Consider the following 65,161-nt stretch of genomic DNA (forward strand, 5'->3'; position numbering starts at 1 on the left):
AGACGGTTAATACGTAGACAGAAGCGTAACTAATTAGTAGTAGGTAAAACCTATCGCTAACTCCTATACTTAAGGTTAAGTACGAAGCTCCTAACTACTAACACCTCTGTACTTATATATATCTACTAGGTCGCGCCTCGCGCGCCCGGTGCGACCCTTTGCGTAGAGCGTCTAGATCGCACCTTATAAGTATACGCTTACGGGAGCGCCCGCTATAAGCGTTCCGGTAGTTACGTGCTACTAGTCCCCCGCGAGGGTCTTAATAGTCGGTATATAGTCCGCGCCCTACGAATAGTTAACGGCCTCTATACTAAACTACCTTACTATCTAAAATCGATTTTATATATTTAAATATCTACTATATATTATATCTATATATATATAGTACTATACCGCTATAATATACCCTCGCGTACTTCTCTCTCTTATATACTAACTTAATAACCTAAATCCGATTTAGGGCCCTAAATTATATTCGGTTTAAATACTTAGGGCCCTAAATTCTAAAACGGTTCCCTAAATATTAAACCCTAACCTAAACCGAACCTAAACTTTGCTAGGGCCCTAACCTAATAGAGGAGCCTATAAGTAAGATATATCCTATTTTAGCGTATAGAATTGCGCCTATAGGTAGTTCTAGAAGTACGGATCCTACTAAATAGGATCCTACTAAAATCTAGACTATATAGCTTTGCGCCTTACTAGATTTAGGGAGGATCCTACTAATATTTAGTTACCTCCTAGGCCTTATATTAGTTAGGTTAGTAAGAATTATTTCTATATATACTAACTACTAGTAAGTAGATTAGTAAAGTATAAGTCTATAAATAGCTATATATATTAAATATTTAGTAGGTAGGTTATATCTATATATCTACTCTCCTTCTACTTCTCCTCTACTAGAGCTAACCTATATACCGATAATATCTCTATAAGACTATATAACTACTTTACTTAGTATACGTCCTTTGTAGTAATCTCTTTAGTAAGATTATACTTTATATTAAGTAGCTAGATAGTATAGAGAAAGCTAAGTATACTAAGAGAGTTAAGACCTCGACTAAAGAGGCTTTCGTTTAGATCGACGTCGCTACGAAAGATGCCGTAGTTTAATACGATCCTAAGGAGGTCTTCTAAGGGTAATAGATCCTTAGAATAGTATCCGTCCAAATAAGTTAGGAAATATTACGAACACGGATCGAAAGTCGGCATAGCCTTACGACCTCATCCGGCCCCACATCGGGGAAGAAATGCTCAAACGATTGTGGTGGGCAAAACAGACATCTTTATAAGGCCATGTACATATGTCGACGACAAGCAGCAATTGATAAGTGATCACTTGTGTGCCGACAGCGGTCCAATTCATGCGTTTGACTCTTCCTTTGCGCAAGCACACACGATCGCTAGGACTCGAGGTTTTGCGCGGCTGCTATCGAAGTGTCTATAACCTCTTTCAGTACGGTAATTTGCCTTTCCAAGCTCGGGCACTCCTTCGCCCAGTAACCATACTCTGCCATCACACGCCCTAGCCTGCCTCTTGAACCATCACCCTGGAGATATGGAGACCCTCGCACTCGATCAAGGTTCTGCGCCTGCCAGAGCTTTTGCCCACCATCAGGCAGCCATGACGTATGGCCACTCTTGACAATCGCCATAAGCACTAAACTGACGCACATGCTGCTTCGGAGATCGTACCACAGACCATGATGGCGATGTCGAAGGGATCGAGTCTCAAGTATCTGGTAGCTGCACTCAATACCCGAGATGATGAACTGATAGAGCGCCATGGCGTCTTCAGCAGTCATGCTGTTCGTCAGATCAGAGACGAATCTCTGACAAGTCGGACGATGCATGGTTTTAGAGTTTCTGGGGACCAGAGGACTATGGACGAGCCAGTACAGGAAAGGCTGATAGAGCCAGCTCCTAGCCTCGAGCAGCCTGTTGGCTAGCGCCCACCCCAGCTCTTGAGAGACTGCGTTGCCCTTGCCCTGGGCGGATAATGAGTCTGGTTGTCTGATTGCAGAAGCCGTCTCCCAATGTTTCATAGCTTCGGGCAGATGAGCGGACCACGCAGCCAGTTGTGTGTCGTATTCCCGAGCAAGACCGAGATAATGCTGTATGTTCAGCCATTTACGTGGCTCACAGTGGAAGAAGCTGTTGATAATGCGGTTTCCGATGCGTCGGAGTGCTATTTCTGTGAGGTAGTAGTACCAGCTTTCTTCCTCAGTGTACAGTCGGCTCAATGCCACAGAACAGACTGAGTCGTGGCTGTTATCTGTGGAAGGCACGTCGCTCACACCACCACTACTCACTTCTCCGATATCAATCTTATCCCTGGCATTGTGACCAGCAGCTGGAGAAGGTGGCGTCGGGAACATTTGCAGGTGATGATCGTAGGCGAGCTCGGACTGCGGCAACGGAAGTTCGACACGAAATTCACTCTCACTTTTGAAGCAAGACCAGTACATGGCCTCCTCCTGCCGTCTAACACATTTGCTCTGTCTCGCGATCTGCTCAATACTTGGCTGTGCGCCGGCAAAGCTGAGGCTGTACTTGGTCTTCATGTAGAGTCGGAAGGTGTTCGAGGCCTGGATAAAGTACTGCCACGCTAGGAGAGGACGAAGTGTGTACATCATGAAGACTGACAACCATTAGCGGGATCTTGGCGTATCGAGGAAACAGAGTCACATACCTCCAGCGAAGAAAAAGCATTGGGCACACTGTATAGAATGCTTCAGTCCACCAAGTCTGCGGCAAGCCAGGACGAAGTACGTCTCTGCTTCTCGCAGCCGATTGACGTCAGTAGAGTCCTCATCCTCGTTTGTGGTGTTTGGATTAAAAGGCTTGGAAATAACTCCCAAAGCGGCTGCTAGGAGAACCAGACATGACGCCGGACGCCAGTCAAGGCCGTAGCTAGCCACTCGATTCGCGTCCCGGAGAAGGAGCTCGACGTCCAGCACCGGATTCTTAGTATGCACGTTCTGTAGAAACCGCTCGACTAATGCAGATAGACGTTCTTCATTAACCTGACGTAACCATCCAGTCACTTCAAAAACCTCGTCTGTGTGTGGGTCCCATTCCGAATTATCGGGCTCTGTGCGCACGAAGTGAGCTCCAACGAGTGTCGATTGGCTGTATGCATCTGCGAATACTGGCCAGGTCAAGACTGTGTCTGCTGTGGCCCGGTGCGGTGGGATGAGGTAAAAGTCCGCCGCTGGTCTATCGCCCTCGACTTGGCCATTCATGTTGATGGTTGGCAAACAATCACACGTTGTCTCGTGGCATGATCTTGAACGAGGACCACCACATGATATGTTCCGATTGTGGTCTGCGGCAGCATTCCCAAGCTTATCGACACTCTCCTGGAGCTGTACAAGTCTGGCACACAGCAAGCTCGTGGCTGAGTCTAGACTACGCAGATGCAGAGTCAGTATGGTATATGTGAATTGAAAACTGTAAAAGGTGAAGCACTTACTTATGCTTTGGGGATGGACGATCAAGGTAATCACAAGCGACTTTGGTCGTGGCACAAAGGCCGCAAGTAGGGCGTGCACCATCGCACCTTATCTTGCGTAGACGGCATGGTTGACAAGCGTTCTTGCGTCGAAGAGCAGGTGAACTTTCATCTGAGGTCTGACTCGATCTCGCTCGTTTGAGAGGCCGATCAGCGTCTGGCGAGTACTGGGCTGATGCAAGACTGTCAGCGACTATATCGTCGTGATCGTTGCCCTTCTTTCGAGACATGTCGTACCTCCAACAGATTGGCAAGGAGTTGCAAGCTAATCGCGGTTGTACTCGGGGAACTCGGTAAGATATTTGGTCGAAAATGCGGGGTCGCGAACAGGTCAAACCAATACAATGGTGCTTGTGTGACTCGATACAACGCCACAGGCCAGGACTGACAATGGAAACGTCGATCCCAGTCAGTTGGGCTCAGCCTGACCCGCGACTTGCCGTCCAAAGCCGTGATCTCATCAATGCTGCGGTCGCTCTGGAGTGGGGCCCCAGATTTCATGTGTGGCCCCAGATATACATGCACCAATTGTGCTTGTCACTTACTCGGGGAGTCTCGTCGAAGTCCCCGAGTACCCTGCCACGGCTACCATATCCCGATCAAGGATCGCAGGCAATTCACCGTATATATGAGACCCACGGCTCTTGAGCAACAACCTAACACCTCTCTTCACTATCAATCTGTTGCTGTCGTGACAAAATGCAACTACAAGTACCCAAGTACTTCGCCAAACACGGCATTGCTCACAGATTTGAAGGCCGGTCGCTACTCATCGCCGTTAATCTCGTCGCCGGTCTTTCTATCTTCTTCTTTGGTCAGTAGTGATGAGCAGTAGTGATGAGCAATTGCAGTTTGTCAAGCAAGACTGACAGGGCGGAACGTCCACAGGCTATGATCAAGGTGGGCTCAATGATAAATCTCTAGCATTTCAAGACTGAACGATCATCCAGGTGTCATGGCTGGCGTCAACAGTAACCGCAATTATGCCGGTCTCATGGGCTTCGGACATTACGACGAGGCTTCGCAGCTTGTACAAGTCACCAAGCCTCTTTTGCAGGGAGGTATCGTAGGTGCACTGCTCTCGAGTCTGCAAAGTTGTGTGCTGATCACCACCACAGGTCGCAGTGTATTACCTTCCTGGCACTTTGGTGGGCGCGCTGTGGGGAGGCTGGCTTGGGGACCGCTTTGGCAGGATCGGCACCATCGGTTTCGCCGCACTCTGGGCCATCATCGGCGCCTGCCTGCAATGCTCTTCGCAAAACGCCAGCTGGATGTTCTGTGGTATGTCGCCTCCAGGTTCTCGTAACAGAGCTGACGAGGTCCAGCTCGAGTCTTCAATGGTGTCGGCACTGGCATACTGAATGCGATAACTCCGGTCTGGGCCACAGAGACTGCCTCCCATACTTCGAGGGGAGCTTTCGGTGCGTTCATGTCCCAGCTTATCTGAACCATCTCTAATGCAGATTCTCGCAGTATCAATCGAGTTTACACTCAACATCTTTGGCGTCGTGGTCGCGTACTGGCTTGAGTAGTAAGCAATCCCAACCTGGTAAATGGTTTCGGCTATTCTAACTTCGATAGCGGGACTTCCTTCTATGGTGACGGGACATCGAGCTTCATTTGGAGGTAAGCCACAACTTTCGGCGCTGGTAATAGGTATGCTGACACAATCCAGGTTCCCGGTTGCATTCCAGATCGTGCCTCTCATCGGTCTGTGATGGCCGACAGCTTCTCTGCGGGATTATCTGCTGACACTAATGCAGGCTTGCTCCTCATCATCTGGTTCATGCCAGAATCACCGCGATGGCTGGTCAAAGTCGGTCGTGAGGAAGAAGCTCGGTTCATCCTAGGTCGTCTGCGGGGCGAGAAGGATGGTATCGCAGAAGCCGAGTTCGCCGACATCCAGAACATCGTGAAATTGGAACGTGAGAACTCGAAGCAGACAAGCTACTGGATGATGTTCTTCGGTATAGGGCAGGGCAAGTTGCACACCGCTCGTCGGGTCCAGCTCGTCATCTGGCTGCAGATCCTACAGGAGTGGATCGGTATTGCCGGCATCACGATCTATGGACCTGAGATCTTCACCATTGCTGGTATAGCGCCTGCTGACCGCCAGTGGGTCAGTGGACTGAATGACATAACTTACATGGTGAGTGCTGTTGCCATCAATCTTCAGCAAAAGAAGCTGACTATGCAAAGCTGGCAACGCTGATCTGCGTCTTTACCATTGATCGTTTCGGTAGACGAGTAACGCTTTACTGGGGTGCAATAGGGCAGGGCATTTGTTGCTTCTGCGCTGGCGGTTTAGCATACGCCACTCAACATGCAAGTGGCTCATACAAAGCCCATGTCGGAGGAGCTGCAGTCTTCTTCGTATATCTCTACACTGCCATCTTCGGAGCAACGTGGCTTACAGTTCCTTGGCTTTATCCTGCAGAGGTACGATATGAATAGAGCATTGGAATGGTGACAAACACTGACGTCACCAGATTTTTCCTCTCCAGATCCGTGCCAGAGGCAATGCATGGGGCGTTGTAGGGTGGTCCATCGGAAATGGTTGGTGTGTAAGTCATGATCGGGTCAAGATATGTGTCGCTACTGCGACGAACGCTGACTGTGCATTAGGTTCTCCTCCTTCCTACCATCTTCGCGCAACTTCATGAGAAGACACTGTATATCTTTGGAGGCGTCAACGTTCTTTCGATCCTGGTCGTCTGGGCACTGTATCCCGAAACCAATCAACGTACTTTGGAGGAGATGAATCTTGTCTTCGCTGCGGATAGTATCTGGAACTGGGATGCTGAGGAAAATTTTGCGCTGTTAAAAGAACAGAACCCTGGTCTAGTGCACGCTGCCAGACAAGCCAGCATCTCAAGCCCGGAGTCAGGCGTGAAAGATGTACAGGAGAAGCAGAGGGAGCGTAGCGGTAGCCTAGACCTGTAAGTCGCAGCGGAACGGTAACCGGTGCGAATAGGTAGCAAGGTGTGTTCCGAGCGAAGTGGACGATATAGGCTTAAGCAGACTACAACAAATCGAAGTAAGTAGCGTATAAGCGCTATATATTCCCTTATAAGCAGCTTGCGAAACATGTACCTGCGCCTGAAGAACAGCAAGCTGTGAGATGGGCTACTCCTAGTCGAGGCGGACGGATGCCCATGGACTTTCGAATCCTAGCTGAACTGGAATGTTGTCAGTCGACCACAGAGGATCAGACGGTAGTAACCGTGCGAGGTGTGGCATACACAACCAAACGGGAATAGACTCGCAAAAGTAACGACGAAGATCTCTATTACGAAGATATGTCCATCTTTGAAACTAGCCAGCCATCACTGCCCCAAGTATAGTTCCCAGTTATCGTTACGCTCACGCTGATTGACTGGGATATGTTGAGTCTAAGTACTCCCCTCTGGTTTGATTCGGTGACCTCAGTAACGGAGTGTCCAGAGAAGGACCTCGATCTCAACAAATCCACGTGCAACCTTTGGTCTAAGATACTCTGCTGCTCAAATAGTCAAAGCGTAAGCTCAGCAAGCTGGAATCGAGGTCAGTGTGTAGAAGTAATTCATGGACTGCGCATGGAGCGCTAACGATCGAGCTCGCAGCTGGGTTGCGACCGAGTATCCGTCAATCGCCTCACCACTCGTCTTAGGTCACGCTTACTATCAATGTATAGAACAGATGCAACATATGTGGGTGGATTGCGTATCACGCTGTCCAGAGACTAATCCAGCGGTAGACTCGTCTTTTGCGTTCGAGCAAACGTGTCGAACCCGACGAGCAGTCTTCTTGCCTTAATGGTGCGGAACAGTATCGTGATGCGATGCGCCTGATCGCGGGACAAGACGTCTTGCATTCATAGCAGGTGAGTTTGCAAATGAAGAAAGGAGAGGTGGTTGCTTCAAAGACTGGTCTCGCTCGCATTCTACTAGGGTGGCAAGCGCCTTGTCGATCCAAATAAGTACACACATCGAGCACTTTGATTGAAAAGAGGGGAAAAGAGGTCGCGGGGCTATCGGAAGCGCTAGAAGCTCGAGCAGATGTCAGCTCCGATTAGGGCCGCCCACGAGATGGTCAAGCTCCAACCGAGAAGGCTCGAGGCTCAATAGCTACCTGTTCTTGCTTTCCATCATCCTGCTTCCCTAACTCTTTTGACTTCAGTTTGTATATTACTGTAGTCTACGTGAACAGAAGCTCAGCAAATACCTTTAGAGACACAGCATTTGTGCGCGCAGCCTTGATGCCTCTCGCCACTATTCTCAAACGTGGTTTCTCGACGTCAGCATTCAGACTTCATGATCCATCGCGCCCATATCGCGATGCAAGAACCCAGAAGTTTGACCGGAACTTTCGCCGTCTTGCAGTCGCGCTGTCCATCTTCTTGGGTCTCGGATTGATATTTTCATACGCACCACCGTTCAGGACGACCACAACGGAGGGTCGAGCATTTGATCAGTATCTTCAGAGTAGGTAGTCTGATATTTCATTTCGGTTGAGCATGATGTTGGTAGCATTAGAACCTATGCTCACTTCTGTGCGAAGGGGACTGGATGAAGACGGAGGCGAGGGAAGGTGACTTAGGACGCGAGGAGACAGACGATCAACGCAATCAAGAAAAAGAATATCGGCGCAACCATCAAGCGCAACCGAAAGGCGATCATCCCTAAATCACCTCGACGGTGGATATGTGAATGCGACGACCGGTCTCGATTACTGCTGGATCGCGGTGCTTGGTGGTCAGGCACCATTTCCTTTCGTCCTTGGAGATGTTTTCCAGCAGAGCGTCGTGAGTGTGTTCGATTGGGGAAGCAAGACGATCAGCTTTGCCGAGCATCACTACTAGGTCAGCGGGATTAGGTCGGTAGGCAGATTCGGACTCTGTCTATTGACTTATAGTCATGATCCTCGCTAGCTAAGGCTGGTCTCAGTTCACATGGGACAGCCAAGTAGGCTTCGAGGAAATAAGCTAGCATTCTACAATCCTAAAGCGGCCTACAAGAGATTAGTATCTCGGGTGTAAAATCAGAAGTGCAGCTTCAAATACTGGCATTGAAAGCTTCAGAGATATCTCTAATCAGCGCCGCACAAATCACACTCGTACAAACACTTAAATCCCCCGTTTGACACCTTTATAGCTTCCATCTACGCTTCCCTGGTTCTCTAATGGAAGCTTCAACGCGCACCCACCCAGCTGCCAGTGTTGCAGCGACAAGTAGAACACCAACAAGCATTGCCATACGCTCGTAAGCCATTGGCAAGAAGCACTCCGGCCTGCAGTCCGCACCAAAGCGCCCGCAGAAGGTGTGCCCGCGAATGCCGAAGCTCCTCGCACCATATACAGAAAGCCGTTGACGGAAGCAAAGTGCTGCACGCCAAAAAGCTCGACTAGGCTAGTAGGGGATAAGGAGACATAAGCGCTTGCAAAGAGGCCATAAGTAATATTGAAGGCGATGAACAGCGCTTTCGAAGTGCGCATTGACCCAGCAATAGCAGACAGCAGCCAAAAGGAATGAAAGTGCTCGTCGCGGTCAATGGCGGCAGATGATACGTTTCATTGCCCGGCGCATTTGGAAGTCCAACACTGGAGGTTGCCAGCGACAAAGGTGCGAAGGAAACGACACTGCAAAGCGTCCAAAGGATGTGCAACCATACGGATTGCATAGAAGAAACGAAGAAATGTCCAACGAAAATCGCTCGAGGAGCATGAAAGATACACGTTCCTCCAGCATACCTTTCAGCCCTGCCCTCAACATCTCGAAGCCTCCGAGGTCATCGCAATGACATTATTCTACGATCAAGCGCTGCGGCGTAGCAGAAGGATTCAAGTAGCGCAAGTCTCCTAAGAGTCGCGGCAGCACGAGCATGTTGATAGGCTGATACTGTGCAGCTGTATAAAGAGTCCGGGCAGGTTGGTGTTGAACACCTCGTTCGAAGTGGAGACTTCGTGAAGCCGCGCCAAGATGGCTTTTGAGAGTTTGATGGTGCGACAGCGAGGCTGGCCAGTCACGCCGATCATCTAAGCGACTAAATTGGGCTCCACATCGTAGGTCTAGGGCGTGGCGTCAAGAGAAGAAGAGGAATGGTAGTAATTTGTGATGATGTGATCAAGTCGTGAATAATGGCGACGAGAAAGCGTAAAGCTGAGGCGATGACAGAGAACCGGAACCACTCCTCCTGATTAAGAATCGAGCCGGCTAAAGTTGTCTCGGAGCATTAGTTCTATCGAACGGGCCGGGAGCGCCTTCGATTCCGCCCTTCGATATCCAAAGGCATGGTCAAGAACTTCTTCCACACTGCATTCATGAGCTCATACGCGTTGGCGGTGGCCTAAGCAGTCGCAAAGTCAAAAGCGGCTTCATGCTCTGGTAAGCTATGTGGGCTTTGTCAGCCTCGATCATGACCAACGTATCTGCTGTTCTCCAGAATGCGATGGAATGGAGAGATACCATCAGCCTTGATATATAGCCTCAGCGACCTGTACCTCTTTGGGTCTCATCTACTCACACTCGCACAGCGATCGCGCAACCTTGGTCTCGATCAATCCATCCTGAGAACAACAACAGTATGCCTTCATACCTCATCACAGGCGCCTCTCGTGGTCTCGGCTATGAGTTCGCTCGCCAACTTGCCGCTATTCCAGACAATACGGTCATCGGCATGGCACGTAACAAGGACTCCACTCAGGCTCGCTTAGCCAGAGACGGTATCACCAACGTCGTCATCGTTCAGGCCGACATTACAGATCAAAAAGCTCTTACCGCTGCCTTCGAACAAGTCAAGACCATCACCAAAGGCTCCCTAGATGTACTCATCAATAATGCCGCACTGGTCAGCGATCGCAGCGCCTTCATCACATTGGTCGACGACGAGCCTGCCACGCTGGAAGAAGACCTCATGTCCTCTTTCCGCGCGAATGTCGTAGGTGTTGCGAACACCGTCAATACCTTTCTACCACTCCTCCGCGCAGGACACGAAAAGAAAGTCGTTACCATTTCGACCGGGATGGCGGATCTAGACTTTGTGAACCGCTTCAGCATCCCCATCGCCGCTCCCTACAGTATCTCCAAGGCCGCCACCAACGCCCTCGTAGCCAAATACAATGCTACCCTTGGCCAATCCGAAGGCCTCCTCTTCATGGCGCTCAGTCCGGGGCTTGTTGACACGAGCGAAAGTAAGCAGCCGACTGAACAGGAGATCGCTGGAGGTCAGGCAATGGGCTCCATGTTCCAGGAATACGCGCCGGATTTCAAGGGCCCAATTACGCCTGAGCAGTCAGTGCAGATGTGTTTGAAGGTCATTGGAGCTGCTACCGTGGACACGTACGGTGGTGCGTTTGTGAGTCATCTCGGGAACAAGCAGTGGTTGTGAGCAGCGTGTAGCGAAATGAAAGATGGCGCTGGTTCAATATATCTGTAGTAGTAGTAATGCTTGCTTTCGTTGACCCGGTCTTGACGTTGATCCGCTCCGAAGCACTACAGTATCTCCACCTTGCAAATCGACCATCGTTCTGTTTCTCATCCGTTCTTATGCCTCTATACAGGAGGCTCACTGCGCCCGTCGATCTCTGGGCTCGATGCGAAAGGCAGAAGATGGGTGATATCACTTGGGCATGTCTCTAGTCTCCAAGCACATGATCAGCTAGAAGGTTCGTCATCGGCAGAGTAATGCCAAAACTTGCTCGTTGGGTTAGCAGATCCATTCTTCAATTTTGATATGGGAGAGTGTCCACCAGGTCCTGGAATGGCCCTTCTGGAAGACCAATATCAATATGAAGCGCTTGTGAATTCACGCAAGGAGACCCGAGTGCTATGCTTCGATTATCGACCGAACGACTTACCCGAAGTCCTACAATGCTCGACACAGGTGATTGCTTTGAGCAATGCTTCTACGCCATCCTTCTCTGCAATCTCGTATACTTGGGGTGTTCACCGTACCCCCGAAACCTTTAGCCTTGGCGGCCATCGTGCTTTTGCTCCAGCAAGTGCGCTCAACGCTGTTCGTAGCGTCCTACAGCATCTCTTTTCAAACCCTAGCCTCTTCAATCCAGAAGCTACCAGCGGCGCCTGCTCAGAAGTGCGTATCTGGATTGATGCTATTAGCATCAACCAGCAAGATACGATCGAGCGTGGCGAGCAAGTGTCTCTAATGCGTGAGATCTACAGCCGGGCGACGCAGGTTCTTGTCTGGCTCGGTGAGGACGAGAACAAAGTGGCGACTCGAGCAATTGAGGCCGTGCAGCAGATCAAGCGGCATTGTAGACAAGCAACAGCTGATCTTGTCGAGCTCGACAGCCATCTGTTCAGGAAGTCCGAAGTGGGATACACAAGTCTACGATCAGGGCAAGGTTTGCCTGCTTGTGATTGGCACGCCGTACGGCAATCATTCTCGATTCGCTGGTTCCAGCGTTTATGGGTCGTGCAAGAAGTGATCCTAGGTAAGAAGCAACTGGATCACTTCCACAAACTGGCGCCACGACGATGGACGTTTTTTTCCAGAAGCTACGACCTTGTTGTCACTTTTGCGGGCAACCCTCTCTCACATGACATCAAGGCGACGAGACGATGTCGAAAGTACGTTTGCGAGTTGCATCATGATGGGTCGCGATTCAGGAGGGGCGGCACTTGACAGTAACATCAAGTTCGTGTCCGACATCTCAGCCGCTCTCCACCAATATAATGGTGCTTCCTCTGACCCGTCTTTCCCACTGCACGCCGATGTGAGCGACGTGGTCGACGCCGCATGCCGGTACAGCCGTAACCGAAGCCTCTTCACAACTATCGACGGTATTCTTGGCCTGGGTCCGTTGACCATGCGGGGGGGCGACAAGGTGTGCATACTACTTGGAAGTCGCGCACTTGCCATCTTGCGAGTAAAACAATCAGTTTGGACTTTTGTTGGTACAGCGTATCTATTTGGCGTGACGGAGGTAAGTGGATGAGCAGTAACGGATCGTGGAGAGCGCTTCTCGCCATGTGACTGACCGCATGAAAGGGACAATATATACAGCATTTGATGAACCAAGGTCATTTGGAGAAGCGCTTGCAGACCTTCAAGGTTGTCTAGGCGACGGCCACAGCGGCACTAACGATTGAGATGAAGGTCCATCCGCGATTCTCGGCGGGCTCAATGGATTGATAGCAGGTGGAAGAGTTGTCAAGGTCTTGTAATCGCCTTCTGAAGGAGCGTAAGATGGCATTTAATTCCCTTCCACGACTCTCTCGCATGTGGATCGTGGATCGTGCAGTGGATTCTGCAGGTGTCTTTACTTCGGGACTGCATCGCTTAGGTTAGGCTTGGAGGTTTTTCTGAAGCCTCCGTCAATTAGAAGCATAAGGAATGGTATTATGATCGATTCATCTCCAGCTACTCACGCCTCCTCCCTCTTACTAAAAGCATAGGCTAACCCGCCACTGACGACATTCACTCCACAAAGTGCCAACGTAGCCCCTCTGGTCAGCCCTCGTGCGCCAAATCTGCTTGAGAACTGCTGTCGTCTCCTCATCGCCAGCAGCATATAGGCCGCCGACCACGCTGAAGTGACACCCGCCGCATCCTTTTTGTAGCCGTTGACGTTGAGATATGAGCTGAAGAGGAGGACAGGAGCAAAGAGTACTGGTAGGGTCTGGAAAGGTCGCATGTGTTGGGCCGCGATGAGACATGCTGTTAGGGCTGGAGGGACGGGATTCACTGTCGTCCTGTCAGTGGACGTCTTATTATGTAGTGTGTATGCCGGAATATGGTCCACGACTCACGCCCATAAGCATAAGCATATTGCATGACACCTTGCTCTGCTTTCTCGGCAGCAGCGCCGATGTCTTTGGATGGCATTGGCATTTCCGCGGTAGGATCGTGGTCGTGATCGTGATGGTGGTGACGACGAGGACGAGAATGAGAGGGTAGTAGTGGGTGTTGAGCTTCACTTATCCAGTGCTATGGTGCCATGCTCCTGCCTTTTTCGGATCTGCTTAGGGTGTGTCTGGTAAGGGCAGAGATGTACTGTAGGTAAGTGCAATCCAACGCAAAAGTCACGCGACGTCCACGCGAACCATGACGATCGATCACGCTCGGAGGGTCGGGAGTTTGGATCGCAGGGTCTATTCAGAACTTCCCAATTGAGGTGAGTGCGATCTGGCAACTACTGGACATCGAAGGACTATTATTCTGCATTATTCCCATGCAAGCTGTCATCTTCTGCCTCTATCCGGGACACCCTGCGACCGCAACACGTACTCGAGCCTCGCCTCAGGACATCCACCAAACGATACAGTGTAATACTTGACACAACTCTAAATACACGACTCGACAGATCAAATCATCCTGACCCCATCACCTACCACCAGCGCCACGAGCGCATATCAACACCTGAGAATCACATCATGTCCGCCAAAGCGAACGGCAAAAGCGACCACAATGACGGCAGCAGCGCCCGAGCCTTCACTCCCGACCAAAAAGCCGCGGTGATTCGGGTGAGGAAATGCGGTCCAACAGCCTACTACGATATCCTTGGTCTTGAGAGCGTCCGAAAAGAATGCAGCGACAGCGAAATCAAGAAGGCATACAGGAAATTGTCATTACTCACACATCCGGATAAGAATGGTTACACGGGTGCGGATGAGGCGTTCAAGATGGTGAGCAGAGCATTTCAGGTGCTAAGCGATAGCGATAAGAAATCAAAGTTCGATCGGTTTGGGGGAGATCCGGAGAGTAGATTCGGAGGAGGTGGGCAGGCCAGCGGAGCCAGTCCATTTAGTGGGTTCGCATCTCAAAGGGCTGGTGGCGGAGGGAGAGGAGGTCCGATGTTCGAGGAGGAGATAAGTCCGGAGGAACTGTTCAGGCAGTTCTTTGGTGGTGGGATGGGAGGCGGGTTTGGTGGGGGAGGGCCGTTTGGTGAGTTCAGAAGACACACGAGTACAGCAGCGTGGAATCGGTATACTAATTATGATTTTCGTAGGCGGCGGCGGTGGTGGTATGTTCGGCGCCCCTGGCTTTGCTTTCAACGTCGGCGGAGGAGGGCCAGGCGTCCGGATACATCAGTTTGGTGGCAACCAGCCGCGACGACGACCGCATAATCATGAGAATGCTCAACCGCAATCGCTTGGCTCGGCATTGACATCATTATTGCCCATCATTCTGCTCTTCCTGATTCCACTGCTATCAAGCCTCTTCTCCGGAAGTACACCCTCGGGCCCAAGTATGCGTTTCGATGCCGCGGTACCACCACATACCCTCTCACATACCTCGAATCGGTTGAGTGTGCCTTACTGGGTAAATCCTTCAGAAGTATCAGACTTCACAGCCCGGAAATGGAAAGATCTCGACAAGGTCGCAGAGAACAAATACGTTAATCAGCTTTCAGCTGAGTGTGAATGGGAGCAAGCACAACGACAACGATTAGCACAAGAAGCCCAAGGTTTCTTCTTCACCGATCAGACGAAATTAGAGAGGGCGCGTAGGATGGAGATGCCGAGTTGTCGGAAGCTTGAAGGGTATGGATATCGGGTTGGGTATTGATGGGCTGATGAATTAGTGTTCTCTTGGGAAGTGCAGGAAGTCTGCTGTTGGAGCGCGGCGCTCTGGAGTTGCACCACAGCATATATTGACGAACGACAATAGATTCCGTGCCTTCAAGGGACCACGAGATCTTATGCAACGATCTATTGCCAGCATCATGGACTCACATCATGCAGAGCTTGCATCACTCGACATCCGTTCATACAACGACAACTCTTTCCTTAATTCTTCCACAACAGATCGCAGATCTCCTTCAGCTTCTTCCCGATCCCGCAAACGCTGCTCTTCCTTCCTCCCAGCCGCCATAACCGGGTTGCACAGCAAAGCCGGCATGATCATCTCAGGCAGTCCTAGCAATGAGGACACTATAGCCGCGGCCCGAATATCCTGTGGTATAACCACGCCTGCTTGTCGAAACATCTTGTGCAGCGCTGAGGTATCACCAACCGCATCAACCTTGGGCTTAGACTCCAGCGGCAAATCCTTCCACTTGGCACTCAGAATAGCAGACCATCGAACAGCAGATGACTTATCCTTCGAAGCCGCCGCCGGTCCTGGAAGATTTCCCTCGAATTCCATGAACGAGGTCGCGAAATCGTCTAGCGGGGCCTCCGATGTATGCGAAGTCAAAATCCAGCAGCGCTGTCAATTCGCAGGATATTGGATCAACCAGCATATTCGTTGCATCTGGTCCCGGATCAGTCAGCCGAACGTAGCCTTGAGAGTACACAAAGACAAGGTTATGGCACTCACTGAAGTCACAATGAACCAACGTCTTCCGGTCCGATTCGGGACTGATCGCTGCGGTCTTCATAGCAGCTTCTTGCGCAACTACCCGCACATCCTTACCAAGCCCACCTCCGGCCAACCTCGAATGGCAGAATGAGTCTCTGCTTCCTCCATGGCCATACGGATCCTCTCCAGAATTAATGTACCACAATTCCGCGCAGGTCCTGCAGCGCACGTAGCCATAGGTCCAGAAACGATATTTCCCTGGTCATCGAACCCCAGCCCGCCAACTTCGGCAATCGTCGACGGCACCTCAAATCCCTGTATCAGGGCAAAGACCTCCGCTATCTGCCGTATCACTCCCTCCCGTTCCGGCGCAGAGAGCTCGTCAGGTGTTTCGGCCACTTGGACGCCGGATTTATGATCCATCAAAGACCAGCCTGGTTGAGCATTCCGACCCTCGGAGCCGGGAGACCAGGCGTACACCTCCGGGACGATGGACCGATACGCTGTATCATTTAGCGCTTGTCGCGCGAGCGCCATAGCTGCGATACCGTTTTGAACTACGATAGGATGATTCAGTCCTTGAGCTTCTGAATTGGCTATACGGCGGTTGATGTTTGGAGGCAGTGCACTACAACCATGCTGCTGGATTGAAGGCGGCTTCTCGGTTAAGAGACCGTCAGTGGCATGCAGTGGTCCGACGATGATATCGTACAAGAAGTTGTTGTACGGAAACGGACAGTCAGGATCGTATTGGCTGAGGTCTATGTTGCTCACCTGGCTCAAGACTTAGCAAGCAGCAAAAGTACTATCTTGGTCGTGTTTGCATCGGATTCGAGGACTTACTTTCAGGCCATATGACTGTAGGACACTCGTCAGGAACGAGATGCCACCTTCTGGAAGAGTGGCACTGTTCATTGCAATGATATTCCCGGCCCTCACGAACGCGAGAATCTTGGGACCGCGAGGCCAGACATTCGACTTATCTATCAACTGTGCCTCTTTGACGTCATGCCTAAGCGAGCTGCAGGGAGGAGGCAGAAGTGCTGGGAGCATGGGTGTTGAAAAGTACATTGACGGAAGTCAGGATCCGACGTCTAGCAAGATGCTCACAGAACGAATGCTGAGCACAAGCCATTCGTCCGGAAATCGATCTTGAGAGACTTGGTCTTTCTCCGAACATGCTAGCTGCCTGATTCGTATCATAACGCATTCGCGATTTTGCATGACGATGGCTTCAACTGCGCCAAGCATAGCATGCATCGCCAAGACCGTGCTTGGCTTACAGCATTGAACGCCTGTTACTTCTGCGGTGTGGTGGTCGGACCATGACGATGTTCAAACAACGATCTATCCGTTGCATAACCGGTAACAACGAACACCTGGCTGGAACGATGGCAGGCACTTTTCATCAGCATATCGGCACGCACAGTACCGATAGGCTAGCCATGCCAGGACCAGTGTCTTCTGTATGATCTATTGGGCTCCCTACATCCACCGTCAAGACGAGATAGCATTTCCAGATGACACGGGTGAGAAATTCTTACATACCATGCCCTGATGGACTACTTTAAAAACCGATGCCGGATCGCTGGACCCGAGGTGCATTTCCTAGTGTAAGCATGACTATCCTGTTAAGAATGCGGGCTGGATCATTGCACTCATAGCCTTGTTACTCAGTCTGCCGCTTCTGGTCTACGGCATGTCTTTGTTCTCCATCCGGCCTTGATATGTTAACGAGCGCAAGTCCAACAATATCTGCATCGTCGGCATCATACAAAGAGGTAAGGACAAAGCCAGTCACCATGCTATCATCAATAAGGCTCGCTCAGGCGGCCGAGTCTGTGACCTTGCAAACATCTACAGCAGTTCTCATACCCAGCCAAGGCCTCCATCCAAACAGACTACCGAAAGGACATTGCGTTCGAGTGCGGTGTGTGTGCTGACGACAAGCCCGCCAGGAGTACACGGGTCGAGTTGGATGGGGATTTCGTATGCAAAGAGTGCTATTTGGAGACCATCAAGCCCAAGTTCCATGCCGCAATCAATAATGAATCACTCTGGCCAGTGACCTGGGCCGCTGCCGAGCTGTCGCCAGACCAGCTTTCCGGTTTCACTAAGGCCTTCAGAAAGCAATGGAAGGCTTGAGTGGAGCTGCATAAGCTACCCAAAAATGAGCGCGTCTATTGCCGACACCTTACAATCTTCGATTCCAGATACGAGACGTGGCGAGCTGTAGGCCAAATAGCGTACGATAAGGCTTGTCGAGAAGGCACCACGGCGGGCGACTGCGGTCGGCTGATCGGTGCTGCGGACACTAAAGCGGGATTCTCGCAGGAGAAATGCAAACATTGCCAGGGTATCGTATGCATGCGCTGTGGTCTCGCCCTATCCACAGTTCCGAACCGGCGAACATCCCTGCCGCCCGGAGAATCTTAAGAAGGAGACCGACGTCGACCGAACACTGATTAAGGGAGTACATTATCAAGAGCGCCCAAACGACAAATGCAACAAACGCTGGGGTCTGGAGAGTGGCTGCAATGCCATGGTCTGCACCTGCCGTACGCACTTCTGCTTCATCTGCGGTAAGAGAGCCCACCACGACAGTGACCACTGGCGCGCAGGTTTTCGCCCACGCTGGAATCAACCGGGCACTAGGAGGGCTCACCACGACGCCGCCGAGGACCCACTGGTAATCGACCCGGACGTCCTTGCAGCAGCAGCAGTAGCGAGGGCAGAAGCTGAGATCGCCGAATCTGAGGTCCTGCGACAAGCCAAGTTGGACCAAGCCATCTGCATCGAGCTCCAAGGAGAGATCTGGGCACGCTCGGCCCGCGCCCAAGAAGCTCATATGGAAGGTGTTATCTGGAATCAGCGCTGGTACGAAGCGGCGTTAGGGGCAGTGACAGCTGCCTTGAAGGGCCTCGAGCTCCATGCCCATCTTGACTCCCTGACCTCGCCGCTCAAGCTAGCTGAGCTCCACAGGAGAGATGTCCTAGACATGCTTTACAAAGATCGATCTTTCCGCATGGAGTACGAGTCCGTCATGCTGGATTTTCTGGATGATCATCCTGCTGAGGCCGATCTTCTTGCTCCCATGAGAGGGCTGTTCGAGAGAGTGTCAAAGCTTGCATCGGATGTTCACGAGATGTGTGACAAGTGGTTAAAGGAGCACCCAGACGATAGAATTCCCTTCAGAGGTGATCGTCGGCATGCCGGTCAACCGAGGGAAGAGTAGCTCTGAGGCATATACGCACTCGGTACTGTGGGGAGATACTTATTAGAGAGTATAGAGTTCATTCACATTATAATATACACATGCCAAATATCATGATCTGAGGGATCTTTTCTTACGCAGTTGTGAAAGCAAGTAGAGAGTCGGTGCGTCCGGTCTGAGGAGAAGTTTCGAAGGGGAACGGTGTGGAATGTGTGATCCTGGATATATCGTACAATACTATTACAGTCAAGCATCGTGCCTCTGACAAACCACCGATATATGGCATATCTACCAGAGATGGCCTATCGCTAGCCTCTTGAGTTCCATCAGGCATCTAGCCAGCAAACATGCGACCAGAGTCGAAAAGAAGAGCCAGCTCCTCATCATCAGTATAATCGCTCTCCAAACACCCTTCTGCACAACTTGAAAGCGGCTTGTAACCTACCCTCCTTTCATGATCAGCCATTGCGACAAATTCGCTCAACAGACCAAAGAGTTCCTGGTGAGAGGCTTTGCGGTCAAACAGATCCGGCTGCCGTAATCGATGGACCCAGGTTAAGATCAAACGATCTCGATGCTGGTTGTAACAACCCCTTAAAGGAGCTGATGTGGGCCCAAGGACTTCGAGAAGTTTGTAGAGGACTGTTCCAGTGTTCATCAGGTCTCGGTAATGGCAGTGGGAAGGGTTGGCAGTACCCACCGTCATCCCTTTTCGACAAGCGAACTTCATTCGGCCGAAATCAGCTAGAATGATATTGGGAAAGTTGCCAAATTTCTTGACCTTTCCATGTGCCGCTGGCTGAAGGAAAAGATTCCCGCAGTGAATATCGTCGTGCGCCAGTCCGTTCCATTCCGGATCAAACCCGAACGCATTCGAAGTATCCTTGACACCGTAGTGTAGATACAACAGTATCGAGCCAAGCCCATGGGCGACATGCCAGATGAAAGGGACGGACAACTCATCGTACCAATTATCGGCGAAAATGGACAGATCGCGGCCAGTGATATACGGCATCGAGAGCCACTGAGCCGGAGCCTGGTCCTCATAGTCGATGGCATGAATGAGGCCAGGAGGGGAATCACTAAGCAAAGTCAGCATAGCAATCTCATTGCTCAGATCACGGTCAGTATGCTCATACAATGCATTAGAGATCTTGACGACGACCAGGTGCTTCCGTAGCTGGCCATATAGCCATTGCTTTGCAGCGAGTGTCTGATCGGCGAATAGTTCAGAGCTCTGGGCCCGCAACTCATCAGCCGCATCTCTCTGGATAGCTAGGTATGCTTCTCCAAATGTTCCTGTGCCCAGAAGCTTCACTGGTATGAAGGTCTTGGTGAGGAGCTGGTAGGAGAGGGTTTGGGCAGCCATCGTTGCAACGAGAGATGGTGCTGCGGCCGGCGCAGTGATGACTCGGTGAGCCCGCGAGGGCTTTGTCGGTGGTTTCTGTGTCCTGGGGACTAAATGGCGAATGATGGTAGTATCGCTGAGATTATATATCGCGCAGCACGTATATCGCCAGGCACAATGAACAAAGAAAAGAACAAGAGCATTGTAACGACGATGTCGTGCTTACTACCTGACCACCTTACTCCTCACCAGAGCTTTAAGAAAATGCATTGTCATCTTCACACTCGTATTGACTCGTCCATTATGTGGAATTGTATCGTAATATGCAGAGTCGTAAAATTTGCCGGTGCACTACCAACGCATTATCTACATCCTCACCAATCATATGCTTCGTTACCATCTATCATCATTAGAATATTCTCCTAGATATCATTATACACGCTCCCCGTCACTAGACCCAAAAGCCTCGTCAGCCATGTCGCCAATATCACTGTTGGATAGTGTATCAGACATGAACTCCTCATCGTGCCTCTCCATAGGCGTCAGACGACGTGGACGACTGTTATTCCCACGCTGAGCAAAAGACCGTAAGCGCGAACAACGCCTCGTCAATGCTCTACGTGACCCACGCTCGCCAACAGGATCAACTATGGAGCCGTCATGTGCCAGCTCGTCACCATCGTCGTCGCTGTTGTGAGGCGTGCCAACGCTAGAGATTTCCGCTTCTTCATCCTGTCCATCTCGTGTGTTGTGGAGTCGTTGCTGCGCAGCCGTAATCATACCACGGACTACGGACGGGCTCCTTGTAGGAGACTGGGTAGTGGCTGGTGCATCGTGGACGGCCTGAGCATCTTGTCGTGTGGTGGCATGCTGAGCAACGACGTCATCCGTGGCGGCAGTGATTTCCTCATGCAGCGCCAATGAACTTAGTGTACGGGTGTGCATGGTAGCCGGCACGTTGCGATTGGCCTCAGGATCCTGTTCTGGTGGCGGACTCGAAATCATAAGTTCCGTCAGTGTTGCAGGTATCAAGCTTGCGTGCTCGCTTTCCCTCCTCGCCAGCGCCTCTTCATCTGCCGTCTTCGCCGCGATGGTCCTCCACACTTCAAGCTGGTCCACAAGCCACTCGGAAGTCTCACCAAGATACTTGCCCTCCCCATATCTTGCAAAGGATCCATAGTACCCCACCCCTGTCCTTAAGCTCACACTTCCCATGACCTCCTGCAGCGCCTTGACCTGAGCCAGGTACGTTTGAAGTTGAATGCAGGTCTCGATGATCCGAGAAGAAGTAGTGCCGCCGGTCACCTTGGAGAGGCAGCGAAGAGACTTGGAAAGTGTGGCATCGAAAGAGGACCAGACCAAGGCAATTTCATTCTTCTCCTCGTAGCCAAACGCAGCACCAACATGCAAAGGTCGAAGTTCCAGGGCGGAGACGAGACGGAGTGCGAGGTCTAGAAGGAGCTTAGCGGTCCTGTCTGCGACGAAGCCGTGGCAAGCTTCCGACTTCTGTAGCTCTTCACGAAAAGCGGCTGCGATAGTGAGCCCACCCGTTGGCTCCTCACCATGAACGATGGCCCTGAGTGACGTAAAATCGCCTATAGCCACAACAGCGCGATCCATAACTGCTCCTACATTCCTGCAAGCGTCTCCAAAGGCCTCATGCACACCTCGAATGTATGCTCCGTCGGCGTTGTTATGTTCGATGCAGCCGATGGCCTTGCTCCGAAGACTATCCTGCATCTTCCGGAACATCTTCACGTTTGCCACAAACTCTGTCCGTACCGTGTGCTTAAGGTTCGCGATGTTGAGGGCGCCACTATCCACAGCCTCGTGAGGCACGACTCCATGATACCTGGGTTCGGGCTCGGGCAGGCTGCCATAAGCAGGTGGCAAAGTATCATACTTCTCCTCCGCTCGGTCCTGCTCAGCCCGCACATCAATCTCGATCCTTCTCAGCGCCTCGATATCCTCCTGAGCAGTTTTCATCGCATCCTCATATCCCATCACCTCCCGGTCATGCTTCGATACCTGCGACATAAGGTTCGTGACGCTGACTCGCAGACTGACTACGCTATCCTTGGTGCTTTTCAGCGCCGTCTCCAATTGAGGCACCAGAGCCGACTTCTCCTCGAGAAGTTGGCTCTTTTCGCTGTACAAGCCCTGGAGTCTTCTATGCTTCCGGTTCAGCTCCTCATATTTCTTCTCCTCGCCATCGGTACGCAGTAGGCTATCAAGGTGTGCTTTCTTGACATCGTCAGCAGACTTGGCGAGTCGCTCTGCAAGCCTCGCATTTTCCGACTGCAGACGTTCGAGCTGTTGAAGCGCAGTCTCTCGTCGTTTGGCGTGTCTGGCACGTCTCGCGTGCTTGACTGTGGCATCCAAACCATCTGTCGGAGCACCTTGCGTAAGTAACAGCTCGAGGTCCTCCTTCGCGCCCGTGGGTGGACTATCAGCGGCAGCAGAATCCCGCCTCTGTCGCTTCCTCTTCCGCCTCTCTGCCGTAGATGAGCTCTCGACCGGGTCCGATCTCGTGATCACCGAGGCTGCACGCTTCTTGCCCTTCTTGACAGGCAGATACTCCGATGTCTCACTACGATTGTCGTCCATATCATTGTACGTTCGCTTGGCTGAGGCACGGCGAGGAGTTTCTGGTGACGGAGCCTGGTCGCGGGGTCGTGTCTGTGAGTGTGTGGAGCAGGACATCTTTAACCAGCACGATTCACCTCATTTATTCGCCAGCGATGTCGAGGCTGCTGACTGAAGGTTGAGGGCGAAGCTAGGCCATACTACTCATGCAGCCTTGGGAAGGGCAATAGCTCGTGGACGGTGCAGGTAGCTGTGAGCTTGCGAGCCTGTTCTCCGCTGTCACCTCAAACGTGACAGCTCGGCGATTGAAACGCGACCTCGACACGAGCCACGCGTAAAGTGGCTGTGGTGTGACAGTTAACCTCTCTATGTACACTGACATAATTGCACTTCCATCTCAGACATGGACCCAAAGCATGCTTTCAATGAGATCGAGCTCGACACCTTCAATGGACTCCTTACTCGGTACCCAGGCGTTGTGCCCTCTGGCTTGGCAGACCTCGATCAGGAGCGGCTCCATACCGTCCCTGATACGCTACATGCACGCGTAGACCGCGGGCTCAAGAAACACGAGCTTGTGACGTTGATGGACTGGAAGCTCTCTCATGGCAAATTTCGACCTTCTCTCAAGAAGCTCATCAACGAGAACGATGAAGAACAAGTACTAAAGACAACCAGTCATGCTTTCGAGCTTTACGAACAAGAGCCAGATGATATTAAGAATGTCATGTCTCAACTCTGCCAGCTCCGTGGGGTTGGACCCGCAACCGCCTCCCTGATCTTGAGCGTACAGAATGAGACTGACATACCCTTCTTCTCCGACGAGCTATTCCGCTGGGCCTTCTGGAACAAGTCTGGGTGGGAGCAGAAGATCAAGTATACTGCGAAAGAATATATCGAGCTATATACTCGCGTACAGGAGTTTCGAAAGCGTCTGGATGTTCCTGCCTTGAGTGTCGAGAAGGTGGCGTATGTGCTGGGCAAGACTGCAGTTGAACCTACCACAGTCGCCAAACCCACCAAGAGGACTGCGTCTGATGTCCAAGTAGACGACGCTACGAATGAGCCTGACAAGTTATCTTCAAGAAGCCGCAAATTGAGGAAGCGGAATGTGAAGTAAACACAGCCAGGAACACAACCAATGTCAAAGCCACCAGCAAATGCTGTACTTGCCTAGAGCTTTATGAGCCGAAGTCAAGTTTTGCTTTCACATGCAGTGGTCACGCAGATGTGCTGGATGGGAGAAGTTTGCAAATTTTTAATGTCGAGCTTCGCTGCTTATACATACGCCACTGACTTGAGCTAAGCGACGGAGCTGCTAAGCACGAAAGGTGCTACACATTCTCATACCACATTTCGCCACTGCTATATGAGCCAAGCGTTGTCGGCGACCACTGCACAACGTACATTTTAAAGACGAGCATCAAGCGTAACACCACCAGCTGAATCGCTACGAATTCCACCCCCCAAAGATACCACTAAAAGTCCCTAGAATGCAAGCGGGTACAGGTCCGCTTCCGAACATGTCCACTCTCGCCAGACTAGCCAGCTACAATGCCGCCGAACGCAATCGAAGCACAAACCGAGTCCACCGCTGCAGGATCCATGCAATGTCTTCTGGAAGAAGGGCGAAGCGGCAAGGAGTACAGCACTATTGCGAAGGAGGCTGACGCTAGGGTGGTGAAGATCAAGTCAGGCTTGACCAGCGTCTTGTTTGCTTTCGCCTTCTGTCTTGTGGTGGTCATCTTGCTGTACCTGATCATTGTCGATCCGGACCAACTAAACAGGATTATAGAGTCACTCAGATTCTGGTGATATCGCCGACGCGAAATCAACCACTGAATCGCCTTCCTATGATGCCCAGCTACTCACAACCCCGAATTTGAGGCTACGTCGACTCGGCATGCAACAAACAACCTCTCAAATCTTGGTCAGCACCGCAGCCACATCTTCCTCCTCGCCAATTTTCCATGCAAGCCCACTCGCCCTCTTCGCCCCTTCAGCACCCAACACAAGTGCAGCCTGGTCGATGAACTTCTCCTCAAGCTGCTCGTGGGTCATGGGAACTTCTAGCGATCCGACAGCATGTTGGATGTGCTTCTCCAGCTTGTCGCCACCCTTTAGGTAGACAGTCAAATACGTCTCGTCCGCTGCCAGCGACTTCTTCGACTCTGCATCGACCTGATCACGTAAAGAGACGACGGCTGAATCCTGAACGACCTCGTCGGCATACTGTGCCGGACCAGCCTTGCCGTACAACAGTCCGACTGCAACACCATGGAAGACCGAGAACTTGCCTTCAAGCCCGTCCTTGGGCTTCCGCTTGGAAGTGAGCTCGATCACAAGCGGATGCACCACAAGCTCAATCTTTTCAATCTGCTTGAGGCTAAACTGCTTCCTTTCCATTTCGTGGTGTAGCTGTATAGCGGCATCGATAGCTGGATGACATACGATTCCGCATGGGAAAGGCTTGAAAGCATTCGCTTCAATCTCCCACTTCTGACCAAGCTCGCCAACATACTTCTGCAATTGAGGTGTCCCACCACCAGCAACCACATTCGCCCATCCTCGTTTCGCCTCGATCGCTGACTCAGAGCTAGTGTAGCCCTTTTCCGCCAACACTGCTGCTAAGAGCCCACCCTGTGCTGCACGTCCAGGATGGAACGACTTGGTATCGGAGCCAAACATCTCCCTTAGTCCGACGACTTGCACGGAAGCGATACCGATAGCATGAGCCATTTGGTCCTCGCTGAGCTTCATGAGCTTCCCAACAGCGACCGCAGCACCAATCGACCCAGTCGTGGAAGTAATATGCCAGCCAATATCATAATGTTCCGGCCAAACCGCCAAGCCAAGCTTGCAAGACGCCTCAATGCCAGCGGTGAGTGCACAAAGGATCTCGGGACCAGATACGGAGCCATTGTACTCAGCATATGCTAGCAAGGCACTTGCCACGGGGCCTGTAGGATGGATAATAGTCGCCAGATGCGTATCATCATAATCATGGACATGACTCGCGGTACCATTCAGCAACGCCGCATGCTGAGCGTCCGTTCTCTTGCCTCCACTGCCGTATAGTGTGGACGTTGGACGGCCGAAGAACGGCTCAAGAGCATCGTGAGCTTTGGTCACGGTAGGGTGGTTCGACCCACCTATTGCGCAGCTGACGTAGTTGTATAGAGAGCGTTTTGCGGCTTGTTGGACGCTGGCTGGTATGGAAGACGGAGTAAGGTTTACGGTCCATGCGGCCAAGGCCTTAGTCGCCATTGCTTGGGCTGACTTATTCTTTTCGGGTAGGAGCTCTTGTATGAGGATGCGATGTCTCCTCAGACTTCGAATGGTCGTACTTGTCGCCACAGTGCTGAACGCCTGCGTCACCGAATATATGCGAGGTTTAGCAGTTATCCCAGAACATCAATGCCGACCTCGGAGGTTTTAATCGATGCTGGAGTCGACAATGTCGATCTTGAACGCGTCACTTCGACACCTTCCCCGCGCGTCAACAAGCGTTCGAAGACGTGCCAGAAGCTCGTCACACATTACCACACCATGAATCCTGTGAAGTCACGCTGTTGGAGGGACAAGAGAGACAGAATCATCTGCAAGATGCCGGATGCTTATGGTTTCCAATGTTACTCACTCCTACCTACCGAGTCTCCGGCGATAGAACGACAACGATGACAAAGCCTAACAGTGCCAACCTGGTAACGTTGATCAATGTAGGAGGTATGAGTGCCGGTAGCCGGATCGGATGCAGATGGGAGTTGAGGTGACACTTCAAGACCAACTGCCCTACATTCTTCACATACGTCCTCGACTATAGATCTCCTTCCTCACTCTCTTCGACTCGTGTACTGGCACTATAATACTTCGTCATCACTACCAAGCATGGGTAGGCGCTACATCCTAGGCCTCCGCGGCTCGCAACTGCGCTCAGCACAGATTTGGGCTGTCATTCTGCCCGCATATATCCTGTTTGGGTGGAACAACGCAGTTGCTGGACCACTTCTGAACCTGCCATCATGGGTGGAAACATTTCCACGAATCGATACAGTCCATGCCATCGGCGCACAAGCAACAGATAATGCTCGTGTGCAAGGCACGGTCGTAGCGATGTATACACTAGGTGCATTCTTCGGTTCACTGAGCTGTATCTGGATTGGCGACAAGCTTGGACGAAAGCGGACGATTCAACTCGGTGCTGCTGTTGATGTGATTGGAGCTCTACTACAAGCCTCATCGTTCTCACTTGGGCAGCTGATTGTGGGACGATTGGTAAGGCTATCAAGTGCGAGGCCGCATCTGTGCTTCCTTGATTTACTAACACGTGAGGATCACAGGTGACAGGGTTTGGCCTGGGAATGCTATCCGCAACAGCGCCTAACTGGCAGAGCGAATGCGCATCTGCGGCTCATCGAGGCGCAGCCGTCGTACTGGAGAGTCTTTTCATCAGTGCGGGTCTGGCTTTGTCAGCTTGGCTCAACCTGGGAATGAGCTTCACAACTGGTTCAGTCTCATGGCGTTTTCCACTGGCCATGAGCGGTTTTTGGGGCCTGATAGTGGTCGCCATGATTCCTATGCTACCGGAATCGCCACGATGGCTCTTGAAACAAGGACGCAGCGAAGAAGCATGCCAGGTACTCTCAGCGCTCGAAGGAGTTCCAGAAGATGATCCCGTGGTTCGTGCAGATGTGGCTGAGATCGCCGAGTCACTAGAGGTTACTGGGAAAGGACGTTTCAGCGATGTTTTCAAGAATGGTGAGCTAAGACTGTTCAACCGAGTCTGTCTGGCATGTGCTGGACAGATGTTCCAACAATTGTGAGTCCTTTACCTGCTCGTGAAAGAGACAAGCTGTTGTGCTAATGCTGTGCTTCTAGATCTGGCATCAACGCTCTGGCCTTTTATGTTACGACCATCTTCGAAAAGTACCTCGGGCTCTCTGGTGTACTTGCACGAATCCTCGGGGCATGCGTATTCACGTTTCAGACAATCTGCTCGCCTATTGGCGTACTGACCGTTGACCGCTTCGGCAGACGGAAGCTCATGTTGGTTGCTGCCATCGGTATGGGAAGCTGCATGGCTATAGTAGCCGGGACGTCTAGCCAGATCCATAACATCGCCTGTGTCGGGACCGCCGGGGCTTTCATCTTCTTGTTCTCCCTGTTCTTTCCGGTCGGCTTTCTTGGACTGACGTTCCTCTATGCGGCAGAGGTCAGCCCGCTGAGCGTAAGAGTGCCCATCACCAGTATTTCCACGGGCACTGCTTGGCTGTTCAACTTCCTGGTCGCGGAGATCACACCCGTGGGCTTCGAGACACTGGGGTGGCGCTACTACATCGTCTGGGCCTGTATAAATCTTTTCCTGATTGTACCCGGTAAGGAAATGATCTCGATCATGTGTAGACTTTTACTGATGCAAAACAGCGGTCTACTTGTTCTTCCCAGAGACGAATGGGAAACATTTGGAGGAAGTAGACCAGATTTTCCGCGACAGCAAGACTATATTCGATCCTGTGAAGGTCGCTCACAACATGCCAAGCGATGTCCTGGTAGAAGACGAGATACGCCAGGAGAAAAGTACGACAGAATTTCCGGAATATGTCAGGACAAATGTCTGATTTGTCTGATCATGATCAGTACGTATAGCAGAATCTCCAGCAGTGCAGCCGCTGCGTTACTTTGACACGATGATGTCAAGATTGACTGTTGGTAGATAGAGAGAGAGATATACAACGGTGATCGACTGTGATCGACTACTCTTTCCATCGGCTAAATTCCGACACTGTCGTCATGGAGGCGAGGTGGCATCAAGGTACTTCAACTCAGTGACACTCGAGCTTCGTACGGAAAGTAGATGTCTGACCATGACTACGATCAAAGGTCCTGGTATATTTCTGGTTCAATATGTGTCCGACAATGCACCATTCAATACTCTGGACGGCATAGCAGGCTGGGCAGCGTCGCTTGGTTACAAAGGCACCTAGATTCCTGTCGATGGACGACTGATCGACATCAAGCTAGCAGCAACCAACCAGGCATACTGCAACGAATTACTGGATGTCTGCGCTAGGCACGAGATCACCTTGACCGAGCTCTCTACCCATCTGCAAGGGCAGTTTGTTGCTGTTCACCCTGCTTACGACACTTTGTTCGATGGCTTCGCTCCTGCAGAAGTCCACGCAAAGCCAAAGGAGCGACAAACATGGGCGGTGTCGGTTCTGATGGATGCTGCGAAAGCGTCGAAGAATCTAGGTCTCACATGACATGCAACCTTTTCTGGCTCACTGGCTTGGCCATATATGTGTCAGTGGCCGCAACGGCCCGATAGTCTGATCGATGAAGCCTTTGGAGAGCTCGCGAAGCGTTGGAAGCCGATCCTTGATGCATTCGACGAAGCTGCTGTAGATGTCTGCTATGAGATTCATACTGGCGAAGATCTCCATGATGGCACTTCCTTCGATCGCTTCCTGGATGCTACTCACCACCACCCACGAGCTTGCATCTGCTTCGACCCCTCCCACTTCGTCCTCCAGCAGCTAGACTATCTCTTGTTCGTCGATCACTACCATGAACGCATCAAAATCTTTCACGTCAAGGACGCCGAGTTGAGGCCAAACGGCAAGCAAGGTGTATATGGAGGCTTTGCAGGTTGGCGTGATCGAGCTGGCCGCTTCCGTGCCCTTGGCGATGGCCAAGTGGACTTCAAGGCCTTATTCACTAAGCTAGCTCTCTACGACTATTCTGGCTGGGCAACACTTGAGTCCGAGTGTGCTGTGAAAGAAGCCATAATTTGCGCTGAAGAGGGAGCACCACGGATACGAGACTTTATCCTTCCTGTAGCAGCTTCTGACTTCGATGACTTTGCCGGGGCAGGAAACACTGATCCGAAGCAGATATTGGGCATCGGTAGATAGCCATCTTCAAAGCATATCCTAAGTCGGCTCCTGAGATGAATGCCGTTGTTCTTACTTTCGAGGTGAAGTCTACCCCATCAATGTACATTCATGCACCATTCTTTCGGGGTTTGTTTCCTCCTTGGACCTAACCGCATGGCATCGACATACTACGGTGATGACACAGAGCACCAGACGGTCACTTGCAAGGTCAGACATGTGTGTCGCACTCTGCACCGTGGCTTTGTCTCCCTTGATCATGACATGTCAAGCTCCACTTTGTTCTTTGGCACAACGCCATTGTACAGTGATTGAACACAGGCATATGAAGAGCCGACACCATGCGGTCTTTTACTTCCAGCCTAGCAGCACTCAGGCTGGCTCAGAGTCTCCCCGCGCCGGCGTAGGGAAGTCGTGGGCTCAGAAAAACAACATGACCACGCGCAGTCGACCAGAAGCAGGCCAATTGCCTCAGCAGCATTTTCGCAGGAACCTTACCCAATATCAAGCCATCGGCAGGGGGTCCCACAGCAACACCTTCATCGCTAGCAGGAAACCGGCCCTCAGAAGCGCCACTGGGAATTGCCTTACGTTGGTCGTTGTGAAGTTCAATAAGCTCGGGGGACGGGCTGATCCAGAGGACAGTCTACGCAATGAGGTCGATGTACTGAAAAGACTGACAGGCTCAGGCGGACATGCGGGTGTCATCAGAATCGTGGACTATCATGTGGACGGCCACATTCAATAGATGACAACACCGTTCCACAGCGGCGGAAATCTGGATCATTTCGTCAAGAATTTCTCGAATGCGCTGAGCGACTCCTTCGTCTGGCACACCATCTATTGTGTTACGGACGCTCTGCATTGGCTGTTTTACGGAATTTTCCCAACAAGCTCAGAGCCATTGCCAGGTTGGTACGCTTTTCATGGTGACCTCTGTCTCCCAAACCTTCTGTTGACATCGGCTCCAGGCCGGGGGCCAGCAAATCTCCCGCAGATCGTGATGCAGATTTCGGCTCGGCAGAGATCTACACACAGCGATCTGAGACGTCTGTCCAAAAGTTCGTAAAGCAGCAAGCGCTCGATCTGTGTTTCTTCGGCAACTACAGCGTCAATGAGATGACCCAAGCCGCAAGAGCCATATCAGGGCGGAGCACCCAAGAACTGGACTATTGGAGTGCGCACTTTCGAAACCTCTCTCGGTCTGTTGATTCCTGGGTGAGTGTGTTTAACGTACTCAACTCGCTGCGCAGCTTTCATGGTGCGGCTGCAGTGCGCAGGCTGGAGCACGTAGAGCCATTGCCGACTTTCGTAATCGATGCAATCGATACTCTGCCGGTACTGTATGAACTTAAGTAGCGGGCGCCGGGCCGTGCTCGTAGATGCATTCTTTTCGTATAACAAGTCACAAACTCGCTCCAATGTCATACCCGTTGTCGGTCTGATGTTGTGTGGGCAGCTAGTGGTTGTCTCGTGGTATGGGATGGTCCTGAGCGACTCTCTGGAACTTAGTAGCCCGTGGGAAGACCATACCTTCACTCAGTGGACCCACTTCGCGGCGGAACAAGTCCTGGTATGGGGTGTGACTTTCGATGGCTTTGTAGCCACCTCGGGCCATCAGCTCTTCGCGCCTTTGCTTGATTTCATCCGCGGAGATCAGAATGTTCACCTTGCGCTTGGTAAGATCGACACGTAGCTTGTCGCCGTCTTTCAAAATAGCTAAGTTGCCATTTGCGGCAGCTTCAGGGCTTGCGTTGAGAATACTTGGTGAACCAGAAGTGCCACTCTGCCTGCCATCACCAATACAAGGAAGTGAGTACTTGAGACCCTTCTTCAGCAGTCGACCTGGTGCTGTCATGTTGACAACCTCGGCGGCGCCTGGATAGCCGAGAGGACCGGTGCCACGCATAACAAGAATCGTACGTTCGTCAACCTCGGCAGTCTCGATACGCTTGTGGTAGTCTTCCGGGCCGTCGAACACCACAGCTTTGGACTCGAACGCATTGGGGTCATTGGGATCTTCCAGAAAGACTTTGCGGAATTCCTCCGAGATCACAGACGTCTTCATGATAGCAGAGTCAAACAAGTTGCCAGTAATGTGCAAGAACCCAGCGTCCTTGAGCATCGGCTGTCCGTATTCCTTTATCGTTCGCCGGTCCCAGGAGTGCTTGCCAGCGTTGTTCTCTCTAATCGTCTTGCCATTTGCGGTGAGCGCACTCTCGTGAAGCCGCCCCTGGTCCAAAAGCTCTGCGATAACAGCTTGGAGACCACCCGCACGATGATACTCCTCGCCTAGGTACTCTCCAGCAGGCTGTAAGTTGACTAGCAGTGGCAGACTATGACCGATGTTGTCCCAATCATCCAGATCCAGCTTCACACCAATATGTTTCGCTATGGCATTGAGATGGATCGGTGCGTTAGTGCTGCCACCAATGGCTGTGTTGACCATGATTGCATTCTCGAAGGCCTCTCTGGTCATGATGTCGCTTGGCTTACGATCAGCATGCACCATCTCCACGATCTGGACACCCGTCTTGTATGCACATTGTGCCCGTTCTCGATAAGGTGCAGGAATAGCTGCACTACCTGGCAGTGCCATACCAAGTGCTTCCGCGAGGGCGTTCATAGTGGAAGCTGTTCCCATTGTATTGCAGTGCCCGACGCTGGGCGTGCCCTTTGTTACCTACCAGTATCGTCAGCATTTCTTCAGTCACTATTCTATAGCTCGATGACACTCACAAGGTCAAATACGCCGGTATCATCGATTTCACCAGCAGCATGTAGCTCGCGCGCTTTCCAGACCACGGTGCCCGATCCAATGAGCGCTTTTCGATCGTACCCGTTCAGCATCGGGCCGACATTAAGGCATATAGCTGGAATATTCATGGTCGACGCTGCCATGAGCATGGCAGGGGTCGTCTTGTCGCACCCTGTGAGCAGCACCACGCCGTCGAATGGGTAAGCATATAGTAGTTCTACCAGGGACAAGTAACTCAGATTGCGATCAAGCGTCGCAGTAGGGCGACGTGAGCTTTCCTGGATGGGATGAGTCGGGAACTCGATGGCGATACCTCCCGCAGTTCGAATGCCTTCGCGGACGCGCTTAGCTAAAGTGGTGTGGTACTGATTGCAGGGAGCAAGATCTGAGCCGGACTGTGCTATACCAATGATTGGCTTCCCAGATAGTAGTTCCTCGCTAGTCAGACCATAATTCATGTAGCGATCAGCATAAAGGGCAGACATTGCCAAGTCGTCTGGCTTGTTAAGCCATTGTGAGGATCGCAAGGACTTCTTTGGGCTTGTCTCCATGCTTGACAACTTCTCCTCAAGCTCCTTCGTGCGTGCTCGAAGTGTGGTCAACTCAGTCTTGTAGTCTTCGATATCAGTAATGTTGCCGTTGCCGTGATGTGTACACCCATTTGCGTTCAGGTCAGTACTTGAGCAGCCATTGCAAGACTCGCCATTAGTGTTCGTCGCCATATCAGTGTGCGAGTGTTCTGCCGTAGCTAGCAAGGCAAGGAATCAGAGCGAGACGGTCCTGTACAGATATTATGTATTCGCCGTACTTACGCCTGCTATGGCCGTTCGCTCCACTTCACTGATCCCGCGGCCGAAGATGCACCCACTTCTGTACTTCTGTGGTTGTGGGGTCTCGGGTGAGCTGTCGCCGTAAAGACCTCGTCACGAGTAAATGTTTCAACAACGTGTATGGACCAAAGCCTTGTGAACCGTCTCACCCTCGCGAATCGCGTAGCAGGCAGCGCAGTCGAAATCGCGACAGCATGGCCAATCGCCTTGTCCACGATTCTGTGAGGGTTGGCGAAACTCGACAAGGACGCAACGAATGGCAAGGAGAATTGGTGGTGACGAAAAGGCCAGTCGCCGTACCTTCCCTGTACGGAAAGGCTCGGCAACCACGCGCGGCCGGCTAACTACATCGCCGGATGGTCCGATCCCCTGAACACTGTCTAACCAATTCCACGATGTCCACGGTAATGGGCTTGAAGCGTAACAAAAGCATACAGGGCCTTACCGCGTTACTAAACAGTCTACAAAGAGTCATATCGAACAGACCCGAGGCGGTGGAAGGTCTATACTGGCTTGCCATCTGGTCCGTGGACGGCTCACTGGAAAATGAGAGCTTTAACGACGTCTTGCAACGACTAGTTGTACCTCGAATCCTGAAAGACGAAGGTGCCAGTCTGTTGTGGAAGCTGCGAAACGCTAGTCCCGCCGCTCGAGGTGGCAACCAAGTCAACGGCCATACACCTCAGCATGGCGGACCTTGTGCGCTGGCAGTACGTCTTCGAGACGTTGAGATGACTTGGACTTCACGGGCACTGCAAAGACTTGCTCTGGGACGGCGAGACGGAGATCAGCCCCGAGTCTTCGGCACTGAAGTCAGGACCTACGAGCTCGTTCAGCGGTATGAGGGACAGCGAGGACCCAAAGCACGAGGTACCTGCGTGGTAGCAGTTCTCCTAGAGCCTGCACCCGGCCAGGAGAGCGATGTAGATTCCTGGTATCGACGTGAGCATCTAGCAAAGATTGCCGCCACGCCAGTGCACATACGCACGACTCGCTACAGGCTCCGTACCGGACTGGTCCATGGAGCCAACGATGGAGGGCCAACGATGCTCGCGCTTCACGAATGCGTGAGTGCGCAAGTATTACTGGACTATGCGATCCAGCATGGTCATATCGTCAAGGAGACGCCGTGGTCGAAGCGTGTTTTCGAGAATGCACAGTCTGTCGAGCGCACGATCTGGGACGTCACTGGAAAGTACCAACAATGCGACGCGAAACTCGATAAGCTGTGAGACCCATACCAGTAGAGACCTTTATTCATTGGGGATCTACTTCTGGACTGTTGCCGCAGTCCTCTGGGCCCAAATTTGCACGCCAGAAGTCAGATTCGGCGGTCCACTTATGCGAGGACACCAACAAGTGACAACATGCTCGGGCTGACTTGAGTACTGAGGAAGCCGTGCACCACTTGCTGTTGAAGCCGTCAGCTCAGATGACCGGTGGACCATCCGCTGTGAACCCCTCCTTCAAGCACAAAAAACAGCCACCCTCCCGTCCAAACGAGTCCTCCCAGCTTGATCACGCCCGGCCTCGGAGGCGAATGTGCCTGTCAGATGGCCTCGGATCGACTGAGCAAGCTGATGACAAGCTAGTCCTCCAGCGGTCTATGCGAACCAAGCAAAGGTCAAATCGGCAAAGGTCCTCGACTTCAACGCCACCAACAATATTCGTCCCGTGCAAACACAAGCAAATATCATCGGTGGAAGGTTTTTGCACAAATAGCAACACACACGCCACAGAGCGCTCCTTCTCCTTGACCCCGGGACTGGGGGCTACGCATAATTCAGAATCGCACGCCGGACGCGATACACAATCCCAAGACTAGCACGATACGGACGACCGTCGTCTGAAAGCTTTCCCCCATGTCTATATCGACTCTGCATTGGAACCCGCGTTGCGAGTGCTGTCCCGCGAGGGTCTGCGACGAGGTGATACATGCGCTGCGGAGGCAGGGGGCTGTCAACGGATTATGGTCTATGCTGAACATGCGAGCTTTTGCGCAACTGAGTGATGAAAAACGTGCATTTGTACGCACCTGGCTGTAAACACCATGTCCTGCGTCGAAAGAAACGCCACGTCGTTGGCCCTTTTGTGTGGATACACACGAGAGCGTGTCGAGTATGCGCGAGCCTGATTGGAACCTGTGTTGAGAGCATTTGAATCTTGGACCGGGTTTCCAATAGAACAGCTGGTATTCTCAGCTCTTTGGCGCTCAGGACTATTTTCCCTCTTCCCTCGACATTATTTCTTTGTTCGCCTGTGGCAAAGGCGAGCACAAGGAGTCTGGACGGGATAGATCTAGCAGAGCAGCAGAAGCATCGTACACACTATTCTTCTATCTAGTAACACAAGCAACCCCCGAAACCAAGCCAGCCCTCCTCCTAGCGCCCAAGAAACGCCGGACCCCAGCGTCAAAAGAGTCACGATCATTACCGCGCATGCCCATTCCCATTCAGTTTCCCATACCCACTTCCCTCATCTCCACTCTCATCATCGCCCAAATCGAATGCATCCTCGTCCAACACCCCCCTCCCACCACCTCTACCCTTCGCCCCCAAATCATCCAGCTCACTCTCATCATACTCCCTCGCGGCCTCCACATCCTCCCTCTCCCGAAACCTCTCCCCATCCAAGCCCAACCCACTCGCCATACCGGCCCCACCACCCCTACCATCATACGGATCACTGCCGCCGCCACCAAACAAAGACTTATACCCCGCCCGCCTTCTCCTGCCCCTCCACCAAAACAACCCCACGACCACGAGGACGATGATGAGCAGTGCGAGCGCCGCCTCCGAGCTCCGCTGATAAGCCTTATAAGCCGCCTTATCCGCCTTCGCCTGCGCCGCCTCCTCCGCAGAGGTACTATTCGGATGCCCACCCACACTCGTCTCGGGATGCGCCTTCTCCCCATCGATCCTAGAATCCGCCGGCTGCCCACCAATGGACGCGATATCGACGCCCATGAATCGATCCAACATATCCCTCGTTCGACGGGGGAAATCAAAGGGAACCATATGGGAGGAGTTGTAGAATTTGATGTAGGTCAGGTTACGGGCGGATTGGTAGATACCGGCTGGTTCGTTTTCGAAAGACCAATCCCGACGCGGGGCGTAGACGCCCGGGGAGGTTTCCATACCTGTGCCGTTATTGAAGATGAGGTTTGAGATGAGGGTTTCCGTGCCAATGTGGTTGCATATCAGGTCCTTGTCGCCGGAGAAGAGGATGATGGGCAGTTGTTCCAGTAGGCCAGGTAAGAGAGTTACAGCAGGCGGGGAATTGTAGGCTTTGAAGTTCGAGCTGACTTGCCCATTACATTCCTGCCAGCCGGTCTTCTTGTCCGGATTGATGTGCAGAGCGCTAATGACGTCGCTCCGTCGAAGATAAGGTGTGACTTGTTTCAGATCCGGAGGCCAGGACATTCCGCATGAGGGATAGGAGTCGTGTAAGCGCGTGTCGTACATGTTGATACAATCTCCATTCTTAGCCGTCAACCTCAGAATCTCCTGCAGAATCCCCTCGCAAGATCCAGTATCGACATGGTCTTTCCCGCCCTTGTCCAGAGCCTGATAACATTTCTTCTGCTGGTCTTGAATTTGTCGTTCCTCATCACTTCCACTCGTGATCAAGCCGGCTTCGTAGCCGAATTGGAGGTAAGCAGGGTATTGATCAGGGCCAGAAATCCATCCATTGCCAATGAGTAAGCCGGAGACGTTCCAGGCTGGAGCGGAAGGATTGGCGGCGTTGCGGTCGAGCATGGCGCGGGCAATGTAGGGGATATGTTGGCCGGCGTACGATTCGCCTGCGATGTAGATCTATCACCACATCAATTAGCCCAGCCCATTTCAACGATCCACTCACACTGCAGACTCACATCATCCATCGTATACTCAGGAAACACGACAAACCACTTCTCCAAGAAAGCGACGAATTGTGCCGACATCTCCGTCAATTCATGCGTATAGCTGTCCCCGTCCACATAGCTAAAGCCGGTACCCACGGGGTTATCCACGAACAACACATTGGCGAATTCATCCCAACTTCCTTCATTATACGTCAATGTCCCGTCCTCCTTGACTCGGTAGGGTCCAATTTCCATCAATGCCCCGTCCAAAGAACTGCACCCCGGCCCGCCATTGAGCCAGATGACTAAGCGCGAGCGATTGGCGATGTGTCTGTTCTTGTAGAACCAGAAGAAGAGGTTGCCGTGGTGTTCCGGCGTGATCTCAATGTGTCCCGCGTATTGTTTCAGGAGAGGTTCGGGTGCTCCCGGTAAGGATGAGATGAAGTAGTCTGCCGCCGTCTTCTCCGCGACTGCAAGTGGTAGCCAGGCGAAGGCGAGGGCGAGGAGGTTGGGCAGGGTGAAGAGGTGACGCCATTGTGATCTGGATCGGGAAGGAGCCATGGTTGTGTATAAGTGCTGTAAGGCAGGTGCGGATCTGAGTGCCACTAATGACCGGAAGCACTCTTCTCAGTCACTGTCACCGTCCCAAGCTCGTGCAGTGCACACATGCAGCTATCCTCCGTGACCTTCAGGCCGATTGCAACCATCCACGTTCAGGCCAAGTGCAACCATCCGCGTTCCAGCTCGTGCCTGTCCTCGATCGGCGCTGTAGAGTTCCGTTCTGAAGAGCAGCCACAGGTCGATGATACAGTCAAATCAAGGGAAGAGAGAGACTGGAGTCAGCGTCACTCGAATTGCAGCATTTGACATGGTCGAAATAGCGTTATAGATGGGATGCCTCGTGGCTTATTATTGTACCTCACCTTGCATCTGACAAAGGAGTTGAAGATCACGTGCATACGCTCAGCAGATAAGGTTTCCGGAGTTTGGCAAGGGAACGTCGGCGCGTCGACGCGTTCCTCCAGCTTCGTCGCAACAGGCATCAGATCGAACATCCAACTTTACTTCCCTGCCTTACTTCTTCTACCAACACGGCAGACGATGCCAAACAATGCCTCTGTAGGTATGTATTCCTGCTCGTACATCTTCACAACTAATGCTGTACAGACCAGGTGACCAACACCGCGACACGCCCGCCACGACCAACCCATTCCACGACCCCAAACACCACATCTCCGAATACACCGCCCAAGAAATCGCCACCCTTCAGTCCCGACTCGAGAAACAACTAGGTCCCGAATATATATCGACTCGACCAGGCAACGGAGGGGGAAAAGTCCACTACTTGGCTGCCGAGAAAGTCATCAATCTTGCCAACGAGGTATTCGGCTTCAACGGCTGGAGCTCTTCCATCCAGAATGTGCAGATCGATTTCGTCGACGAACATCCGCAGAGTGGCAAGATAACCCTAGGACTCAGCACAATCGTGCGAGTGACGTTAAGGGATGGGACGTTTCATGAAGACATAGGGTACGGCCACATTGAGAACTGCAAAGGCAAGGCAGCAGCGTTCGAGAAAGCGAAAAAGGAAGCGGCGACCGATGCACTCAAAAGAGCATTGCGGAATTTCGGCAACGTGCTGGGCAATTGTCTGTATGACAAGGACTATCTGCAGAAGATCACAAAAGTAAAGGTTGCACCCAGTAGATGGGATGCAGATAATCTACACAGACATCCGGACTATGCGCCCATCAAGAAGGAGAGTATAGCGGGTAATGAGGCGGTGCAGCAGGAGAAGGCGACGGCGGTCGCGAGACAATCGAGCGTGCAGTCAGGCGTGTCGTATGGATCCGCTGAATTCGAGGATGACTTCGGTGGTAGCGGTTTGGATGATGTGGACTTCACTCATCCCGATGAGGTACGGCTGGATGATACGACCATGCAAGCTCCCGAGACACCTGCACAGAGAGCTATCAATGGTCCGCAACAGGCACAGCGGCAGGGTGTACCGAGAATGCATTCGATGCCACAATTACGGCCACCAAATGTGCAATCACCCCAGCGTGCGCAGGGACCACCAGCACCGCAGAGGCCACCAGGAGTGCAGAATGTTCCACAGCAGCAGCAGCAAGTCCCCAATCGCATGCCGCCACCATTACAGGCAGCTCAACAACGAGCTATGCAGCAGCAGCAGCAGCATCAAGCAAATATGATGCAGAAACCACAGCAACAGCAACACTCGCACTCCGAAGCGCCTCGTACAAACTCCAACCCGTCCTCAGCAACAACAGTAGCCGACTCACCCTCCAACATCCCACCAAACGAAACAGTCCCATCCATAACCGGCCAAGACCTCGACGACCGCGGCCTCCCCATCCCCCGACAACCACCCCCGGACATCCCTGCAGGATTTGTAACAGGCCGTAGTGTGGACCTCCTCAACAGACCTCCAGACACCCGTCCCACCGACGCCATCCGCGCCTTTGACCCCCACGCCGAGAGCCCGAGTATCCGACGCACGCACGGTGTGAATCCGGGGAAGAGTGCGCCGGTGACGAGGACGGCCTTGTCCACTACCGGGGCGACAGGAGGAGGAGGAGGAGGAGGACTACCACCCGGCGCCCAACGAGCGCCTATACAAGCGCATGCCGGCGCTACGACATCAGCAAACCGCAGCGGAACCGACTTTGTCAACCCTTCCTTAGACATAAGTAGACGCATCGGCGCCCCACAGCAAGCAGGCGGGCTTTCGAATCGAGGAGCTTATCGGCCTCCGTCGGCTGTGGTGCCGGTTAAGAGGCCGCCGTTGGCTGATGTGAGTAATTTGCCTGCTCAGATGGATGGGCCGGGGGATGCGAAGAAAGTGAAGTTGGGAGGGGAGGTGGGCCCGGGTGCTGGTACCGAGACCGTCGTTCCCGAGGGGCAGCAGAATGCCGTGGGTGAGTCTGGTGCTGCTGCGTGAATGGTGGGTGTCTCCAGCCCTAGCTGAGCCAGCAGAGCCGTGGTCGACATTGTTGGTTTGGCTCTGCGTGAGGATGGTGGTCTTTTTTTCTTTAGCGAGCAAGCGAGCGAAAATCCCTCTTGCTTCTGCATGGATGAAAAGCAAAACCCGAGTCATGAAACCAAGTCACGTTCCCCTTCCAGCTTGCTTGGTCATGGGCAGGCCGCCGAAATCCTCCATCTCACCCTTTCCCTTCCCCTCTCCAACACGCGCCACACCGCCCTTCCCATTACCCCTACTTTTCCCTTTCCGTGGTGCCGTGATCTCGACTTCCGCCCCCTCCTTACTCTCGTCCTCAAGACTCTGCTCCCTTGCAGCTCCCGTTCGAGCACCATTGCCACCACCCGTACTCTCCACCCCGGCAATCTCCACCCCAACCCCCTCGACATCGCCTTCGCCAACGATACGTGAGATGAGGGTGAATCTGGCCTTGGCACCCGCTAATCGCTCATCGCATTCATTCACCGTATCCTCCGTGTTCTTCGTTTCGAGACTCTCCGGGTCCGTGAGTTCGAGGAGGCGATCTACGTGCCGTCTCAACCTCTCTGAGCCGGAGAGCGGAGGGAGCATAACATCGACTTCATCGATGTCGGTGCTGCGTGGAGCGGGAGAGTCGTAAGAGTCGTTCTGAGCAGGAGCCACAAGCCCCACGTCCTCCTTCCCACCACCAACCTTCACAACGCCACCAGCTCCAGTCTTGGCCGTAACAGCCGTAGTCGCAGCAGGAGGAGATAGGGCGGATAATCTTGCGTCCCAAACGGCGGCTCGACCGGCAAGTCGACCCATCTGAACGAATTTGTCAAAGCCCTTCTCTAGACCAAAAATCCGACCCTCGATTCGGCCGGAACGGATTCCGTCGTTGAGGCCGAGGGAGTAGCCTTCGGTGTAGTAGTCTTGTTCTAGGGAGAGGAGGGGGGCGAAGGGGTCGTCGTCTTCAGTTCCTGGATTGATCTTGGTCTGTGAGGGGAAAGAAATCTTGGTGTCCACGTCTGTGTCCATTGCTGTGGCCATGTTCGTGATGGCGGGACGGTAGGAGGAATAATTGGGCTCGGATGTCATGCGGGAAGCAGATGCTTCATGAGATGATCTGTGTTGGTGACACTGCTGAATTGGTCAGGTAACTGTCTTGATTGCAATCCCTCCGCTCTGTACATCTATGTGTGCTTAGTACGGGGAAATGAAATGCTCATATCAACTTACTAACCGTCGTGAAATTTATGCCTCAGGTTTCCTGCCCCACCAAGCGCGTCGAAGTGGGATGTGTTTCGGCCTTTGACTCACGGCGAGAGCATGCGACTCGTTGCTCTTTTTGCTCTACAATCCTATCCACAGGCTACGCCGGCCTCCCTCAACACAGTAGAACACATGTCAACCATGAACGGAACAACGAGGCTCCACGAGATCCTCCCCGAGGCCGGCAAGAAGAACATCCTCATCACCTCCGCCCTGCCCTACGTGAATAATGTCCCCCACTTAGGAAACATCATCGGCTCCGTCTTGAGTGCCGACGTCTTCGCCCGCTACTGCAAAGCGCGCGGCCACCCGACCCTCTTCATCTGCGGGACAGACGAGTATGGGACAGCGACGGAAACGAAAGCGATAGAGGAGAAAGTGACTCCCCAAGAGCTATGTAACAAATACAACAAGATTCATAAAGAGATTTATGACTGGTTTGAAATCAGCTTCGATCACTGGGGCCGCACACCAACGCCAGAGCAGACGGAGATTGCACAGGATATTTTCTTGAAGCTGCACAAGAATGGGTATTTGGAGGAACGGACGACCACACAACCATATTGCGAGCACGCAGAGCATCAGAACTACCTCGCGGATAGATTTGTAGAAGGGGAGTGTCCCAAATGCGGGTATAATGATGCCCGAGGAGACCAATGCGACAAGTGCGGGCAGACGTACGAGGCGCTGGAGTTGAAGAACCCGCGGTGTAAGTTACATCAGGATACCACGCCGGTGCCGAGAGACACGAATCATATCTTCTTGCTGTTGGATAAATTAGCGGATCAGGTGGCGCCGTGGAGTGAGAAGGCGATGTCCGAAGGGAAATGGAGCGAAAACGGAAAGAACATTACGAATTCGTGGATTCGGGTCACTGGACTTGAGCCGAGAGGTATCACACGAGACCTGAAATGGGGCACGCCAGTACCATTACCTGGATATGAAAATAAAGTGTTGTACGTCTGGTTCGACGCCTGTATCGGCTATGTCTCGATCACAGCAACGTATACCAAGCAATGGGAGAAGTGGTGGCGGGATCCGGAGAACGTCTCGCTCTACCAATTCATGGGCAAGGATAATGTACCGTTCCACACGGTCGTATTTCCCTGCTCTCAGCTAGGGACCGGGGACAAATGGACGATGCTGAACACCCTCTCCACAACCGAATACCTCAACTACGAAGGCGGCAAGTTCAGCAAATCCCGCAACATCGGCGTCTTCGGCACCAACGCGCAGGATACCGGTGTAGCGGCGGATGTGTGGCGGTACTTCCTCCTGCTCCGGCGGCCAGAGACTAGCGACACAGAATTCCAATGGGACGGCTTCATCTCAGCAAACAACAACGAACTCGTCGCCAACTTCGGCAATTTCGTCAACCGCATACTAAAATACGTCAACAGCGCAAACTACAACAACATCATCCCCGCCGCACCACACCACTCACAACTCCCGGAAGCAGTAGCCCAGAGATTACAACAACACATCACCGAAGCAAACGACATCCTAGCCCGATATAGGACCGAACTAGACGCGACCCATCTCAAACAAGGTCTAGTCCTCGCACGAGATTTATCCAGCCTCGGCAACAAACTCCTGCAAGACAACCGCCTGGACAACTCCCTCCACACCACCGAACCCCTCCGCTGCGACGCCGTGGTGAACCTGGGCATGAACCACATCCACCTCCTCGCCTCCCTCCTAGCACCCTACCTCCCCTCCACCACCCGCTCCATCCTCCGCCAACTCCGCACATCCCTCCTCACCATCCCAGCCGGGACATGGACACCGGACTCCATAAGCGGTGGGCATGAGATAGGCGCTGCCGAGCACTTGTTTACTAATATCCAAAAGGGAAAAGAACAAGAATGGAAAGAGTTATTTGGTGGGGATGAGCTAAAGAAGGTCAAGGAGGCTGAGGCGGTCAAGAAGGTGGCGAGGAAGGCGGAGAAGGAGAGGAAGAAGGCGAGGAGGGCGGCGGAGAAGGAGGGGGGTGGAGATGGAGATGGGAAGGTGGGGACGAGTGTGGAGGGGGTTGAGAAGGAAGGGGAGGGGAAGGTGGATGAGGGAGTTCGGGAGGTGACGGAGGGGGTGAAGGGGGTGAAGCTCGCGGCCACGAGTTGAGAGGAGAGGAGGGGAGCGGGGAGTTAATGTGCTTGATCTAGAGTGGGAGCGGGGCAGCTGCTTGGAATTAGCGAGGCGTTTCCGGGGAAGAGGCACGGCGGACGTCGAAATAGGTTCCCAGTCTGTGACATTGACCGGGGTAAAATCCTGCTCAGAATAGCAGTATCACTTCGGTACCACATCCCCGCTGGAAATGGGGAAAACTTTTCCAACCAAAAAGGGGGCCGTTCGGCGCTATCATGAGTCCGCTGTCCTTTGCCAGCGGGAAAAAAACCACCGATATCTATGTCGGGAGACCGTAGCACGATCCCGAATCACCAAAGCCCTCTCTTACAAGTCCCTGACATCCTTCCATCTCAAAATACCCGTTCCGCCTTACGGACGTTCCACGTTTTCACCACAAGGGCGGCGAAGATCTAGCACTACTTCGGGACCTTGTCGTGGAATTGGGGGAAAGGGGGAAATATGATATCGAGGGGTTGCCCTGCTTGGACGGACCATCTCTGCGAATTTGAAGGGATCATGGTTTATAGCAATATAGAAGGGTGCTTTAGTTGTGGGGGGGCTGTGTATGCTGTGGGCGTGGCTACTGGTGAGCGCTTCTGGTGCACCGTTGTTGGAGAGGGGAGGACGGGATGGGATGGGATAGGATGGGATGGGATGGGATGGGAAGGGATGGGATAGGATAGGAAAGGATAGGACAGGAAAGGACAGGAAAGAACAAGACAGAACAGGATAGGAAAATAAGAAAAGGGCACGATAGAGCAAAAAGGTGTCTGCTCCTTACTTAGGAATACAGGGAGTCAGGGTCACTAGCCTCCATTCAGCACGGCTAGAGTTATATAAAGCGCCACCACTCCATCCGCATATTACCATACTCTCCGCTGGACGTATGTCGTAGGCCGTATCCGTCTATATATGCACAGGCCGAGCGCCCTCGTGCTGTCCTCTTGGTCTTGGCACAGCAGATGCTAGGGTCACACGAACCCCCCGGGCGAAACATCCTCAAGATCTTTTGAGCAAGACTCCTCCCACTTTTCTCTTCGCCGGATGAGATGATGCAGATTGTCCCAAGGAGGAGATCCAAGTCCTGCCTGTAGGCCTCGTGCGCTAGTAGAGCAGACAGATAGGAGGAAGTCGAGCCTTATGAAAGCGAATGTGAAAGCTGTGCTTGGCACATTATCGGCCGCTCGCGAGCACCGTCATCTCTACTTGTTCGCATTGGTTGACCTTGGATGGGGTGCCGAGGATATGCCTGGACTCGCTCCTCTTCCCCCCTTGTTTCTTCTGCTTTTGGGGACGTTGGCGGGAATGCGTGGTAGCTACTTTCGGAAGGAAGTACAGTAGATGATTCCTTCGATGCTTTCTTCGATAATGCTGTTGGAGCTTTCCAAAATGCATTTGTGAATGGTCACCGGCACAATAATACATTGGTGTGAATGTGGACTCGATCGTTTCACGGATCATGACTGGGGAGTGACCGAGCGGAAAGGTGAGACTGTTGAACAGAACCGCTCCGGTATGCTCGGGTGTGTCCACGGCGGGGGAAGAAGACGATCTAGTAGGCATAGTATTTGTCGCGCCTTGAGCAGCTGCGGCTCGCTGTCGGAAAGGCATGTGGCGCCTGGATGCGGAGACAGATGGCGGGATGCAGACTCAAATCTGCCAAAATCAAGATCTGCTGGACCCGTCATCGAAGAGTTGCAAAGCATCTTTGATCTGTGGTTGGTCCATGCGAGATCCATGTCTTCAGGTAGCTATATCATCGCCAGCTCACTCTTGCTTAGTTCATAACTCGGTCTCCTACTGTCAGTCAGCAAATGCCCATGCATAGTCTTTTGCGAGTGTTGGGACACCTCAACAACTGGGTCCTTCTTGGCGTGGAGACCAAACAGTTTCATGACCACGTTAAGGAGATTGCCGACTCCCACAACTAGTGCAACGACCTGGCCCGTCGAAGTCACTTCGTATACACCACCGATGTGGTTCCAGACTAGAGTCGTCTCGACTGCAACGACAGAGTAGATCATGGCCAATGGTGAGAACCTGATAATCGGCAGCGGGAGAGCGGTAGAAGCGAGATGTGTGGGAGAGTGTGAGCTCACGAATGAATACATGTACAACGCGAGTGCCGGATGAATTGATGAGCCGTTATCACGTGGGCCGTCATCACGGTCTCGTATATTCCAAGGGCTAGGATTTCGAGGTGGCTGTTCGACCATTCGCTGCAATCTCACGTAGATCGCTCTGACATGCCGGGCGCTGACAGCATAAAGGCTCGGAGAAAGATACTTCAGCGCACGCTCGTGGATCATTCCCAAGCTCACCACGGATGCCAGCAGTAAGTAAGCATTGCACGCCACTAGAAAGCCACTGGCCTTGTGATTGTTGGTGGAAAGCCTTCCGAACAGGAAGAAGAAGCCGCCATCCGGGGTGTCGATGAACGTGGTGTTCGGATGGAGGGACTGACCCAAGAAGAACCAAAGGCCAAAGATGAGTGCCCCGGTCAGAGACGTGGTTGTGATTGCAGTAATGTTCATCACCCCAGAAGGCTGCCCGTAGGCAACAAAGCAGCTTCACGCATGATCCAAGTTTCCTCGTCCGGCAAGCGGAAAAGCACCAATAGACTGCCCCAGAAGATGAACAGGATGATATAGAATTCGATGGTGAAAGCGCAGACACGCCTGAAAGCAAGAAGTAGTGCAGCAATAAGTAGCGCGATATCGAACACCCACACCCCAGCCGCCATGTCCACGCTGATTCTATTGGGGAGGCCAACGTTAGCCAGTTGCTGAGCGGTCCATTGGCAATATATGCCGAGACGAATGCCAAGTCCATAGACGTCGGCGTTCCCCACGAAGCCTTTGGAGCTATTGGCGATACGGTCAGTACATTGGTCAAGAGTGTGGATTCCTGTAGCATGTCGAGCAACCGCCCAGCTTGAAAGGACCAGGCCCGGAACAGAAACTAGCCATAGAAGGGTAAGATTCGTGATGATTCTAGCCCGCATCACGTTGTCGAACAGTGCCGTCGTTGGTGGCTCTGAGTACCCGAATGGCTATATAAATTATGTCGTGTGATGGACGCCCAGGTATGAACTGTCGATTCTGTGGAAGGTCGATGGGCGTTCCAAGAAGCGAGCAGAGTCATTCCGTAAAGGCATTGTGCCATGATCTCGCCTGTGGATCGTGTCTCCTGACGCAGTTCATCAGCCTTGTCTGCACAGCCTTGGGCGGCCTCACGCCACCGCCATCTCTTGGCCAGGTCATGAATCGTCGCGCTTTCTGAGAAGCGCGATGCCGTGATGTCGTATTCATAGGCACTACTGTGACTTTGATGGAACGACGTGTCCGCTCATACGAGAGAAGTGCCAAAGCACTAGGCAGGTCATTGCTTGAGATGGAATCGCCTGATCGACCACCGCTAGCGTGGAGGTTGGAGCGGCTGTAACGTAACGTCCACCACATCCCTTCCGTCTAATCTCATCACTACATGTACCTATCGTAACAGAAACATTCGTAGATCAGCGTGGCGGCATGTCCTGTTCGTGATGGATGGTGAGAATGGTATTGGACGGCAGTGTGGCGAAGCGTAACATTAGCACAGCGCGAATGATACCCACTAGAATGGTTGGCTTACCATGCAGACATGCTAAGCCTGTCACATAAGTTCCGTGGAGTAAGACAAGGCCGGATACTTGAACGGAAACCAGTCTACGTCCCTTAACGCCATCTCCCCTGGTTCCAGACACATCTCTGCACCAACCAGCCGTGGACGGCTACTTGCAGCACAAACAAAAAGTCATCACCTGTGATCCATAAGAACTTCGAGCCTTCCTCAGCACAAATGGCGAACGAGACTGCTTGACCTTCTCACCATCCCGACCCAAGTGATCCACTGTCCTTGCATTTGCCTCAACATGTCGACAGTTGAGGATGAGCAGTCTGCAGTCCCGATCAACCGCCAGGACCAAGCACATCTCCTCAGCATCACACCAGAACTCATGCTGATCATCTATGATTACGTCTTCGCAGACCTAATTGCAAGAGCAAAAGACGCCACGTCCCAAGCAGAAATCACGGGGATTCTCCAGCCCACGATCATTCACATCTGCAGAACAATCCGCCGCGAGATCGATACCAAGTTCGGTAGCCTACTGGTAACGATATCAGGCGTCATCAAGGAGCCACTAGACAAGGTGCCGGCAGCTCTCGATGTTGACCTGACGCAATACAACTCAGGCCTGCCAACAGTCGCCAATATCGACAGTCTCATGGTGAAGGTGGAGCATGTACAAGCATTAGTTCTCGAGGTGGGAAAGAAGATGGAAGTGTTGATGAAGATTTCGGATGCGCTTCCAGATGATGACGAAGGCTTTGCTATCTCGGCTCGTGATGCAATGCACCTATTTGCGCCCTTGGAGGAGATCATGGAGTCGCCTTAGAGGGGAGGCGCGTCTGGTGTTTTTGGCCTGATCTACGGCATCCAGGGTGGACTTGTAGATGTGGGAGCTAGTCGGATGCTTGTTCTGCGAGGAAGGTGCTGATCAAGCAGAAGTCTAAGACTGAGCGTTCCGGACACACACGTGCAGCTTGGGTCACCGACGTGGTATGGATGGGTGACACTCCCCCGGATAAATGGCCGGTGATTAGATTGCGTAAATATATGGTGTGAGCACACGACAACATGGTATAAATACAAAATGGAACATGACTCTGCTGATCATCCATCCCACCCTGCTCAGCTATCCTAGCAGCTGGGCATGTTTCCCAGTACAAAACGTGATCCGTCTCAGCTCTCTTCTATTTTTCCCCCCAAGTGATCTTCTGCTGACAACATCGATCATCTTACGGCTGCACGACGTGTAGTCATGTGGTGTGTCCTTTGATCGTCCACAAACAATACTCACCCATGGCGGCGTGACAGAATGTGGCATTGCTCGCGCCAAGACCTCCACGGGCATCGTTTACGACAAAGCGTCGGATGATGAGATCATGCGTGGGCCCAACAACCCAAGCGACTGATCCATGCAAATCATTGAACTGCCTCCTGTGCTTCAAAGCCTTGTCGCTAAGTTTTGTGGTACTTCTGAGAGCATGTCTCGCCCTGTGCTCAAGCTGCTCACGAACATCCACGGACAAACACATGGCCCCACACCTCCTGTGTTGTGCAGAATGTCCTCTCGTCGCCAATTGCCCGACGAACGTGGCCTGCTCAATTGTCTTGCATACAGATCATCATTTGAAGTGTGTCCATGGCGTTGTCGTTCGCAGAGCCTTCGCCAAAGAAGCTCGCTTGTGAAGATCATGCGGTTAATCCGGCGAACTTGCAAGACCAAGGTCTTGCACTGCTACCGGTCTAACAGCAAGGCGCTCCTTGGAAGCAGGGTCGTCGACTTGGTAAGATCTGACGATGATGTCCGGTACATCAATTGTCTCTTGCGAGCTCCGCAGACCATCTGCGGGAAGACCTGTACGAAGTCGCACGATTCGGAGCAGCGTCGTGTCATCGACCGGGAGGTCCTGCTCCCATTGGCATTCCCAATCCTGGTGGCGGCCCCATCCCAGGTGGTCCTCCAACCCCAGGCGGCCTACCCATGCCAGGAGGCCCACCACCAGGCGGGCCCATACCTGGACCAAACTTTGGCGTGAACCTGCTCAACTTCCTGATCCGTGCACCATAGACGAAGAAAAGCATGGGTACTGGTATCAGGGCCACAGCAACAAAGCCTAGAACGGAAGTTGCCCACGCCACGCCCAAGCCCTGATACATATATGATGCTGTGATGTAGGTGTCAGCTATGTCTCAGCTCTACGCCTCCCCGGATGTACTCACCGAACAAAGGAAAGGCTGCGCCGAACAGAGAGCGAATGATGGTGTTGCCCGCAATGGCACTATTGGCAAACATCATATAGACGTCCACAATATAATTGATGCCTTGCAAGAAGATGAGCACAATGCCTGCCAAAACGTCATCAGTACTTTCCATCACAAAGGTCGGAGTTGGAATACTCACCGAGTCCCACAGGTGCTCCAGAAATAATCTGAGGTATCGGTGTGAGATCTGGTGACGAGGTCCAGCCAAAGACGAACAAGCCTATCGGTAAGGCAACTGCGCCAACCATCATTGGCACCAGTCTTTCTTCCGGCGGTACCGAGCCCTTCTGCTTGAGGATCCGAACATAGCGCGTCTTGACGAAAGCAAAGTTGACCAAGCCACCCATACATACGCCTACCATGACGCCGAGGAAGGGCAAACCGCTGAGGCCAAGGCTCCAGTGCCGTTCCTGAACATAGGATATTGGGAACGAGACGAAGAAGAGATCTGAACTTCGCATTAGCATCCTTCGTACTCTCGGTGTCCATTCCTTGACACTCACACAATATACCGTAGATGAATGAAGTGTAGAGCGTAATAAGCAGCAATATTGGCTCGTACACGAGCATCATCACAGGTTTGGTGAGGTATTTGTTGGCGATGGCGTTCATATTGATCTCGATCTCGTCGGCAGGCGCATGTATCGCCCTGGTCGCAGTCAGCTTGTGCAGTCGTGGTCGAACATACTATCAAAGCATACCAGTTCTTCGTAGCGAATCGTAAGGCTCTCGCTCTCCGCTGCAGCAACACCGGACCGAATGACTCGTCCACGACAGCCCAGCCGATTGTGCCAAAGGAGAATACAGCGATCAGTGTGACCCAGGCAGTCCATCTCCAGCCGAAACCAGTAGTCTCTGTCAGATAGCCTCCAACGATTGGTCCGCCTGTTGGTCCCAAGAATGTTGCGATGCTGAAGATGCTCACAGCTACTCCTCGATCAACAGGTGCCCAGAAATCCGCGAAAGTACCTCCGATAATGGTTAAAGGCGCACAGCCGAAGAAGCCTGCCATGAAACGACAGATGAAGATCGTGTAGACATTTTGAGCTACAGCGACTGGAATTTGAAAGATGCCGAAGATGGCTACACCGATGAACATGGGCCATTTGCGGCCGTAGAGCTCGCTGTAAGGTATGAAGTCAGCATTTCTGGTTTGTAGAGCAAGTCCAAGAATCATTGTGTGCATACCTGGCTGGACCCCATATTATCTACTGGTTATATCAGTCACTGGACAATCGGATAAGAGGTCACTTATTAACTTACCGGTCCAAATGCAAATCCAAGCACAAACAAAGAAGTAGACAATATCATGACTTCGTCCGAAACATTGAAGTCCTGCGCAGCTTGATGTGTACCGGGACTGAAGACGCTAGACGCAAACGTTACAGTGAACGTCACGAAACCGAGCACAAAAGTCGTCATCCATTTCTTTCCTCGACTCCAGTTCATAGGATTGCCAGGATCGTTCGGACCATCCCAAAGTACAAGATTCGGGTCCGCTCCAGCTCCTGGAGGCCCAGGAGGCGCTGGAAAGACAAAGGGTGGTTGCGGCGATAACGGAGCGCCTTTCTCGAGGTCTGGAGAGCTGGCATCTGGTTCTGGTGAGACTGTGCCTGACTTCAGCGCATCTGGGAGGGATGGCAGTGCGCAGATGACTCGTCCGTCTGTCGTATTCTGTCGTCTCAATGGTATGCGAGCTTTTGGGTGTGACGGCACTCGGGATAGTCTGCTGCGGATGGACGAGGCAGAACGACCCATCATTTGTTTGTGTCGAGCTGACGGTGTACGTCTTACAAGCCCTTGCACGCCAGCTTCTTCAGCTTCGTACGCATCAGCTTTAGCCCACTGTTCTTGCTGGTCACCCCGCGTTCTGGACATCTCCAGTTCATAACCGTCATTCGTAGGACGTTCGTTGGATGTCAGCGCTCTAGCAGCCATAGCCGTGTGGTACGAAGCATCTTCATTTGAGGTGACCTCTGGGTTCGCCTCATAGTCAAACAGATATGCACTGCCAGACAGTCCTGTTGTTGCGCTGATTGTGCTCAGGCGGTCGTAGGCGGTAGGTTGGACAGAGCGTCGATAGGAAGACCGCCGTCGTGAGGCAGTAGTCCTTCTCGCAAGCTCCTCGTTCGTTGTGACAGCTTCCGGGCTAAGAGAAGTCGACATTTGGGTGTCGCCATTGATTCTGCGCATACGATTGATTGTGCGATAGCTTGCTCGATTCGACATATTGTCTTGTGATTTGTGGTGGTCGGCCATTTGGAATTCGTGCTCTCGTGTATCCGCACTTTCGCGACTAACCTGTCGTCCCCAGAAACGAAGCTGCTTCCTTGATGACACTCCTGTGGCTGTTCACGACCCTCGATTTGACTGTCAAATGGAAGAAGAAGAGGAAAGCAGGAGAAGTGTGCTGACCCACATCTGCTTACTTACATGTCGGGAGTACAACCTATCGACCCAGAACGGTGAGATTGCAACGCATTTCCCTAACCTCAAGCCTATCGATCCTCGAGAAAGCCAGTGACGCCTGATTGAGATTACCCGTTTTCCCACCCAGACTCGGGACGATCTGCAGGCATTCCAACGAAGAAGGTCAAGCGTCAGCCTCGTGCGACTACAAGGTTCATGCGCGCTGCGTTAGGCATGGCGTCTTGAGGAGTGGGTGTTATTTAACGAGAGCGCTCTGATGGGAAGACCAGGTCATCCAGATCCCAGTGATAGCATGGGAACTCGGGTTCTCAGAAGTCGCGTCCTGTCAATACCATCCGCGCCTCATCCGGCGGCTTTTGAGCGATACAGAAACACCGACATAACCGTTTGAAAGACTGGGGTGTAAACGTTGCTTGTGCCTCCCTAGGAACATTATTATTGTAAGCAGACTTCAGGGCAGTGTTCAGCCATGGCGCAAGGTAATTTTGACTTCGATAGTGGCCCGTCCCGCTTGAGGTGCTCGCCGAATATGAACTCTATGGAGTTGCTTTCTATGTCGAAGAGTGGATTGTCTGCAGGTGAGAAAGTCAATAAAGCCATCGAAAACACAAACGTGATACATTCAGCAAGGCCCCCAGAAGTGCATCGCCATCATCAGATGCGGATATCTGCTTGATATGCCTGAGCCGAACATAACAGGGTGTGACACCGTTCTGAAGAAGGAAGTCTGGATCAGGGGCAGAAGTAAAAAAGTGGGTTCAGCCTTATTACGGCAGCAACTCTAAAGCCACTCCTAATTGCCGATCGCCACCATCGTCTCCCACTTCTCGAGGTGTGTAGAAACTCACGAAAATCAGATTGTAGAGGCAAGAGGCAGGAAGAAATGGGGGCCTACTCGCTCACTATTAACTAAGCAGCAAGCCGCTCCATCCAGCAACCCCGCGCAGTCCCATGATGAGCATAACAAGCTCCCTCTACCCGACTTTGATCCCAGTACTTCATGGCAATACCGTAGCGTGCTATCTCTACAGAGAATGGGCGTGCGGACGCCGATCCTGCTCTGTCCCTCAATTCTCGCTACTAGAATGTACCCTTCTGCACCAGCTTCAAGGTATCGTCGGTCTCGTCCCACGCTTTTCGCAGGTGTTTCAGGCCACGGCGAGCCAGACCAGCATCACGATTGCGATACACCGAATCGATGAAGCGCACGTCAAGTGGCGAGACTAGGAAGCGTTTGTGCTCGGCCTCGAACCGGGCATAATCCATGCCATACTGCTCCTGAACATTTGCATGCAGGTGCTCTCGAACACGTCTGTTCAGACGAGCGTGCTCCTGGCCTGCTTTGACCGAGGCCACGTCTGTACCGCCCGTGACCAAGGCTTTGGCATTGAACCAGATCAGTTTCGACTTCAAGGCCGCGGCGTATATGCTGTCAAGTTGTGATTGCGGAATGGGTGAGTATGCCAAGTTGACATAGCGTAGCTGGGTTGCGGTCGTAATCAAATTGATGATTGCGGGAACGTTCCCAGCTGCGAGCCAATTGAAGCGCATACCAAGATCCTCAGTCGCATAGCTCTGGCCAAGATCGATCGTGCTGATACTAGGGTGCGTGGATAGTGCAGTGGCGAGAATGATCACCGTTCTCAGACCACAGGACTGTAAGGACAAGCGCGTCAGAGAAGTGTTGTTCTGTACGCCTGTTGCCAGGTGAGCAGCACCTTCGTCCCCGATAGGATTATTCGACAAGTAGAGCGACTGCAATGAGCAAAACGGAGTAGCGAGGTAGTCGGCTATTGCCTTGCACGCTCGAGCACCGATGCCGTTAGCATTGAGATAGATGTGAAGGAGTGCGGTAGGCTCGCTGTGGGCAGCGAGCAAAGTAAACAGCTTGGCCACGCCGACATCACCCAGCTCTGTCTGGTCAAGATCGAGAGTTCGCAGCTTGACAGTTCTTGTAATCAAGCGGAAGACGTCCTCGGCCACCTGAGGACTAAGCGGATTGCGTTTGAGCCAGATGTTGGTAATGGCAGTAGACTGGACCATGCTGTCGACTAGTATGGAGAAGCTGGCACCATCTATACAATTACCAGCAAGGTACCAGGTCTCAAATTGGTCCGGCTGGTCAACAATAGAGTCGGCGATGGCTTGAGCACCTACTGGGCCAATGATGTTATTGCCGAGCAAGAAATGTTTCGAGAATGTGTTGCTTTTTAGTGAGTCCATCAAATCTTGGATATTGCGTGGACCGGTGGCCATTTTGCAGAGATCGACACGCCCATCTGAGTATAGTGCACCTTTCTCAAACTCGATGAGCTCGATCTTGTAGTACGGCTCAGTGCCTGTGGTGCTGGAAGTTGCTGTGGACGGGTTAGAAGCAGGCTCATGAGTGCCGCCGTTACCCAAATGAGCAAAGAAGGGCGCCAATGACTCCTACAATTCTGCATTAGTATCTCAGTCATGATCAAAACAAAGTTAGTGCACATACTTTGTCGGACACCTCCACAGGCATAGGCAGCGATGCTGGACCGTCCAAGGATAGCGGATCATTGACCTCGTCCCACGCGCCCTGCTTCGATATCCTCTTCACCCAGTGCGTTTTCGCATTATGAGCTGTGGCATCTTCGATGGCTTTACGACGTTGCTTCAACACCATTGCTCTGAGCATGACTATGTCTTTCTCGTACTGGATGATGGACCCAACATCTTGTGGGGTGGCCGACGGATGTAAATCGGAGGCGACGATATGTGCAAGCTCGTGTCGCGCTGATCGACGGCGAGGCGCATTGAGAAACTCCTCATCAATGGCGACATCATCGTTTTCAGCTTGGTTGTCGCTGTCGGCGCTTATGATCACCTTGGCCAGGTTGGTACGAACAAGTCCAGTCCAATAGTCGACCGTTTGCTGGGAGTAGGATATGACGTCCTCATCTGTGCGCGAAGCCATGGTTTTTGTTATGCCTTGTCTGCGTGTCACAATCAAATGTCGTTCCCAAGGAGAAGTAATATATGTTGCGCTGCTCTGCTGCTTGGCATGACTCGATTCATGACTGCACAGAATTCATTGGCACGTCATCAACTCAAACACTTTGGACCGGTGAGGAGCATTGATGACTCAATGCAGGGATCCTGTAATAGTGGATGTCGGCAGGAATACTGAGAGTATTTCACGATTCGGACAGTGCCATCAGCCGCACACTTGAGGGCTGTGTGATTGAGCTCTTGAGGTGGCTGTGTCGGTCAAATAGAACCTGGTTCCATTTCAGTGGGCAGTGATAATCCTCTATTGGGCTTCAGTGTGACCATTGAAATCTACGATCACCTGCCATTGAGCTATCGAGGACAGATGTTTTCATGTTCGCTACATTGACTTGCTGTAGGGTTGCCGGCGGACAACTTCGCCAGAGACATCTATCGCCATGACCGACCAGCACCAACTGCAGTAGTAGAAGAGAAGTCTTGTACCCTGGCGAGATTACCACATATTGGTGATCTGGTTGTACGGTCTCGTCCTGTCGTGAGGAATGTCAAGTAGTCCAGCAAAGGAGGGAGAGGAGCACAGCCGGGTCCACCCGACCTCCTCGGATGTAGAGTGGTGTGAGGGCTCTGCCCGTATACACAACTACTATTGTTGACAACGGCAGTAGTCCTCCTGAGTACAACGTGAGGAGACCCGGAAGCTGTCATGCGATACACACCGTAGAGCACGCTATATACCAGCCGCCCTTGACTAGAGTTTCTACAACGACGTACATACCGTCGCCGAAGCCACCATGGCATTTCAAGCTCCTCTAGCCATACACCATACCTCCACAGGTCAGATGACCTTCCGATCCCTACTGAGACTGCCAGCAGCTCTTCGTACAGCTGCGTGGAAAACGTCCCAAGCACGATGGCAGTCTACAACAGCTCCGAAGCACCCGAAGACTGCCATCTTCTTTCCAGGTCAAGGCGTCCAGAGAGTGGGCATGACAACAGACTGGGCAGAAGCCTTTCCACGAACTGTGAAGCCTATGCTCGAGGAGCTGGACGAGACACTCAAAGTGCCATTGAGTAAGATTATCGCGGATGGGCCGAATAGCAAGCTTACGGCGACGGAGAATGCACAGCCTGCGATCATGATGACCTCGATCATTATCCTGCGCGTGCTGGAGCGCGAATTCGGCTTCAAGACGTCGGAAAGGGTGGATATCACTCTGGGTCACTCTCTGGGCGAGTTCGCAGCTCTGGTAGCTGCTGGATACCTCCGACAACCAGATGCACTACGCCTGGTGAGAAGGAGAGCTGAAGTCATGGCGCGATGCTCAAAAGAAGTTGGCGAGGAGGTTGGAATGGTGGCCTTAGTATGCGAGTCAGACCACCTCAGCTCCATGGTGGATGCCATCCACGAATTCCTCGGCCATCATAATGAAGGCTCGAAAGCAGATAGTGGTCCGGACTACGAGTTGCCTGCCGTGCAGCAAGTTCTGATCGCCAATGTCAACGCCAAGAATCAGATTGTGCTCTCCGGCAGTATCAGGCGTATCAGCGAGCTCTTGACCCATCTTCGTCAATTCGCTGGCCATGACCCACGCGCAGTACGGCTGAAGAGCGACTCACCGTTCCACAGTCCCCTAATGAAGCCTGCGTCGGAATTGATGAAGAAGCTCCTGGACCAGCCATCCCAAGCTGCTAAAGGTGAAGACACGGTCGTCTGGCCGGGCATCATGCCTTGCGTGTCCAATGTCTCAGCAAGACCATTTGAGAGCCAGCAGCAGCTTAAGGACTACCTTGCTCGGCAATGCGTGGAGACCGTACTCTGGCACGATAGTATCATCTACCTTCACAAAGAGGAGAAAGTGAAGCGGTGGGTTGGCATTGGGCCTGGCAAGGTTGGACGAAACCTGGTCGGTAAGGAGGTCGGCATGAAGGGCGCGGTGAAGGGTGGTGGTGTATGGGGTATCAGTGATCCACGTGAAGTGGAAGCCGTGCTGCGCGACCTTGAGATGACTGAGCATGCCGAGGAATGATGTTAAATACGACACAATCTTGGCACCTTATTGTGGACACCAAGTTCTGCAATGCCTTCCAACGAGATGGCATGTGTCCAGCTGCTGTGCTGAAAACCAGCATCAAACCTACAGTACCTATAACCACACCACAAGCCACCAGAGACAATGGCGACCTTCTCTACGTCGAAGCAAATCCAGGCCCTCCAGCCATCACCATCGGAGAAGCATTCTTTCTGCATGAAGTCGACTCTCAGAACGTAGGCAATACTACTGCTTCCACAACATCAGCTCGCTGAAACTGCATGCCTGTGCGAACGATTCGGTCAGCCCGCTTGAAGCGTTCCTCATGGGGCCAGGACTAGCACCATACTACAAGATGAAAGCCTTTTTTGCGCTAGGTACATTGAACGAGAGCAGAGTAAGTATGGCAGTCAACCGTCACTTCTACACCAAGGCGAAGGCAGTGTTGAAAAAGTGTCGTAGGGCGTACACGAAGCAGGCGGATGTGGCGCTGCTGATGCAGGTTGAGAGGATTATTGAGGAGGAGATGGAGTAGAATCAGAAAGACCCGCTAGCGTCCTCGTTTTGTACACTTCTTGATGAGTGGCTGGACGTAGGGATGGCGGAATGCTAATGTAAAGGCAGTGGATGGCCTGCTGGGGGATTGATGAAGTTGCACAACTTGGAGAAACGGGACCACAGCCCTCACGACGACGTTATTCCAACGGCATTCCAAGATTGACATCTACCTAGTCTAGTAGCGAATGGAAAATTGCCGCTGGAGACCAACCAAGAAGACAAGTGCGGGATCAAAGTACTTGCACGTCGTGCTTCACCGACTGGTTTCAAAGGCCAGAAGCATCCCGTATCGCGCACAATAGTTGAGGGCGCGAGTAGCCGATGAAATGCATCGTAGAGCAAGAGCGGACGGCAGGAGGTTCTCGTCGTGAATGGCTGTCTCGTCACAAGACTTCTCTTCATATAGTACCGCGTACGGCCCTTCCTTGCTTCGAATGGACTATACATTTCCCCATCAAAGCTGGTATAGACAGCCCACAGCCTCGTGATCCAAGCTCTTAAGAAAGTTCCATATCAGTTCACGTGCACAACTGCCGCGTTGGGAAGCTCTGCTTTCTCCGATATCGGCCTCCCCAAAAGTGGACCTCAGCTTCTCCGGCCAAAAAGCACCAGCACACCAATCACACCTCCATGATAAGCTGCTCGGCCGCCTCTATCAGACCCAAACTAATATGTTCACCTTGACAACTACCAGATTTCACCCCGGCCAGATGAGGCGACGCGCCCTCGACCACTATCAGGATGCAGCTAGGAAGGTTTCAGGGCTCTCTGTGGTCTGGTTGGTATGGATAGGCCCGTTGTGACGTCGAGCTCTGGTGCTTTTTGGCCCGGAGGCGCTGTATTCTCGTTGAATAGGCGCGTTGGCGTTGACAGTGAATGAGGTAGCTAGTGTCTTTTGTTTACACGGAGCTTCCTCTTCTTCCCTCACACTTCTCACCTCCTTCACAAAACGCATCATCGAGCTCCAACAGCCATTGAGCCCAGAGAACGGACTCACAACACTAGAATAATACAGCAACGATGTCTAACCTTCCCTCCGAGCCCGAGTTCGAGCAGGCCTACAAAGGTAAGCCAGTGACATGGAGGCAAGGGACCGCGAGGGAAAGCCTCTAACAAAACGCACAGAGCTTGCCTCGACCCTCGAGAACAGCACACTCTTCGAGAAGCACCCAGAATACAAGAAAGCACTCCAAGTCGCAGCCATCCCAGAGCGCATAATCCAGTTCCGAGTCACATGGGAGAACGACAAGGGCGAGGTACAAGCCAACCGCGGTTTCCGTGTGCAGTACAACTCTGCTCTCGGTCCATACAAGGGCGGTCTTCGATTCCACCCAACAGTCAACCTTAGCATTCTGAAGTTCTTGGGCTTTGAGCAGGTGTTCAAGAATGCTCTTACTGGCTGTAAGTCCTCAGCTTGAGGTTGAGAAGATGTTCTGGAGCTTACGAGTTATGCAGTGTCAATGGGTGGTGGCAAAGGTGGCGCCGACTTTGACCCCAAGGGCAAGTCCGACAACGAGATCAGGAAGTTCTGCGTATCCTTCATGCGTGAGCTAAATAAGCACATTGGAGCTGACACTGATGTGCCGGCTGGTGACATTGGTGTCTCGCCACGAGAAATTGGTTGGATGTTCGGTGCTTACCGAGCCGAGAAGAATAAGTGGGAGGGTGTCCTTACAGGCAAGGGCGGCAACTGGGGTGGTAGCTTGATCAGGCCCGAGGCTACCGGCTACGGTCTTGTATACTGTGAGTGAGCTCGCATCGTACGAAGGTGGACAAAGTATGCTAACGTTAACCACAGACGTCCAACACATGATCCAATACGCTAGCGGTGGCAAGGAGTCGTTCCAAGGTAAGCGAGTCGCGATCTCCGGATCCGGAAACGTAGCACAATACGCCGCCCTCAAAGTCATCGAGCTAGGCGGCACCGTCATCTCCCTCTCCGACAGCAAGGGTGCTTTGATCGCCACAGACGAGAAGGGCATCACACCCGACCTTGTCAACTTCGTCGCCGATCTCAAAGTCAAGCGCAAGCAGCTTTCCGAGCTGGCAGAGAGCTCAGAGTACAAACAGAAATTCAAGTACATCGAGGGCGAGAGGCCGTGGGTGCACGTCGAGAAGGTTGATGTTGCTCTTCCATCCGCGACGCAGAATGAGGTTAGTGGTGACGAGGGCAAGAAGTTGATCGAGCTGGGCTGCAAGTTCATTGCCGAGGGCTCGAATATGGGTTGCACACAGGAGGCTATCGATGAGTTTGAGAAGGTGAGGAAGGAGAAGAAGGGCGAGGCGATCTGGTATGCTCCCGGCAAGGCTGCGAACGCTGGTGGTGTTGCCGTGTCGGGTCTCGAGATGGCACAGAATAGTCAGAGGCTGAAGTGGACTTCTGAGGAGGTTGACGACAAGCTGAAGGGCATCATGAAGCAGTGCTTTGAGAACTGCTTGTCGACTGCCAAAGAGTACGTGCCGACGTCCGATGGGGAGTTCCCATCGCTGGTTGCAGGTGGAAACATTGCTGGGTTCAGCAAAGTCGCTGCGGCCATGAAGGACCAGGGCGATTGGTGGTGAGCGAGCGAGTCGATGTGGGAAAGGCTAGAGATACGACGATATGATAGATGCTGTATATGATCGGCTGCACAAACGACTCGACTATGCATTGGATCTGACTTGGTATATGAGCTCTGCCATACCAGAGGACTTGCGTACCTACCAGCTATACGAGTGATGTAGTTCTAAATCGAAGCGCTGGACGGCTTATATTGCTGCTTCCACTTGATGTTACACAACCTTGTGTGCTTCTGCAGTCTACACGGTGCGTCCTTGCGAAATCCGAAGCGCTGCAGAGCAATCAAATATGCACTTGATCCATCGTTTCGAGCATTTGCCGGAATCATCATGGGGATAGCTTTGCAAGGTCGCATTGCATCAGACCGTCGATCATCGCGGGCATTGCTATTACAGCACCATTCCATGGTATGAAGAGTGCAGGTTACTATCTTGCACTGTCGTCTGCTGGAATGACGATGTCGTGTGCTTGCCCGAAGAGCTGCTCAAGGTCGTACGTTTAGTAGTCGGCACTGGGGACGACAGTTTCTAAATTTAAGCCAGGTCCGGGTTCACGGGTACGGGCAGCTGTACTTCCGCGCACGCCACCCGTTGGAACCAGATGAAGCCAGCAAATGCACTGTGGTCAGATAAGCAGATGTCCGTTTTCCGCATCTCACTCCCAGCACCAAGTCCACGTAAGAAAAAGTCAGATTGATTGGAGGTATCTCGCGTGATCGAGATACAAAGGTACTTGGAGCTTGAGATAGCACACAAGCAACTTCCTCCATCCACCAGCGACGAAAATGCGGGGGCGTGCATATTGGTATGCATGCGGGATATGAGTGATTGGCCGGTGGACGGGTGGGAGAGGCGCATGCTGCACGGCTCACCGCTGTTCAGGAGCTTTCGGTTGTCTCTTGTCAGACTGCTTTGTTGAGAGCTTCAACCAGCCGGCGTGTGAGCACTGTATAGCCAGCACACGGACAGCGGGTAGCAGGAGGATGAGCATGAGCAGCACGGGTGGCTACATGTAAGCTGCAGGTGTTCGAACCCTAAGGTTGTTGGTGAGAGATAGGCGATATAAGTACATGTATACGACACCGCCGCCCGATTGTCTCACCTGACCCTCGAAGGTCGTCTTGTTCACTATCTCGTAGCTGACCATTGCACCTGCCATCCTATCTGGAAGCTTGACTACCGGCATTTGCAGCTCCTTCATACCACGTCTCAAGGCACTTTGACAACACCCATAACCACATCCATACCAGCAGTCTCGAGTAGTACCAATGGCTGCACCAAGAGCAACCCAGTTCATTGCTCTCCGCAACCTAGCTCGTGGTAGCCACCAGACTCGCTCCCTCCACATGACCGGACCCGCGACCTATGCCTCCCCCGTTTTGACCAGGGAGCGGCCAACCCTGAATCTCCCTCGCGATATTGCTGGTCTCCGAGCCGAATGCAAGCGACGCAAGATCGAAGCGACAGGTTCTCAGCAAGACGTATGCAGTACCGTGAGATTCCACCTACGTCGTTCCTACTAACACCTCCCACCAGCTCATGTCCCGGCTCAACGCCCACGAACTCGCCAACTCGCGAGCCTTCAGCACAGCCGTCGAGCAAGCCAAGCGACCCTCCGCAGAATCGAAGGATGCTCCAACCCCAACCCGCCATTTCAACACCAGCCGTACCTTGAAAGCCGTCAAGGACACCTCAACAATTGACTTCGCCTACTTCCCACACGTCGACCCAGACACCCCACTCGACGACTACAGCCAAATGCGCGTCCCAATAATCCCAACCAACTACACTCCCAACAGGACAGGAGCACATGCTCCAGAACAAGAAACCGTAGGTCATCCGATACCAAAACCCGCTCTCAATCATACCCATACTAACGATCCCAGATCGTCGTCTTCAAACCCCAAATCAACACCATGTCAGCCGACGCCGTCTACCTCCCCATGGCCGCCGACCTCCGCGACAACGACAACGACACCGTCAACATCGACTTCCACGCCATGGCCGACAAAGTCGCGAATAACATCCGACGGATGAAGGTGCCCGTGGAAGAGCAGGCGGGGATGATGAAGCAGTTGTGGAACGAGATGGTGGATGATATGCTCGGGGCGTCGCAGAAGAAGGCGTCGACTTCTTAAGAGTCTCAGAGATGTGATTTCGGAGATGGCGTTCTGGGATTGCTTGATGAGGGGCGAGTGAACTGTAGCCTGGTCAGCGGAAGGGAAGATGTATGATGCTGGAGTTCGGAATTCGAGGCGTTTGTGTGATGGGATGATAGCTGGAGAATCATGAGTATATAAGGCCAAGACGCCACAGCAATGTACAAACCCGTCATATATTTGCAGTGATTCCACTCTAGAGTGCTCCAGCGTGCTCTCGTACCTTACTCATGCCCACATTTTCCGTGAGCCGCACAAAAGCATTAACACCACCAATCGTCCTACAGCGGTATCCCTGATTTGGTCAACAAAGCATGTCGTCTTCGCTCGTCTGGCATTCCAGCATATCTATCATACCATCGTAACTATAGTACATGGGCGGAATATGTTCTTCGCCTCATCTTCTCACAATTTCGCCTCATCTCCTCTCATCATTTCGCCCATCTCCTCTCAAGTCACATCACCATCTTGACTCACCAACATCCCACCCAAACCTCACCCAATAAAAGTATTCCCCACCAACGGACCAACCCACTTCCCCTTCCCCTTCCTCGCCGCCTTCATCTCCGCATACAACGCGGGATTAATCCCCTTCTTCTGCAACTTTCGGATTTCTGCGGGGCTCAGTCCACTGACATCGTAGGAGGAACTGGACCATTTACCTTCTTCTTTGAGTCCGCTGATACCATCGCTGCTGGTCATACTACCTCCTCCACCGGATCCCTCGGAGCCGTTGAGGATGGACATGGTGTGGTGGCTCGCCGTGTCCTCCCATCCTTGTGCGCCGTTTGCGCCGGGTGGGCCCGCGACGCTGTCGCGGGAGGAGAGAGAGGCGCGTTCGCTGGCTTGTTCGACGGAGGTGCGTTTCAGGATCGCCGGGAGCCGGGTTTGGGATGGTGGTTGTTGTTTTTGTTGGGGTTGCAAGGGTAGTCGGGTTTGTATTCGGGGCGCAGGCGGTGGTTTGTTGGTGCGTAAAGGTGCTGGGGCTCGTGGTGGAGGTAGTGAGCCTGGGAGCTCTGATGGTAAGAGAGGCTTATCTGAACCGGGCGTTGTGTCGTCGGTGCTTGTTTGACTCCCGCTCGCATTTGAGCGACTCCGCGAGGAACTTTGCGCATACCGCTGGTTCTGCTCGTATTCTTTCGGTCTCCGCTTCGAGCGAAGCCCGCCTAGCTCATCGTCCCATGCGAATTCTGATGCCACCGAGTTCTCTGATGACCTGGTCGAGTCGGCTCGATCTGAGTCTATAGAAAAGCGTGGTTCTTCGGGCAGATTATCCTTTATCGGATCATGGAAGGCATTGATCCCTCGGACAGTCTGCGAGCTCCCTGTGCGATCATGCAGAAGTCTCTCTTTCGAATTGGCCGTCACCGGTCGTGGTCGCGAGAAGTTCAAGGGTCGTGGTCGTAGATCTGATAGTGAGTCCGTTCCTTCGCTCGAGGGCGTCTCCGGTTCTCTCATGGTCATTGCGCATCCAGTACCTTTCCTCCAGTATGATCAACAGCTTCTTCCGTCTCACCTCTTCCAAAGTATGTAGTGCACTCAAGACCAGTCGATCGCACACTGGCACATGACTTTTCGCATCAAAGACAATGACGATAGACAAGCTCGTGTGCGGCATTCGTGGATAAGAAAGGGACTAGAGGCTGCTTACCAGGCTACAGAGTACGCAGCAGAAGACGACACGGCTCGGCTCCATGTTGGTGACAGGATCATTGACCACCAACACCCTTGCACATCTCGCAAGCATGCGGCAAAACCCTCGAGCCGCACAGTGGTGGAGTGGAGAGTGAAAGAGCATCGTAGCCCCAAAATGTGTCGTCATGACCAAATTCCGGTTCCGGGAAACGGGGACCTGCGCCGATGAGCATCCATTTCTCTGCTTGAAACGGTGGTGATTGGTCGGATGGCAGACAGGAACGCATGGGTCTGGAGATCGGCGAGGAACAGGCCAGAGAGATAAGCCACTCAGGCGTTGGAGAGCCGAATGGGCAATTGCCAAGGTCTGTCACGCTCTTGTGGGTGGTGGGCGTATCTTGAGCTTACTTAGCTACACGCAATAATAACGGTTTAGGGTGTCGTTCTTTGGAGAGCAGTTTTTATGTTTGCAGATCATGGTTAGGGCTTGATGGAAGTGTACCAGACGATCACCACCCGTCAGGTCTGGGGAAGAACCGGACGAGTCAAACCCTACTCCTCGAATCCATGCAGGAACTCGAGGTCCAAGCTGGTGTGATAGTCGAGAGTTTGGAAACTCTGGTAGAGCTCATAGAGTGATATATACAGTAGTTGAAGCTATAGTATTGCTCACTCGAGTGAAGAAGTCCAGCAGGAGAAGATCACCGATCAGCTTCGTGGAAGTTGCGAGAACGCTCAGCCCATCTCATCCCATCGCGTCCCATCACGCCTCGCGCGCATAATGCAGTCAGAATACGAGAGTCGTGATCATGATCATCCCCACCCATCTATCCCCTTTTCCCTCAAACGCCTTAGTAGCCAAACCGATTAGCCCCACGTTATTGCTCCTCCGACCTGATCCCGCCCGAACTCTTCTTCTTGCCGACTTTCATGCCACTCAACCGACCCAGCTTCTTCAATCCCCACATGCCCGAGTCCCGCTTGGGGCTCACATCACTCATGGGTGGACTGGTGGGTGGCGTCATCGGCGACTCGTTGGCTGGACTATCGGTGCTGCCCGTGTCGTCTGTCAGGCCTTGCCCTGCACTATTTGACCCGGAAGCAGTCAGATTGAGATCTGAGACCGCATCAATATTTGACTGTGCCGCGGATCCTGCTGGCGAGGAAGTGGTCGGCGAGAGCTTCACGCTGAAACGTGACTTGTTAAGCGAGGTGGTCAGGGTCGAAGGTGCAGATTTCCTGTTCACGAAAGCTGGAGCGGTGTAAGAATGCGCGTGTGGCTCCACAGCCGATTGTGGAGGTGGCGAACTGCGCGTGTGTCGTTTTCTCCGCTGGAAAGATGATCGGTC

The 65,161-nt window shown here is 52.6% G+C and overlaps 29 protein-coding genes across 29 annotated transcripts in view; 16 read left to right on the top strand and 13 right to left on the bottom strand.

Annotated features, from left to right (window-relative positions):
* Nucleotides 1-1,403: 1,403 nt before the first annotated feature.
* On the bottom strand, nucleotides 1,404-3,245 carry LTS14_008491 (uncharacterized protein; the record flags this gene model as incomplete). The annotated part of the gene is made up of 2 exons (XM_064841179.1): nucleotides 1,404-2,641; nucleotides 2,693-3,245. The coding sequence occupies 2 exons, from the start codon at nucleotides 3,243-3,245 to the stop codon at nucleotides 1,404-1,406; spliced, it is 1,791 nt and encodes a 596-aa protein (XP_064691043.1).
* A 1,224-nt stretch (nucleotides 3,246-4,469) lies between these two features.
* LTS14_008492 (uncharacterized protein) lies at nucleotides 4,470-6,457 on the top strand (the record flags this gene model as incomplete). The annotated part of the gene is made up of 10 exons (XM_064841180.1): nucleotides 4,470-4,580; nucleotides 4,633-4,795; nucleotides 4,840-4,935; nucleotides 4,988-5,045; nucleotides 5,096-5,140; nucleotides 5,190-5,224; nucleotides 5,278-5,663; nucleotides 5,714-5,953; nucleotides 6,004-6,078; nucleotides 6,140-6,457. 10 exons carry the CDS (start codon nucleotides 4,470-4,472, stop codon nucleotides 6,455-6,457), a joined length of 1,527 nt encoding a protein of 508 aa, XP_064691044.1.
* A 3,618-nt stretch (nucleotides 6,458-10,075) lies between these two features.
* Nucleotides 10,076-10,898, top strand: LTS14_008493 (uncharacterized protein; the record flags this gene model as incomplete). Its single annotated transcript, XM_064841181.1, has 2 exons — nucleotides 10,076-10,846; nucleotides 10,884-10,898. 2 exons carry the CDS (start codon nucleotides 10,076-10,078, stop codon nucleotides 10,896-10,898), a joined length of 786 nt encoding a protein of 261 aa, XP_064691045.1.
* A 353-nt stretch (nucleotides 10,899-11,251) lies between these two features.
* On the top strand, nucleotides 11,252-12,574 carry LTS14_008494 (uncharacterized protein; the record flags this gene model as incomplete). The annotated part of the gene is made up of 3 exons (XM_064841182.1): nucleotides 11,252-11,945; nucleotides 12,007-12,437; nucleotides 12,503-12,574. 3 exons carry the CDS (start codon nucleotides 11,252-11,254, stop codon nucleotides 12,572-12,574), a joined length of 1,197 nt encoding a protein of 398 aa, XP_064691046.1.
* A 304-nt stretch (nucleotides 12,575-12,878) lies between these two features.
* On the bottom strand, nucleotides 12,879-13,345 carry LTS14_008495 (uncharacterized protein; the record flags this gene model as incomplete). The annotated part of the gene is made up of 2 exons (XM_064841183.1): nucleotides 12,879-13,198; nucleotides 13,264-13,345. The coding sequence occupies 2 exons, from the start codon at nucleotides 13,343-13,345 to the stop codon at nucleotides 12,879-12,881; spliced, it is 402 nt and encodes a 133-aa protein (XP_064691047.1).
* Nucleotides 13,346-13,887: 542 nt separating this feature from the next.
* On the top strand, nucleotides 13,888-15,022 carry HLJ1 (Chaperone protein dnaJ; the record flags this gene model as incomplete). Its single annotated transcript, XM_064841184.1, has 2 exons — nucleotides 13,888-14,398; nucleotides 14,463-15,022. 2 exons carry the CDS (start codon nucleotides 13,888-13,890, stop codon nucleotides 15,020-15,022), a joined length of 1,071 nt encoding a protein of 356 aa, XP_064691048.1.
* Nucleotides 15,023-15,190: 168 nt separating this feature from the next.
* On the bottom strand, nucleotides 15,191-16,810 carry LTS14_008497 (uncharacterized protein; the record flags this gene model as incomplete). Its single annotated transcript, XM_064841185.1, has 3 exons — nucleotides 15,191-15,664; nucleotides 15,872-16,531; nucleotides 16,601-16,810. The coding sequence occupies 3 exons, from the start codon at nucleotides 16,808-16,810 to the stop codon at nucleotides 15,191-15,193; spliced, it is 1,344 nt and encodes a 447-aa protein (XP_064691049.1).
* A 1,489-nt stretch (nucleotides 16,811-18,299) lies between these two features.
* On the top strand, nucleotides 18,300-18,992 carry LTS14_008498 (uncharacterized protein; the record flags this gene model as incomplete). The annotated part of the gene is made up of 1 exon (XM_064841186.1): nucleotides 18,300-18,992. One exon carries the CDS (start codon nucleotides 18,300-18,302, stop codon nucleotides 18,990-18,992), a length of 693 nt encoding a protein of 230 aa, XP_064691050.1.
* Nucleotides 18,993-19,305: 313 nt separating this feature from the next.
* On the bottom strand, nucleotides 19,306-20,340 carry LTS14_008499 (uncharacterized protein; the record flags this gene model as incomplete). The annotated part of the gene is made up of 1 exon (XM_064841187.1): nucleotides 19,306-20,340. One exon carries the CDS (start codon nucleotides 20,338-20,340, stop codon nucleotides 19,306-19,308), a length of 1,035 nt encoding a protein of 344 aa, XP_064691051.1.
* A 411-nt stretch (nucleotides 20,341-20,751) lies between these two features.
* Nucleotides 20,752-23,022, bottom strand: LTS14_008500 (uncharacterized protein; the record flags this gene model as incomplete). The annotated part of the gene is made up of 1 exon (XM_064841188.1): nucleotides 20,752-23,022. The coding sequence occupies one exon, from the start codon at nucleotides 23,020-23,022 to the stop codon at nucleotides 20,752-20,754; it is 2,271 nt and encodes a 756-aa protein (XP_064691052.1).
* Nucleotides 23,023-23,308: 286 nt separating this feature from the next.
* LTS14_008501 (uncharacterized protein) lies at nucleotides 23,309-24,025 on the top strand (the record flags this gene model as incomplete). The annotated part of the gene is made up of 1 exon (XM_064841189.1): nucleotides 23,309-24,025. The coding sequence occupies one exon, from the start codon at nucleotides 23,309-23,311 to the stop codon at nucleotides 24,023-24,025; it is 717 nt and encodes a 238-aa protein (XP_064691053.1).
* A 434-nt stretch (nucleotides 24,026-24,459) lies between these two features.
* Nucleotides 24,460-24,720, top strand: LTS14_008502 (uncharacterized protein; the record flags this gene model as incomplete). The annotated part of the gene is made up of 1 exon (XM_064841190.1): nucleotides 24,460-24,720. The coding sequence occupies one exon, from the start codon at nucleotides 24,460-24,462 to the stop codon at nucleotides 24,718-24,720; it is 261 nt and encodes an 86-aa protein (XP_064691054.1).
* Nucleotides 24,721-24,825: 105 nt separating this feature from the next.
* On the bottom strand, nucleotides 24,826-26,172 carry LTS14_008503 (uncharacterized protein; the record flags this gene model as incomplete). The annotated part of the gene is made up of 2 exons (XM_064841191.1): nucleotides 24,826-25,865; nucleotides 25,929-26,172. The coding sequence occupies 2 exons, from the start codon at nucleotides 26,170-26,172 to the stop codon at nucleotides 24,826-24,828; spliced, it is 1,284 nt and encodes a 427-aa protein (XP_064691055.1).
* Nucleotides 26,173-26,793: 621 nt separating this feature from the next.
* LTS14_008504 (uncharacterized protein) lies at nucleotides 26,794-28,523 on the top strand (the record flags this gene model as incomplete). Its single annotated transcript, XM_064841192.1, has 4 exons — nucleotides 26,794-27,180; nucleotides 27,246-27,724; nucleotides 27,784-28,280; nucleotides 28,330-28,523. The coding sequence occupies 4 exons, from the start codon at nucleotides 26,794-26,796 to the stop codon at nucleotides 28,521-28,523; spliced, it is 1,557 nt and encodes a 518-aa protein (XP_064691056.1).
* Nucleotides 28,524-29,204: 681 nt separating this feature from the next.
* LTS14_008505 (uncharacterized protein) lies at nucleotides 29,205-29,819 on the top strand (the record flags this gene model as incomplete). The annotated part of the gene is made up of 1 exon (XM_064841193.1): nucleotides 29,205-29,819. One exon carries the CDS (start codon nucleotides 29,205-29,207, stop codon nucleotides 29,817-29,819), a length of 615 nt encoding a protein of 204 aa, XP_064691057.1.
* Nucleotides 29,820-31,257: 1,438 nt separating this feature from the next.
* Nucleotides 31,258-33,278, bottom strand: LTS14_008506 (uncharacterized protein; the record flags this gene model as incomplete). The annotated part of the gene is made up of 2 exons (XM_064841194.1): nucleotides 31,258-32,481; nucleotides 32,538-33,278. The coding sequence occupies 2 exons, from the start codon at nucleotides 33,276-33,278 to the stop codon at nucleotides 31,258-31,260; spliced, it is 1,965 nt and encodes a 654-aa protein (XP_064691058.1).
* A 503-nt stretch (nucleotides 33,279-33,781) lies between these two features.
* Nucleotides 33,782-35,108, top strand: LTS14_008507 (uncharacterized protein; the record flags this gene model as incomplete). Its single annotated transcript, XM_064841195.1, has 2 exons — nucleotides 33,782-34,614; nucleotides 34,979-35,108. 2 exons carry the CDS (start codon nucleotides 33,782-33,784, stop codon nucleotides 35,106-35,108), a joined length of 963 nt encoding a protein of 320 aa, XP_064691059.1.
* A 707-nt stretch (nucleotides 35,109-35,815) lies between these two features.
* Nucleotides 35,816-37,791, bottom strand: KEX1 (Cell death protease; the record flags this gene model as incomplete). Its single annotated transcript, XM_064841196.1, has 2 exons — nucleotides 35,816-37,201; nucleotides 37,261-37,791. 2 exons carry the CDS (start codon nucleotides 37,789-37,791, stop codon nucleotides 35,816-35,818), a joined length of 1,917 nt encoding a protein of 638 aa, XP_064691060.1.
* Nucleotides 37,792-38,341: 550 nt separating this feature from the next.
* RAD52 (DNA repair protein rad52) lies at nucleotides 38,342-40,192 on the top strand (the record flags this gene model as incomplete). Its single annotated transcript, XM_064841197.1, has 2 exons — nucleotides 38,342-38,349; nucleotides 38,398-40,192. The coding sequence occupies 2 exons, from the start codon at nucleotides 38,342-38,344 to the stop codon at nucleotides 40,190-40,192; spliced, it is 1,803 nt and encodes a 600-aa protein (XP_064691061.1).
* A 165-nt stretch (nucleotides 40,193-40,357) lies between these two features.
* LTS14_008510 (uncharacterized protein) lies at nucleotides 40,358-41,523 on the bottom strand (the record flags this gene model as incomplete). The annotated part of the gene is made up of 2 exons (XM_064841198.1): nucleotides 40,358-41,318; nucleotides 41,513-41,523. 2 exons carry the CDS (start codon nucleotides 41,521-41,523, stop codon nucleotides 40,358-40,360), a joined length of 972 nt encoding a protein of 323 aa, XP_064691062.1.
* An 82-nt stretch (nucleotides 41,524-41,605) lies between these two features.
* LTS14_008511 (uncharacterized protein) lies at nucleotides 41,606-43,585 on the top strand (the record flags this gene model as incomplete). The annotated part of the gene is made up of 2 exons (XM_064841199.1): nucleotides 41,606-42,173; nucleotides 42,246-43,585. The coding sequence occupies 2 exons, from the start codon at nucleotides 41,606-41,608 to the stop codon at nucleotides 43,583-43,585; spliced, it is 1,908 nt and encodes a 635-aa protein (XP_064691063.1).
* Nucleotides 43,586-47,504: 3,919 nt separating this feature from the next.
* Nucleotides 47,505-48,029, top strand: LTS14_008512 (uncharacterized protein; the record flags this gene model as incomplete). Its single annotated transcript, XM_064841200.1, has 1 exon — nucleotides 47,505-48,029. One exon carries the CDS (start codon nucleotides 47,505-47,507, stop codon nucleotides 48,027-48,029), a length of 525 nt encoding a protein of 174 aa, XP_064691064.1.
* Nucleotides 48,030-49,090: 1,061 nt separating this feature from the next.
* LTS14_008513 (uncharacterized protein) lies at nucleotides 49,091-51,721 on the bottom strand (the record flags this gene model as incomplete). The annotated part of the gene is made up of 7 exons (XM_064841201.1): nucleotides 49,091-49,365; nucleotides 49,421-49,546; nucleotides 49,602-49,910; nucleotides 49,975-50,111; nucleotides 50,164-50,586; nucleotides 50,651-50,670; nucleotides 50,726-51,721. 7 exons carry the CDS (start codon nucleotides 51,719-51,721, stop codon nucleotides 49,091-49,093), a joined length of 2,286 nt encoding a protein of 761 aa, XP_064691065.1.
* Nucleotides 51,722-52,972: 1,251 nt separating this feature from the next.
* LTS14_008514 (uncharacterized protein) lies at nucleotides 52,973-54,836 on the bottom strand (the record flags this gene model as incomplete). The annotated part of the gene is made up of 2 exons (XM_064841202.1): nucleotides 52,973-54,322; nucleotides 54,378-54,836. The coding sequence occupies 2 exons, from the start codon at nucleotides 54,834-54,836 to the stop codon at nucleotides 52,973-52,975; spliced, it is 1,809 nt and encodes a 602-aa protein (XP_064691066.1).
* Nucleotides 54,837-55,662: 826 nt separating this feature from the next.
* MCT1 ([acyl-carrier-protein] S-malonyltransferase) lies at nucleotides 55,663-56,898 on the top strand (the record flags this gene model as incomplete). The annotated part of the gene is made up of 1 exon (XM_064841203.1): nucleotides 55,663-56,898. One exon carries the CDS (start codon nucleotides 55,663-55,665, stop codon nucleotides 56,896-56,898), a length of 1,236 nt encoding a protein of 411 aa, XP_064691067.1.
* Nucleotides 56,899-58,479: 1,581 nt separating this feature from the next.
* On the top strand, nucleotides 58,480-60,021 carry GDH3 (NADP-dependent glutamate dehydrogenase; the record flags this gene model as incomplete). The annotated part of the gene is made up of 4 exons (XM_064841204.1): nucleotides 58,480-58,525; nucleotides 58,585-58,860; nucleotides 58,915-59,202; nucleotides 59,258-60,021. 4 exons carry the CDS (start codon nucleotides 58,480-58,482, stop codon nucleotides 60,019-60,021), a joined length of 1,374 nt encoding a protein of 457 aa, XP_064691068.1.
* A 1,343-nt stretch (nucleotides 60,022-61,364) lies between these two features.
* Nucleotides 61,365-62,156, top strand: LTS14_008517 (uncharacterized protein; the record flags this gene model as incomplete). The annotated part of the gene is made up of 3 exons (XM_064841205.1): nucleotides 61,365-61,499; nucleotides 61,555-61,848; nucleotides 61,905-62,156. 3 exons carry the CDS (start codon nucleotides 61,365-61,367, stop codon nucleotides 62,154-62,156), a joined length of 681 nt encoding a protein of 226 aa, XP_064691069.1.
* Nucleotides 62,157-62,458: 302 nt separating this feature from the next.
* On the bottom strand, nucleotides 62,459-63,635 carry LTS14_008518 (uncharacterized protein; the record flags this gene model as incomplete). Its single annotated transcript, XM_064841206.1, has 2 exons — nucleotides 62,459-62,525; nucleotides 62,677-63,635. 2 exons carry the CDS (start codon nucleotides 63,633-63,635, stop codon nucleotides 62,459-62,461), a joined length of 1,026 nt encoding a protein of 341 aa, XP_064691070.1.
* Nucleotides 63,636-64,690: 1,055 nt separating this feature from the next.
* Nucleotides 64,691-65,161, bottom strand: part of LTS14_008519 (uncharacterized protein) — a gene marked incomplete at both ends in the record, with an annotated part of 1,134 nt that continues 663 nt past the window's right edge. The window contains one exon of the mRNA XM_064841207.1: nucleotides 64,691-65,161. This exon is cut by the window's right edge and continues 64 nt beyond it. Within this exon, the coding sequence (XP_064691071.1) occupies nucleotides 64,691-65,161 (471 nt within the window).

Source organism: Recurvomyces mirabilis (genome assembly GCF_035927965.1).
Source record: "Recurvomyces mirabilis strain CCFEE 5264 chromosome Unknown scaffold_26, whole genome shotgun sequence".
NCBI lineage: Eukaryota > Fungi > Ascomycota > Dothideomycetes > Mycosphaerellales > Teratosphaeriaceae > Recurvomyces > Recurvomyces mirabilis.